Source organism: Dermacentor andersoni, chromosome 4 (genome assembly GCF_023375885.2).
Source record: "Dermacentor andersoni chromosome 4, qqDerAnde1_hic_scaffold, whole genome shotgun sequence".
NCBI lineage: Eukaryota > Metazoa > Arthropoda > Arachnida > Ixodida > Ixodidae > Dermacentor > Dermacentor andersoni.
This window is the reverse complement of record NC_092817.1, coordinates 193,774,398-193,846,486: the sequence shown is the minus strand read 5'-3', so window position 1 is coordinate 193,846,486 and position 72,089 is coordinate 193,774,398. Positions and strand designations below refer to the sequence as shown.

The 72,089-nt window shown below is 46.6% G+C and overlaps 2 long non-coding RNA genes across 6 annotated transcripts; one reads left to right on the top strand and one right to left on the bottom strand.

Annotated features, from left to right (window-relative positions):
* The first annotated feature begins 15,441 nt into the window (after positions 1-15,441).
* On the top strand, positions 15,442-48,295 carry LOC126534824 (uncharacterized). 2 transcript variants are annotated; one of them, XR_008612860.2, is made up of 2 exons: positions 15,442-15,640; positions 48,190-48,295. It is a non-coding gene; the product is annotated as an uncharacterized lncRNA (long non-coding RNA). The 2 variants fall into 2 exon arrangements; XR_007600399.3 differs by lacking the exon at positions 15,442-15,640 and adding an exon at positions 41,278-41,603.
* A 67-nt stretch (positions 48,296-48,362) lies between these two features.
* On the bottom strand, positions 48,363-57,342 carry LOC126534817 (uncharacterized). Of its 4 annotated transcripts, none has more exons than XR_008612861.2 (4): positions 57,252-57,342; positions 55,640-55,795; positions 49,567-49,617; positions 48,363-48,592 (listed from the first exon to the last, which is right to left on the bottom strand). It is a non-coding gene; the product is annotated as an uncharacterized lncRNA (long non-coding RNA). The 4 variants fall into 4 exon arrangements; XR_008612863.2 differs by lacking the exon at positions 48,363-48,592 and adding an exon at positions 49,411-49,463; XR_008612862.2 differs by lacking the exons at positions 48,363-48,592; positions 49,567-49,617 and adding an exon at positions 53,282-53,327.
* Positions 57,343-72,089: the final 14,747 nt, after the last annotated feature.

The following is a 72,089-nucleotide window of genomic DNA, read 5'->3' as shown; positions in this document are numbered from 1 at the left end:
GGAGCGCGCAAACCACGCGCGCGACTGGGTTCCTTGCAGGACTTACAGATGGCGCTCGACTTCGCGCATCCGCCGGTTCGATCATGTGCCAACGGGTGTCGTAGCTTAACGGCGCGTTCACACTGGGGCATTCGGCGTCTGGAGCGGCGCCCAATTCGGCGGAACCCAGTTCGGCGGCGGCGAGATCCGCCGGAACAGCCCCTTCCGCGCCGATCGCTCCCGGACCGATTTTTGCGGCAGCTGCCGCCGGATTGCCTCGCCGCGAACCAATCGGAGCGCGTCTCAGCAATTCTAAAGATGGCGGCCAAGCCCAACGCTCTCGTCATATCGCAGTCTTCGAACGCGTCGCGACATCAGAAATGCTCATCGAATTGGTGCGTAACCGCCCCGTCCTTTTCGACAAGTACCACGCGAAGCACAAGGTATAAGCGACCTGACAAGGTGGCGTGACCAAGCTACGCGCGCCCTTGCAAAGCAGGACGAACCCACCAACGCTGGTGGCGTCGCCTCTTCGGCGAATGCTTCTGCGCGTCACGCATCGCCAGAAAGGTGCTTGCCAACAGGCCTAGCAGTACTGCCTCTTCTTGCTCAGGGTTCATCATTGCCTTTTCAAGCAATGGTGGAGACGCGCAAAATTAACACACGAACTCGACGCGAACGGAGACAACTGCGCAATTTCGAGCTGCGCGAACATCCGGGATATCCCGCGCTTGGTTCCGGCGGCGCGGTGCGCAAGCAATGTGAACGACGCGATTTTCGGCGGCCGGAGAATTCCATTCTCTGTAGACGCCGGATTCCTCAGTGTGAACGGGCCATAAGTCTGTGCGGCAATTTTAACAGCACAGCAGTTAAAGCTTTAGTTCCGCATTGGAGCGTTACCAGAAAACTCAGCCCAGTAGTGTGCCGTCTCCCGTTGCTTAGCAATCACTTGCCAGAACACCAAGCCACGTAACCTGCTCGCACCACACGCCTGCAGTCGTGACGTCACAGGCGTGGGGTGCACCTCTCGCCTTTTCTACTCCGTGTGCAGGTGCTGCTGCCGCGGAAAGACCGAAGAAAGTCCTGACGCCCGAAGAAGAAGCGGCTCACCAGGAAAAGCGCCGTATTAAGCGAGAAGCGATGCCTCGCCGCCGAGCTGATCCGGAACAGCGCTCTGAAGCTGCGGCTGATGTCCAGTCGAAGATCCAGAGTTTCTGTCCAGGGAACGCGAGAGTCGGTGCCTGAGCACTAGACGTCGCCGAGAAAGCTAACGCGGCCTGCGACTACTCGAAAACTTCCAGCGTCAAGCCCGCCGACACAGCAACTTAGCGAAACCTAGCATAGCCTCGCAAAACCAGGAAACAACTTAGCCAAGCCTGCCACAGCCTCACAAAACACAGAAACGACTTAGCCAAGTCTACCAAAAACTTAGCAAAACACAGCATAAACTCGGCAAACCTACAAAAAACTTGGGCAAGGCACGTGAAAGCTAGGTGATCACAAGCTCCGTTGTTAACTCCACCTTTTCACCACTAGTGCAAGCAGCGCACGTTTTTGTTTTGCTTTTAAATATTATTAGTAAATAATCATGTGTCATTTTGAGAATTTAAGTTCTAAACACAACGGAATTTATTTATAGGTACGTGATTTGAAATGTTCGGTGCTTGCATTAGAAAAAGAGAAGCGCGAGACATGGCAAGAACGACGGTAAAGCATGCCGCGTGTGGGAGGCCCCTCAAGGTAGACGAGGGGAGGGATGAGAATAGAGTGAAAAGGGAGTCAACCGACCGAGACTGTGATGTCAATGTTAGAATAAACGAAATGTAGGATATACAGGATGAGCTTCTGATGCGGACCGACTTGCTTAAAGAAGAGCTCGTCAAGGAGCCAGATGCATGGAAGGCAGTAGAAGAAAGAATTTGAGCAGCCGAGGGGGAACTGAACAGGATGGATACCATGAGCGGAAATGGTAGGAACGATGGAACTCCGTCTCCCGGCGCGACAGAACAGGGACCGTCAGCAAGGCACGTGGAATGCATGGAACGTGGCGCGGGAGCTGCTGGGAAAAGGTTTACGTTCTTTGCGGCTACAAAGGAAAATGAGGAACGAAGCGATCAGCGCCACGTTTCAAACTTGAGTCACGCAGAAAACGGTTGCAAAGGGATGCAAGAAACGTCCTCGGCCGTAGGAGAGAGTGAAACGGTGATTATCGCCGGCGACACAAACCTAGCTATTGCGAAGTGCTGCCATATGGGCTGCAGAATTAACCGTAATTTCCCTCTCCCAAATCACGAAGAAGAACCTAGCTAGGTGTTCAGAGGCAATTGTGGAGAAGGTGAAAGGAGACAAAAGATCGACGGCAGGCACATTTCCAGTGCGGACACCGGGTTTTCTCATGGAGCGAGCAAAAAAATATGCTCCCGGACTATGTCCGCAGACGCAACCGCGTAGTAGCGAGTGGGCTAAATGACGCGCTAAACAGAAAAGAGGCGGGACTAGCCAAGAGCTTGTCGAAGGGTGGACTTGCACGAGATGCACTCTCGGGTGCAGATTGCGATGTGCACGGTGCCGGAGGTACCCGTACGCGACAGTAACGTCCACAGAGCCGTCATGGCTGCTAATGAAGATATATGGAGAAGGAGCCGAGAGAAAGGTTTTGAGGTTGCAGAAGTAAACAGGGAAGTGAGGAGGTATGGTGGTGTTCAACAAGATGAGGTCCGGTTCAATCACAGGTTTGGCGAGAAGTGGGCTGTCGACTTCCTGGTAGCGCAGCTTCTTTTCGGAGTGCCCAGGGTCGCTCAGGAGGTCAGGGTAGGGAAGTAGTGAAGAGGGTCTCCTAAAGGAAGCTTAGTCTACCATCACTGTCAATAACAGAAAAGGCGGAAAAGAAGAAAGAGGAGAGCCCGCCGTGCAATCGGCCACATAAACATGCAGAGCGGCAAAAAAGAAATCAAAAGCGGCTAGAGACTGAGTAGTAAAATAGATAGTAAATATGTTTGTATGCGGTTAAAACAGCGCGTCTTACAGACTTAGAAGAGTCACCAATGTGGCACGAACACCTCTTCGGTCAGTCGGACAGCCCTGTTTGTGAACACTGCCAGACGCCTCAAACACTGGAACGACGGACGTTGGGAAGTTCCTTAGCTGGCGTTCGCAAGCAACCACTGTCGGAGGACGCTCTCTTTGGCCCATAGTCTGGCACTACAAATTCAATGCGGGAAACTAAAGCGCTGTTGAAGTTTCTGCAGGACACCTAGCTTGACAAGCGGCTCAGGTAGGGCCACTGTCAATTGCTCAGTAGACATAAGCACTTACCACATCTATTATCAACATCACGCCTCTCGGTACATTCACTATCCTTCCCTCCTCCGCAGAGCAGAGTAGCAGACTAGAGCGGACTAGCTCAGTACGACCTCTCTGTCTTTCCTGTCAATAAATTCTATCTTCTTCAAAAATTGATTCGCTCTTTGAATCATTTGTTCTGAATCTTGTTAGAGGTAATACCTTTTCAGAAGCAACTGCAGCTCTTTCTTCTACATTACCTGTGAAGTAATCGTAGATAAACGATCTACAGATAGCGCCAGTCACTACAGAAACGCAGGATTAACGGAGAGAGACCATGGGGGCCAGAGAGCAGACATCGCAACGCCCTAGGGGCACCTTACTGCCACCACTGACTCTTCCTCATTCTCAAGTGAACTTCGAGCCGACGACTCTGGTTTCACCGCACGGCCTTTTGAACAGCTCTTGTAGCAGGCCCCTCTCTGTAAGCACAAATAACCCAGGCACCCAGTTCAACAATAAATCCTGGTAAGCCCATCTAAAAGAGGTGCCACTTTTTGCTTGCTACTTCTACTTCGCGTGAAACATCGCAGTATTTCATTCACACAATGATAAGGGCTGTTTGCGAGGCAATTAGAAAGACGAAAATGCCTGATTTCATCTAGCCACATTCTCCCCTCTCATAAAGAACAGTCAAAAGCAGTAAAATGGCTTAACTAAACAAATATTTTAAGTTCAATGAGTGCCACAATCAGACTTAATATAGCAGTTATCGTGGAACTAAACAGTGATGTCATGAGAATTGCACACCTTCAAAAATAGATGTATGGTAAATAATTAGAAATTTAGAAAGTGATTCCTTATAGCCAAAAATACGTTTCATGGTTGGACAGCACGTTTGAACAAAGTGGGCAGGCATGCATGGTGAAAAATAATGCGCTTCGGCTTGCTTATCATTTTGCTGAATCCTTCACAGAAGCATTTGTTCTAGTAATATGAAAACGCGACTGAAACAGATACGCAACAGAAACACATACGCGTACAGGCACCTCTGGCACCGTGTACATCGCAATCTGCTCCCGAGGGTGCATCTCATGCAAGTCCACCCTTCGACAAGCTCTGGGCTAGTCCCTCCTCTTTTCTGTTTAGCGCGTCATTTAGCCCACTCGCTACTACAGAGTTGCGTCTGCGGACATATCCCGCGAGGAGTTTTTTTGCTCGCTCCATGAGAAAACCAAATGTCTGCCCTAGAAATGTGCCTGCCGACGATCTTTTGTTTCCTTTCACCTTCTCGACAATCGCCTCTGAACACATAGCTAGGTGATTTGAGATAGGGAAATTACGCTTAATTCTGCAGCCCATATTGCAGCTCTTCGCAATAGCTAGGTTTGTGTCGCCGGCGATAATCTCCGTTTCACTCTCTCCTACAGCCAAGGGCGTTTCTTGCATCCCTTAGCAACCCATTTCTGCGTGACTCAAGTTTGACACGTGGCGCTGATCGCTTCGTTCCTCATTTTCCTTTGTAGCCGCTTCAAGGAACGTAAGCCTTGTCGCAGCTGGTCCCGCGCCACGTTACACGCATTCCGCGTGCCTTGCTGACGCTCCCTGTTCTGTCTCGCCGGGAGACGGCGTTCCATCTTTCCTACCATTTCTGCTCATGGTATCATTCCTGTTCAGTTCTCCATCGGCTGCTCAAATTCTTTCTTCTACTGCCTTCCATGCATCTGGCTTCTTGCTGAGCTCTTCTTTAAGCAAGTCGGTCCGCTTCAGAAGCTCATCCTGTATATCCTACATTTTCTTTATTCTAACATTGACATCACAGTTTCGGTCGGTTGACTCCATTTTTACTCTATTCTCATCCCTCCCCTCGTCTACCTTGAGGGGCCCCACACTCGCGGCACGCTTTACCATCGTTCTTGCTATATCTCGCACTTCTCTTTTCCTAATGCATGCATCGAATATTTCAAATCACGTACCTATAAGTAAATTCCGTTTGTTTAGAACTTGAATCCTCAAATTGTCACAATATTATTTACTAATAATGTTTTAAAAGCAAAACAAAAACGTGCGCAGCTTGCACTAGGGGTGAAAAGGTGGCGTTAACAGCGGAACTTGTGATCACCTAGCTTTCGCGTGGCTTGTCCAAGTTGTTTTTGTAGGTTTGCCGAGTTTATGCTATGTTTTGCTAAGTTTTTAGTAGACTTGGCTTAGTCGTTTCTGTGTTTTGCGAGGCTGTGGGAGGCTTGGCTAAGTTGTTTCCTGATATTGCAAGGCTATGCTAGGTTTCGCGAAGTTGCTGTCTCGGCGGGCTTGACTCTGGAAGTTTTCGAGCAGTAGCAGGCCGCGTAAGCGTTCTCGGCGACGTCGAGTGCTCAGGCACGGACTCTCGCGTTCCCTGGACAGAAACTCTGGATCTTCGACTCGGCATCACCTGTTCTCAGCCGCCGCTTCAGAGCGCTGTTCCGGATCAGCTCGGCGGCGAGGCATCGCTTCTCGCTTGGCAATACGACGCTTTTCCTGGTAAGCCGCTTCTTTTTCGGGCGTCAGGGATTTCTTCGGCCTTCCCGCGGCAACAGCACCTACCCACGGAGTAGAGGAGGCGAGGTGTGTCATTGCGCCGGCTGTTCCGAGTTTTTAGTCGCCTGTGACGTCACAACTACAGGCGTGGGGTGCGAGCAGGTTACGTGGCTTGGTGTTATGGCAGGTGGTTGCTAGGTAATGCGACGGCACACTGCTGGGCTGAGTTTTCTGGTAACACTCCAATGCGGAACTAAAGCTTTAACAGCTCCGCTGTTAAAAATGCCGCTCAGACTTAAGCTATGACACCCTTTGGCACATGGTAAAACGGGTGGATGCGCGAAAGCGAGTGCCATCTGGAAGTCCTGCAAGGAACCCAGTCGCGCGCGCGGTGTGCGCGCTCCGCTGTGATCGGTCGGTCTATTCGGCGAGAGAAGAGCCACGACGCAGATCCCATGGTGACGAAACCCCGCGACTTTCCCAAAGAAAATCTTGCTTTTAATACATGTACTTTATATAGTAATATGTTTGCTGACCTATATCCTCACCCTAATTTAAACAACTAACTGAGGAGTGACTGGCGCCGTATTCATACGAATACATACCCCAACCTGCACCACCTATGCAGACTACACCCCACAGGGTTCACTGACCATGCCTGTGGTGCACACACACACCCACAATAAGACAAAGCACATGTCGCTGTGTCGAGAATATTCAGCATATAGACAACCCTATAATGCACAAAAATCCACTAATGAGGAATATGCTGTGGGAGGCATGGTTTGCGGACAAAGAATGAGATAGCTAAGTGGCCCTTTCGTGGGGCCCTGGTATAGGAGCCCCAACCACCATGCCTTTATTTATGCTCAATTAAGCCTTTACTCACTCACCCCGTAGAAAAAAAAAAAACTTTTTGAGAAGGCATTGAAATATCTTTGGTCACTGTTGAGTTTTTTATTGAGTAATTATTGAAAGTTTTTTGGTGAATTGTTGGGTTGAGTGTTGAGGGCTCTTGAATATTGGCCACTGAAATTTAATTGAAACACCATTGGGTATCTCAATGTTGAATAATTGTTAAGTTACCATTGAAAGTCCATTGTGCTTAAACGGCCCGTTGTGTTCGTTTTGTTGAATAGTTGTTGGGTTACCATTGACTGTGCGTTGAACTGAGGTTGTGGTGGTTCTGTTGACCTGTTGTTGAATAATTGCCAGAGCACTGAAAAGTACATTGTGGCCCAGTTGAGATGGCATTGAGATTCCAGAAGTTGCCATTGAAATATGATTGACGTTTCATTGGGCTAGTGGATTTTTATTCATATATTGAAATTGCTTTGCTGTTCACACTTGCATGCCCCGGTGCCTGCTCTTAACTTTCCCAAACACAAACAAAAGCAAAGGAGAGACTGAAGTACCTTTATTTACAAAAAAAGATGCGTGCACATGAAACATTAGTGCACCACATAAGGCACCACTACATCAAACCTGGAGACATAGGCTACAGCACTCATAGCAGTGTAAATATATCTGAAAAAACCTATATATATGAATTCGATCAAAACGATTATTATGGTCTTCACTTTCGACTTAAGTTTATGACTAGAAGGCAAAGGGACTCAAAAGGCAGGGCTTGAGCATACCCTTGTAACAACCAACTTTGAACACATGAACACTTGAAGCTGCTTGCGTGTGAATACACAAAAGACATCTGAATATGTTACATTAAATGTTTCGCACACTAACACATCACAGGAAGAGCTACGGCTGACTGTGAGAAGGCAAAATAACAGACTTGAAACAAATGACTTCACGTAAATAAATACAAGCTTTAGCACACGTCATTCACCACGATTAAAATTTAATGAAGTACCAGAGTAGACTTGCTGGAGCTTTTTTGTCTTAGAGATGTATATATTTTCATGTTGCCCAATTATTTTATAAAATGACATCACTGAACTTAGCTATTAATTGACGAATTGACTAGACATCATTTAGAATGTTGTCCGGCATGGTGAACAGCGGTCAAGGGCAGAAGCCTGTGGCAGGAGGCGGGAGATGCGGGACTCTCTCTATTGACGGACCCAGCCTTTCCCACCAGACGTGGCACCTCCTCGACCAGGGACTCTGTCCCAGATCTCGCCTTTGTTAAAAACGCTCGCTCAGCCGTGTGGTCGAATCTGCTCATAGACCTCGGTAGCGATCACTACATCACGGTCACCAGCTTACAAGTGGAGCAGAAAAGAAAGAAGGCCTTCTCGGTCCCTGACTGGGACAAATTCCGTGAGGTTCGCAAGGCCCGCGCCGCCCGTGTAGAAAAGCCGGAGAGTCTCGTCCAGTGGTGCGCATTAATTCTGGAAGATGTCTGCTCCACCACCAAAACCATAGAGACGGATCTACAGACAGACAAAATGGATTGCAGGCTAGCACACCTTCTCGAGGCCAAGCAATCACTCCTCGAGAGGTGGAAAAGCCAACGCTTAAATCGCAAGCTCAGAAAAAAGATAGCCGAGATCAACAAGCAGATCGACGAGCACTGCCAAGCCCTGTCTAGGCAGCAATGGGACGAAATTTGCAATTCAATCGATGGGCAGATGCGCACAGGAGGCAAGTGGAATCTTCTCAAACACTTGCTCGACGACTCCGGCACCAAGTCAAACCAGAGAAGTGTACTCGCTAAAGCGCTCCACGAAGCCAAGAAGTCGTCTTCGGAAAAGGACGTGCTGGAGATGCTAGCTAAGAAGTACCTGCCGCTCAAAACTGTGGCAGATGATGCGGCATACCCAGTATACAAAGGGAAGCCGAACTCCGCGCTGGACGAGCCTTTCAAAGTCAGTGAAATCCGTCGCGCCCTACACGACCTCAATGGTAGGTCAGCGCCCGGCCCGGATCACATTAACAACAAGGCTCTCAGAAACCTAGAGGACGCATCGATCGAGTTTCTCACAGATGAGATAAATCGGATTTGGGAGGAGGGAACTGTACCGGAAGAATGGAAGTTGGCGAAGGTCATACTAATCCCAAAGCCCGGTAAATCGCCGAGCTTGGACAACCTCCGCCCCATCTCACTGACGTCATGCGTAGGAAAGGTGGCCGAGCACGCCATCCATAACAGAATTTCCGAGTATATCGAGACCAACGACCTTTTCCCTCACAACATGATAGGCTTCAGGCCAGGCCTCTCCACCCAGGACGCCATGAAGCTTATCAAGATACAAATCCTGGAACGCTGCACTCGGGACACGAGGGCCATCCTTGGTTTGGACTTGGAGAAGGCCTTTGATAACATCCGTCACGAGTTCGTTCTCGACGCCATCTCCAAACTCGACCTGGGCTCGTCCTTCCATGCCTTCGTCAGATCTTTCTTGAGCAAACGATGCGCCATCCTCAAGGCTGGAGATTTGGAATCGGAGAAAGTGGAGCTGAGCAGAAGAGGCACCCCTCAGGGGTCAGTCATCTCACCGCTCCTGTTTAACATCGCAATGGTCGACCTCTCAAGGTACCTAGGCAAGGTCCAGGGCATCGGCCACACGATCTACGCAGACGACATCACTGTCTGGTGCGCGTGTGGCAGTGACGGACAAGTCGAAACCGCTCTCCAGGAACCTGTCGACACTACAGAGCGCTTTCTAACCGACACGGGACTCCGGTGCTCCCCAAAGAAATCAAAGCTCCTTCTCTACAGCCCAACTAGAAAGGGCCGCAAGCCAAAGAACTGGAAACCCCCCACTGAAATTGACATTAATCTCTACACCAAGTGCGGAGATCCCATTCCCAAAGTCGCGTCCATTCGAATCTTGGGAATGACACTCGAAGGGGCGGGCACGAATAGCATCACCATTCACAAACTGGCAAAAAAGACGGATAGCGTCATCGGTCTAATAAGGCGGGTAGCTAACAGAAGGAGAGGCCTGAGCGAAGAGAACCTGATAAGGCTAGTCCACGCTTTCTTGTTATGCCATTTCACGTACGTAGCGGCCATGCACGTCTGGAAGAGGGCCGAGCGAGACAAGCTAAATGCCATGATAAGGAGGGGGATCAAGAGCGCGATCGGACTACCAAACTACACACGCACCGACCGACTCCTGCAGTTGGGTATTCATAATACCCTGGAAGAAATTGCAGAAGCACAAGAAAGGGCACAGATTCTCAGGCTCTCCGGCACCAGGGCAGGCAGACGACTCCTAACAGAGATGGGCGTCCCCCCGGCCACTGTTGAAGACGCCTATCAGGGCCTTCCGAAAGAGCAGAAAGATAGAATCATCATATCGCCCGCCCCGCGCAATATGCATCCCCAACGCAACGTAGAAAGAAGGAAGGGCAGGGCGGTGGCGCTCCTACGCCGCGCGACAGAACTCCCTGGCGGCAGCTGCTTCGTTGACACAGCCCAGTATGGCAACAGCAACAATTTCACGGTAGTGTCGATCAACCACAGGGGTTCGACCGTTAACGCCGCTTCGGTACGAAGCACGTCGTCGCGTGCGGCCGAGCAAGTGGCCATTGCCTTGGCCCTCTTGGACGACAAACATGCCATTATCTTCAGCGACTCCAGGGCAGCCATCCGCTCCTTCAGCGTTGGCGCTGTGTGTAAGGAAGCCTGTCGCATCCTCGACGGCAAAAGCATCGCCACCCACACTCTCACGTGGTTCCCCGCTCACATGGGATCCATCATGGGAAGCCCCACAAACCTCAACGAGCTGGCCCACTCCAAGGCGCGAGGTCTCGCTCTCCGCGACCACGGAGAACTCCAACGCCGGCCCGCAGTGGTGAACAGAGATCAACCGACCACATACAATGAAATTGCGCAGCACTTCTATCTCGGCAGGAGAGACTTTCCCCTTCCACACAAGAAGTTAAATAGAGCGCAGGCATTGACCCTCAGATTATTGCAAACAGGCTCGTATCCCAGCCCGGCTTTATTCCACAAGATTTATCCCGACACCTACGCCACTAGTTCTTGCAGGCACTGCAATGACATCGCTAGCCTAGACCACATGCTCTGGCGTTGCCCCTCGTTACGAGGCACAGAACAAATCAATGAAGACAAGTGGCTCTCCGCTATCAAGAGCCCCGATGCCGGGGCGCAGCTATGGGCTGTCCAGAGGGCCCACGATGCGACGGTCGGGCATGGCCTGACTGTCCCAACGTGGGAGCGGCCCGCAGCGCGCTGAGTCGCGTACCTCAGGACCTTTATTAAAGTTTTGCATCCATCCATCCATCCATGGTGAACAGCTGAATCATGTTTCTGACGAGCCAGTTTTGTTTGTTCAGAAATAAACTTGTGAAACTTTTGTGTAATGAATGCAGCTTATCTCCCTGGCACAAGTCAAGAACAAACAGTACACCATTTGATTATGTTAATTTGGGGTACGCAAGAGTTTGTTGGTGGGATTTCCTTAATTTAGTGAGCTCATTTCCAGGTAATTTTTCTGGACTTGCGCAAAGCTTATCAGGGCACTTTTTGGGGCCTTTTTCCCTATACCCAGCAACTAAGTGGTACCTCAGTCAATAAAGAGATAAGGCAAGGCTAATACCTTGAACGATAAGAGAAAAAGTAATTATTGGTAGCAACACAAGGCTAACACAGTTCCAAATAGCAAAATAAATGGCCACCTGCACTTGCAGTATCAAGTACCCCAGAAATAGTCATAAAGGACGAGAAAAGGTTCCAATGACTGGACAGCCAGATTGGTGAGACAGTGAAAAACGCAAATAAATGCGTATAGGAAACACCAATGACCTCAATTGCGCAGGTAAAATGTTATTAAAATGCTACCAAAGTTTTATTGCATAAAATACATAAAAGTTTCATAAAAATTGCGACAAAGCAGTAACTAAGACGGAGGGAGATACAGCACCCGTGTTGAAAAAAATTACAAGTGATATACATGCATATTTAACCTCACGAGAATTTTTTCTCCAATATATACAAAAAGAACACATGCACTTACCGAAATAAAAAAGGCTCCTGCCCCTGGAGAATGCAGCACAGTACAAAGCAGCGTCATGAGAACCGAAAAGTAGAGCTTAGTATGTTTAAAAAGTACGAATGCTTGCATACCTAAAAAAAGGCATGTGACGTGTCATGACTTGAATGGATGAAATTCATGAATCTTACACACTAAGGAAGTTGCCATCATTCTTATTGGCTTCCTCAGGGGGCTCCTGGAAGTTGAACTAGAAAAATGTACATCAGTGTTAAAAAAAAGAGAAGATAAGACCCTGTAGCGTTCTTCCTGAAATAAACAGCGCAAAAAATTCATGTATCAATTCCATGGACACTTGGCCAATTCGGTGTACATTTATTTGACAACCGCCCAAACAGAGACGACAAGGATGAATTAAGGTGGGAACACACATGAACGCTGACTCAACTAGAAGTTTATTCGTGAAGACAAAGATTTTAAACACACTGGCCAACTTCACAAAGAAAAAGCCATGGATGCGCATCAGAAACAGCCCGGCACAACAAAAAAGGACCGAAAGACGTCCTGTAGAATAAAAATGTGCGTCAAAAACTAACAAAAACATGAAAACTGAAAGGTTTGTCCTGTAAGTGATATTAACGAGTACTGCAGCAACTCTTTCCCACTAAGGGTCACAGAAATCTTGCTTATGAATTTTTCTTCGTGATCAATAAATAAAGCTTCCATAAGTCCTCTTGTGTTCTGGTCTTTCTGATAAAACAATCGTTCTTTCTGCTTTATACCGCAACACCAGAGGAGTTCCAGAAGCAATATTTATTGATCACAAACGGAGCAAATGCATAACCAAGCTATCTGTTGCCCTTAGTGGGAAAAAGTTGCAGTTCTCAAAAGAGTATTTCTCGTTGGGTAATATAACTTCTCGGACAAATCCTTCCCTTTTTAGAAAGATTTGTCCGATAGTTCTCGTTTTTCACGCACGTTTATTCTACATGACTTGGCTTTCTCACATTTTTTCTTGTCGCACGTGGCTGTTTCTGCCACGTATGCACGGCTTTTTACCTTTGTCAAGTTGACCAGTGTCTTTAATACCTCTGTCCTCAAAAGTTAACTTTTAGTAGAGCTTGCGCTCGTGTGTGCTCCTACCTATTTCGTCGTCCGTCGTCCGCCTCTGTTCGTGCTGCTGTTTACAGTACGCACTTATCACTTGGTTAGTCTGGTAAACATTCTCACAAACAAAAGTAAATGCCTCCCCTCAAAACGTACCCCATCCTTTACTACTAAACGCCAGAGCAAATCGAAAGTAAGCCTTCACAGCGTCCATGCGGCAGCTAGCACACCACAGAGCAGCACAAAAAATAGTTGGAAATCCCACTTGATGGAGAGTGGCAACAGAGATGCGAGCTTGCTAGTGAATCAGTCACATATCAATGGGTGTCTCTTGCAAGACGCCAAGGTGCTCTTGACGTAGAACACTTTAGCACCTGGGAATTTGCTGCATGTGTAACCTGTGAGAAGGGAATGGGGACAGAAAATGAGATTACGCGGATTAAGAATCTGCCACACACTGCACATAACTACGCATGAAATAGAAGTACACACTATACTGGCAAGTAAAAATGTGCGACTCTTTACGAGTGCCGTCGAGAAAAGGAAGGATCGCTACGGTGAATGTTAGCTAAAACACGCACAGCGATGTTTCACAGCGGGGAAAAATATTCCCGGCTCTCTCGCAGAACCAAAGACCACGCGACAGTGCATAGCCGATACCAAGCGGATATCGAATCTTTGGGTAGAAGTCCAGCAGAAGGAATGACCTAAAGATACGGCGAGAGTGATGCAAGCGTGAGCATGCCTGAACGAGTGAGAACATGTACCGCTTCATTGAAGCTAGCCGCTCCGGCGTGGCTCCGATCATTCCACGCGATTTGTGTGCAGAACGTCGCGTACACGCCCTTGCGCATTTTGCGCGGTAGTGTATGCGCAGTGAGCTAGCTTCACGCACGCGTCATTCTTCGCCGCGCAAACAGTGCTCGAGTGCGACGCTTAGCTCGAGGCGACAACGCGCCGATTGGCGCTCCTTTCGCTTCTGCAAGCAACACACATTCGGATCGGTCCAACTCAAAGAGGCAGCAGAGAACGGTGGCATGTTTGGGTTATCGCCTATTAAAATTGTAAAGTACGCCTCAACGGCAACCCGCCGCACTAGATAAAGATGCTTACTGCGGTAGTTTTGGCATAGAGAAAGAAATTCAACAAGACGGGACACTCTTCAAAAACTGGCAACAGGAAACACGTCACGCCTAGTTTAAACAACATCCGTTAGTTGACGCGAGCATCAGAAAAAAAGAATGTGAAATAAACTTCCAGACAACGTTTTATTTTTTTTATTCCTTCCCACTAAAAGTGAAAAAGTTTTGCGTGTAAATGAACCTTGCAACTTTTTGTTGCGTTGCCTAGCAACAAGCTAGCGGCACGCCAGACGCGCGTGCATACGTCATGCGCCAGACAAGCCGCAGGAGTGAGCGAGGCCGGTCGTGCGAAGCTCGCGTGCTCGGCGACCCGTCTGTTTTTGGATATAGCCCATTTTTTGGGGCTCCCGGCCTTCTCTATGCTTCTCTTGCGTATCGTCTGCATTTCGACACGGCACCACTGGACTACGGCAAGGTGAGAAATTGTGTTTGACAGTGTGAGCACATTTTAAGCACATTTGGGCTTAGTTGGAGTGGCGCAGTTAGCGAAAAACAGCTCCGCCGTCCTGGCGCAGTTAATTTGAGTTAATGCCTCGTCCTGGGAGATGCTTGCGACGCTTTCTATGAGCCCCAACATTACTGTAACTTATTTCGGTAGTTTCGGTAGCGCAGTCTACAGTCCGGCGTCACGGCGTAGCCGGCGTGCCCAGGTGCGCTTGGCGAACTCAACGCCGCCGGCGCGGAGATAAAGCGTGTTCTATTTCACGCGGCTGCCGCTAGACCAGAATGCACTGCGCGCTGTGGCGGCAGCGAGCAGAAGGCAGAATGGCGGCCTGCGGAGCGCATACTGACAGTGCGGCTGTGGTTTTTTCAACATCCATGTGTGATGACAGCGCGAGTGAGGACGCCTGCTTGAAGCGATTCGCAACCATCCATGTGTATACGATGTGAAACGCATGGACTACCGCGACACAGAGCGGAAGAACAACGCGTGGGAAGCTATACGAAAGCAGTGTGGTCTCGTCACAGGTAAGCTGCATTTCGCAGCTCTACTAGCTTGTGGTAGTCGCCGAGTTGAGGGCGCTTGTCGAATAGCTTTCGTATGTACATGGTCCGCTTCCGTTTTTGACGTAGGCGACGTACTAGCGATATGAGTGCGATGTTCTGGCTGTCAGGACAAGTTAACGCCATGCCGCAAAAGTTTTCGTTTTAGGCGCGCTGAAGGAGAAAATGCGCGCGCGCTACCCGAACGGCCCGCTATTCGCCGCAGCCGTGAAGTTGCGCTCCCGGACGCAGAGATGGCGCCAGCCTCGATCTGCTCGCGCATGCCGAACTGTAGAGGAAGCAAATTTCTTGCACGGCTGGCGTCGCTAGCGCAGCGTAACCGACTTCGCCTGCCGCGGCCTGGCGCGCCGAGAACGTCGGACTATATCTTGGGCTTTAGGGTGAACCCGGCTCACCGTGGCCGCGCTCCGCGGGGCGCCAGTGCGTCCGGCGCGGCGGCGCATCGAAGCGAAGCGGCGCAGGCGCACAGACGAGCACATCGAAATTGGATTTCACCGCTCTTTCTGCGCACGCGCGAGGAGCAGTGGTTGCGAGAGAGAAATGTGGGGACTTTAGGTGCTCAAAATTTCTCGTCGTTTAGGTACTATGGGGAAGAAAACCGTTTGCTCCGTTTGTCCCTAGCCGAGCTTGCAGCACAGAATCGACAGGATGCGTGGCCGGCAAGGCGAAAAAGCCGCGTCCGAGGTGAGTTTGTTGCTATTTTGTTAAGACGGCAGCATATTAAATTTTATAGTCGCAAGGGGATACGTTTGGAAGTGAGGTGTCTTCTCGGATGACTTTAGTGGCAAAGCATTATGTCGTGCCGATGCATTGTTCATTAGTGTCGTTGATCAAGGTCAGCATACCACACACTTCAGGGGAATCGCGGGAACGGAAACAGTTTATGAATTAACTGCCGTGCCGATGCATTAGTTCTTAATGTAACTGAGAATACAGCACACTTGGAGGTTCGTGGGAATGGAAATCTTGTACTCTGTATGTGTAAGTACTAAAACTTGCGTCGCCATGCAATCTGAGCCGTAGTTCGTTGTGAGAGCTGTACAGCCACACTGGCAAAACACTACCCCTGCGGATGAATACGGAAGAAATGTATGCTAAAGAAAAATGGTCGTCATGAAAGTTCATAGCAGTAGACCTTTGTGAAAGCTGTACAGCAACACTGATATTGGCTAGTTAATAATCCCGGCTGTTACAATGTCTAGCTCATATAAGGGGCGCTCTATGTGGGCGAAACAAGGGCTCAGGTCGCTACAACCGCATGCGAAATAGCTCTGAATGCCTGCCAGTACACTTGTTCGGCGTCGCCGTGCTTGTACTGCGACAGGAGACGTGACGGCAAGTGGGCACGTATATCACAGTGGCCGCTTTCCACTATTGGTATACTTTGCCGCAATACAATGCGCATGCTTCTTTGCGCGACACTGGTGCCCTGCAGCGAAGCTGGCTTTAGGCAAACGGCATTATGCAACGCTCGAGCCATGTTGTCTGTCACTGCGGATAGAAAACGCATACACGTTCAAGCTATTTGAGCTGCATCATTTTGTCGATGTTTAACCCTCTGTACTAAATGAAGAGGATAACGTACGCCTGTGTGGGTGATTTAAAACATTGATAAAAAGCCTGGTAACATGTGCAGTCAGTAAAAAAAAAATGCAATTCAGTGATGACCCTCTGGAGGTGGATCCGCACCTATATAAGCACAGCCGGCTCATCAGTCACAAAGTAGGAGCTGAAGAGAAATTTTTAATGCTCATTACACGACATTGACAGCGATTCATTTGTGGTCAGCCAGTGACAAACGCATCGCACGATACAGTGAGACTTCGTTTAATCTGCAATGCTTATGTGGCGAACAGGAGAGCAAAAGGTGAAAACAATGTTTTCATACAAGGCAAGTCATCCATGTAGTGGAATTGCATTTATCGTTGGTGTAGTGTTGATGCACTTTCTGAAGTCCAACCTTTAATGCAGCTTAGTTTCCGTTGGTGCAAGTGCTCCTACTGGAAACATCCAAAATATGATTTATCAAATCAGGTTGCCGTCTTGTAATTTTTGAAATTTTCCTCTGGTCTTAAGTCTTTTCTGAATCTGGAAGAGCTGGCTGATTGTACATTTAATCTCGAGATAGTTCACACACTTCCAGCAGCACAGCTTACCACACTTTGTTGAGTGCATATGAGCACTGCAAATTCAATCATTTTGATGAGGCACCGATCTAATGCCGCTCACGCTTGCCACAACACTTTTTCAACTTGTACTGTACTTGTTTCTTCCACCTTCCATTTACAGCACCAGGGCTAAGGCACAACAGCAAAAACATTTCTAGCGGAAAATGCTTGCTCCTTGGCATCTGATCTCCCCATTCATTTGCTACTTTCTTCAAATTTTTCTTTTTATGTGATGCTCTTGCCTTCACACACTGTCAGACTTCCCCTTCATGCGTTTCCTTAATACTCCTTCTGTCTGCTTCTTGCTCGACATACCGTGCATGCCTTCAGTCATGTCTAATTGATCGATGCAGTCTTGTCCTTTTGTCTCTCTCCTCCAGACCTGCAGCTTTCGACCACTCCCCAGCATTATTTTGCTTCTTTTTGTGATAGTGCCTGGCTATCTGTTGCTGATGCCACACATTCACTTTGCAATGGTTTATTAGACCACATACATAAATTAGTAGCTGTATAAAACCTCGACCCTCCAGCACTTCCACAAAATTCATGCAGAAGTGGAAACACAGATTACACTTCATTCCTCACCACAGCTTACTATGTCTGCATCAAAGCTTGATATTACCTACACGTCTGCACAGTCTTTGTGTCTTCCTTTGTAGCTGTAGGTCACTGCATGAGCAGAAAAAGATTTTGTTACTTAAATGTTCATGTGCTTAAGTAGGCAATGTAGTGTACTTGATTTTCACAATGCTTAACTCAATTGGAGGTGTGCCTGCACTATAACATGCACCAACTGAACAGCATATTCAAGCAAGAAAATTGCTAGCCTATCACAGTTAGGTTGAGTCATTTGAATGAAAGTTGGGACAGTTTTTGTATGGGATGGCTGATGGCATTCAGGCTCATCATGTCAACCTCAAAGTGGAAGCAAAAACGCAGTACATGTATAAAAGATGAGCAGTTTTATTGGATTGTGGTGCCTTACATGCACCTCACTTTAAGCACAATGATGTCGTTGCGTGTCACCTGTGTCGATATGAAGCCACTGCAGCTGGTGAGCAATGTGCTTGCAGATGGCACTGGCTACATTCCTTTGGAAAGGCATCCTCATGTTGCACAATGTAGTGAAGATGAAGGCTTTTAAATTAATGTGTACTTTTTTTTATTTACCTCGCACCTACTGTTGCCAACGCAAATGATGTCTCCTGGTAAGCAGAATGCCTGTGAACATTGCAAGGCACAGTGTCAGACAACCGTTCATAATCTTCAGCATAATACTGTAGAAGGCGGCCTTCTGGTTTGTATACATGAAAGCACCAGGAAAGCAAGCTAGATAGACTAGACTAGCTGACTTGACAGCTCTGTACAGCCTGTACTGCTTACAGAAAGCAAGTCACACTGGTCATGGGACCTATAGCAGCGGCATGCAAATAGAGGTTTGTATTGCCTGTAGTACGTATACATAGCCTTTCTTTGAAAAATATGTTTGGTCACGTTTCACTAACTTTACCTAGTCAGGACATGCATTATCACTTAAACTGCTTGGTCTTCAAATAAAACGAGCATTTTCTGCATAGTAACTTTTACTTACATGAAATATGTGGTGGTGTTGACCTGTAGAAGTGTACAGAATAAAATACATAAAATCTTGAAGCACTTAAGCAGAATTTATAAACAATGCTAAATTTAGGTGGACTGACAAACTGGACTGTATAACACAGATAATATAGGGCACTTGCAAGAGTTTCTTGATGGCCTAGTTCCTACAAGGTATTTAGAACGAAAACAGCGTTAACTGATTGGAAAAGGAAAGGGGACAGACACAGTGCTCACTTATGACTCAAGGTTTTTGTGTGTGTGTGCAGTAATATATAAGAGGTGGGTTCAAAAAGAAACCGAACTTTTGAAATAGCATGCCAATCAGCAGAGGGAGCGCGCTGCGGCTACTGAGCGCATGTAGCGGCAGGTTTAGACAACAAACAGCCATTTGCCGCATTTCGCTCTGACCGTTAGTTGGCGAGCTACAGCCGCTGAAGTGAGCACATGAACAAGCTGCTCTTCGGATGGGTGCCAAAGTGACAATGAAGGAATTGGAAGAACAGTGTGTGTGTGTGAAGTTCTGCTACAAACTTGGGAAAACTTTCACAGAGACATTTCAGTTGCTTAGCCAAGCATACGGGGAGGACTATATGAGTCGCACGCAGTGCTATGATTGGTTCAAGCGTTTTGAAGAGGGAAGAATGTTGGTCGGTGACGATCCCAAGCCTGGACAACCTTCCACATCCACAGATGATGACCACATCGAGAGAGTTCGAACTGTGATTCATGGAAATGGTTGTTTGACTGTTCGAGAAGTCGCTGATGAAGTGGGTATCAGCATAGGATCATGTCATGAAATTTTGAGTGACAAACTTGGGATGCGTAGTGTCAGTGCAAAATTTGTGCCACGTTTGTTGTCTGGTGCACAGAAGCAGACCCATGTTTAAATCAGCCAGGAAATGCTTGCCGCTGCCAATGACGATGAAAACTTTCTTAAGAACATCATAAGAGGCGATGAGACATGGGCTTATGCCTACAATGTTGAAACGAAAGTGCAGTCGTCGCAGTGGGTGGCCAAAGGTTCTCCTCATCCAAAAAAGCACGCATGAGTCGGTCAAAAATGAAGGTGATGTTGGTTGTGTTTTTTGACTGCAAAGGCATTGCCCATCAGGAATTTGTGCCACATGGTTAGATGGTAAACAAAGAAGTTTGCCAGGGAACCTTAGCATGTTTGAGAGATTCTCTGTGCAGTAAGAGGCCTGAATTGTGGGAAAATCAGGCTTGAATGTTGCATCATGACAATGCCCTGGCTCACATGTCGCTCCTTGTTCGCAGCTACTTAGCGAAACACCACACTCCTTTTGTGCCCCACCCACCATATTCTCCGGACCTAGACCCTTTCCAAATCGTAGAGGAGATCCAGGACAATGCGAGAACAGACCTGCATGCCATTCCAGAAATTGCATTCCAGGAGGCTTTCCAAAAATGGAAGATGGGAAGAGTGCATTGCCAGTAGAGGGGACTACTTTGAAGGGGACAGCACTTAAGATGTACCATATGCAGCAAAGCTGTTATAGCAAAAGTTCGGTTTCTTTTTCAACACACCTCGTATGCACGGAAAGGATGAGGTTCAAGGCAGGTACAAGAACACACAATGTGAGGTCGAATGTAGAGTTTAATGTCCAAACCACAGCAGTAAGCTGGTAACCTTTAAATGGTAAGCAGAACAGTAATGCTACGGGAACTGTCATGCCCTTCATAATTGTAACAACTGTCGGAATGTTGAAGTGTCTTTTCAATGTCCCATTAATTTCCGCTATTCTCATTCTAAATGGGCAAATGCACCTCCATTCGTTTACCATAAGACATATCAAGAGATCAACCCCACTAATGCTAGTTCTTTCTAGGTAGCTGAAGCAAAATAGCATTTCGTTCAGTCAGTATTGATGCAAGTTTTCAAACACACCTATCATGAAATAGCTCAGTTGTCCATCTTGAGCAAGACAGTTATTAGCTGGTATAATGTCAGAATTTGTTTATCATTTACTGGTAGACCTGCTGATGATAATGTAAGCAGAATGCTGCTGAGACCAATGAGAAAGTGTGAAAAAGAAAATAATTATTACATTGTTCCAGCCATCATTCCCTAAGGTGTCCACCCTGCCCCATCGTAAGCAATCACTCCACATCCCAGCATGCATATCTTGTGCATTTCTTTATTTCACTATTTCTCTATTGTGTAGGACTGGCCATATTAGCTTAAAGCACTAGAAATCAATAACAATGACATCAGCATTGCCGCTGAGGAAAGACTGCAGTTAAAGAAAACAGAACAAAATCATACAAGGAAAGTAAGGAACACACACGAGCACCTATTCACAACTGGAACTTTATTGGTGAAAAAGCAGGTACAACCCAAATTGATAAGGGAAAAAAATGTTCACGGAAAAACTGTACATGTGTAACAGAACCTTGTCGGTGCATAAAGAAAAAAAAGACTAAATGTTAACCTCATCACCCAAAGGGTCCCTGAAACTATTTTAGTTGTGTGTTACCTACACGTACACAGTATCTCTTCTCGAATGGTTACTCAAAAAAGCTTCATGTCACCATGCTATATAATGAGCTGCAAGTGGTTAAAAATTACCCTCTTCTAAAGCCTTTCCTCTCCAATGTCACTTTTATTCTATGTGGCCTTCGCTATGTCCTGCCTCATTGGACACGACATTGTACAGTGACAGTAGTGTTGGCTACTTGCAGTTTACTTGAACCTAGTGTGTCCCTGTGTCACTTAGAGATGCAGCTTTTTTTTTTTGTTATTGTGGTGATGATGGCCTCAAAACGAAGTTTACATAGAGCGCTTATGTTTTGTACAGTGTGCAGTCGCGGTAACTTACTCTCTGCACTCACCTGCAGTACAAGAATATAAGTGAAATAGGTACAGTGCAAGTTTGTGCCACCACATGTACCCCTCTGCTGCTTTGCTTTGGTTGCTGTCGTCACTGTGCTATTGTTAAACATTATTGCATTCTTTTTCGCTCTTTGCCTGCACATCTACAGCCTGGCACATCTATAGCAAAGCCCTGCTTTTTTGGAGAAACTCTCTAATTCATACCTTCCCTACCACACACATACAAATGTACTATCGACCCAAAAAGTTAACGAATGAAGGGATCTCACAAAAAGCTGAATATCTCCGCAGCCTCAAAACGAAGCAAGGTCTGACTACGGGCTAGTTGGAATTCCATGGTATAACTCGTCACTTACAGCGCAAACATAGACGGAGGACAAAAAGGACGACGTAGACAAGCGCTGTCTGTCAACTGATTTTTATTTTTCAGAACCAAACATATATACCCTAAAACACCAAGACAAAAGCGCCCTCTAGAAGCAACACCCGACATGAGAATGCATTCAGAATTTTACCTAAGATGAACGAGAGCGCATGTGCGATCTCAGGAAACCCAGTTCTTTTTCTGTTAGTGCGATAGATGGCTTACTAACCGAGTCGTCATCGGCAATCGCTGCTGCTTCAATGATAATTCTAGTAGTTTCATTGGGATGCCTAGCCAAGATGGTCGTCTCCTCAAAAATTGGGACGCAGCCGCATTGTGCGCAGTGAACCCCCAGGAAGCCTTCCCGCCCTTTGCGAACTTTATTGCTGTGTTCTTGTAACCTAACGTTGATACATCTACCAGTCTGTCCTATATAAGACCTACCACATTTCAGGGGAATCTTATACACTATACCTTTCGAACAACCTGTAAACTTCTTCCTATGATTAATGCTGCAAATACTACGTTTCTTAGCCGCAGGATTGGTTCTGACGCAAAGCTGGGCCAGTTTTTTTGGAGCAGTTTTTTGCTCCAAAAAAACTGGCCCAGCTTTGCGTCAGAACCAATCCTGCGGCTAAGAAACGTAGTATTTGCAGCATTAATCATAGGAAGAAGTTTACAGGTTGTTCGAAAGGTATAGTGTATAAGATTCCCCTGAAATGTGGTAGGTCTTATATAGGACAGACTGGTAGATGTATCAACGTTAGGTTACAAGAACACAGCAATAAAGTTCGCAAAGGGCGGGAAGGCTTCCTGGGGGTTCACTGCGCACAATGCGGCTGCGTCCCAATTTTTGAGGAGACGACCATCTTGGCTAGGCATCCCAATGAAACTACTAGAATTATCATTGAAGCAGCAGCGATTGCCGATGACGACTCGGTTAGTAAGCCATCTATCGCACTAACAGAAAAAGAACTGGGTTTCCTGAGATCGCACATGCGCTCTCGTTCATCTTAGGTAAAATTCTGAATGCATTCTCATGTCGGGTGTTGCTTCTAGAGGGCGCTTTTGTCTTGGTGTTTTAGGGTATATATGTTTGGTTCTGAAAAATAAAAATCAGTTGGCAGACAGCGCTTGTCTACGTCGTCCTTTTTGTCCTCCGTCTATGTTTGCGCTGTAAGTGACGAGTTATACCTCAAAACGAAGCCTGGTATTCCCATTTCCAGCCTCTACTAGTATATGCGAACATTGTGATGTACGGTTTTACTGGCTACTTTTAAAGGCTGCTCGGATATTTAGCGTTTTCTGAGATCCCGTGGTCCGTAAACTTTTTTAGTCGACAGTATGTGTGTAGACAACAGTGGCAGACAATCTGCTATCTCAGGCAAGTCTACCACTGGACTCAAGAAACATCTACATGTCTTACATTAGTGTGTTTACTTTTACAGGTACATCAATTACTATGCCTTCATATCCTACTAAAAATAAGCTTAACCCATGAAAGACCAGCGTGACCATATGGTCACGTTAGTCTGCACAGAGGATTTCAATTAATTAAGATTAGCAAAACGGCACCAAAATCGCGTTTTACATGCCGTTAGACAGATTAGGGTTCCCTTTATGGATACCAAGTGGCAGCAGGTGCCCATCGTTTTGTGGGAGCCCCTCGCAAGGGCGGGAATAAGTGTTGCTGTGCGAGTAGCGTCGCCAAGCATCACTCCAAGGGATAATGTTTTTTTTTTCACTACTTGTTTCAGCAACAGTCGGATATCCTTACCTCCATATTGCTCTTTGAATATGTGAGCTACGATGAGCATTCGTGAAAGATTAATGTTTGATTTATCCATGAACGAGCGTGTTATCTTGCTATGTTGCCATATGGTCACGCTGGGCCTTTAGGCTACCTAACTTCCTATTTTTTTAAAAACTGCATTCTCATCTCTTGCACGGCTGCTGGCATGTTCCCGCAGTAGTTATTTCTTATGTTATTGTCTGAATAGGTTGATGTTGTAATAAATAGCGAAGATACTCAAAGACGACGATGACGTGTCAGTGATTTATATCGACCGCGAGACTCTAGCACCTATTTGGATGAAGAGTCGGCCGATGAAGACTCAGGCGGGCTCATTGACAATCTAATCGGGCGGCAGCTATGAGCCGGCGCTGAAACTGTTTTCTCTGAAGGACGCCGCATTGGTGGATCCGACTCGGACGATGACGACCCAGGCGGGCTAGGTGACGGAACATGAGAGGTTTCTTCTGCTGTAGTTGATGCGGCCATTCCTGCGAAATTAGTCACTGCTTCTAAGTGGACGAACGGTGATCTCCAGAAAAGCCTTGGCATATTTCCCTACCCAAACTTTGCTGCTTACAGGGACTTTTCACCTGTTGAGTTGTTGGAAATCTTTTTTGACGAAGCCGTCGAACAAACACGAAACGAACAAACAAGACGAACAAACAAGAAAGTATGCGTTATTTTTAAATATGCCCGATCCGGAGGTTACCAAAGAAGAATTAGGTTTTCTTGGAGTGCTCGTTTTGTCCGGCTAAAACCGCTTGCCAGGGAAAAAGTGCCACTGGGACAGCGGCTTGGATATCAGCAACACGGTGGCCTACAAAGCTATGCGAAGAAATCGCTTCGTACAGATAATGCGATGGCACTATTGATGGCACTATTGAAAGCAAGGTTTCTGGAGCACTTTCAACCTGTGCGTCACATGAGCTATGACGAAAGTATGATTGAGTATTATGGTCGTCATGGCTGTAAAGAGTTTATACGCGGAAAGCCTATCCGCTTCGGGTATAAAGTATGGTGCCTAAATGCCAAGAACGGATACCTTGTACACTTCAAAGTGTATCAAGGCAAGCAGGGGATCCCGGAACATCTGAAAAATATGAAAAGAACTTCGGAAAAGCAGCGGCGCCACTTCTTCAAGTGGTGGATGAACTCGCAGCAGAGATGCACGACCTTCCTTTCTTTTTCTATTTGGATAATTTATTCACAGGCATGCCACTACTCAGGCATCTCGAGGCACAGGGCTACGAAGGCACCGGGCACAGTGAAGCAGAACCGTGTTCCCAGAGAGTGCCCTATCGCTCGACCACAATTCGTCAAGCGCCAACCTCGCGGGCACGAGGAGCTCGTGCTGAGCGACAATGGGATAATTGCTGTCCGCTGGATGGGTAATTCTGTAGTAACGATCGTAAGCCCCATTCATGGCGTAGAACCAATGTCATCTGCAGACAGGTACTCTCGTGTTCACAAGTAATGCACAAAGTATGACGACGCATGTGTATTCCATGATTTAAACCATATCACACTAAATAAGTGCTCGACTATTCGCAACGTATGTTTTTTCTGATGTTTCATAGCTTGAAATAAATGTTTTTCAATTCGCGTATTTTGCTGTAGCGTAAGGGCCCAGTGTGACCATATGGTCACGGGCTATATTTCAAAATCTAGTTAGGCAAGAGTAATAATTTTTTGCAAGTGAATTATTAGTACAAAGGTAAGTTAATATATTAGATTTGTTTCAACATAGCAAGAAAAAAAAGAAACCGGTCCCTAATGGGTTAATGAGGAGGCTTGCTTTGTGTATTCTTAATGATGTCATGTGGGAAGCCAATCCACTTCATGAAAAAAGATCACTTGTTCGTTCTACTAGAGGTGGCTCAAAACCTCGGGAGTGGTGCCTCTGTGACATCTAGCAATGGTGATGTTTAATACCTAATAATTACACAATTGATGCAGAATACCTAAATTTTATTTCATCATTCATCATTAGTACAGAAGGAGGTCCCGAAGTTACAAAAACTGTCAGTGGGACCTATTAGTTTAACAATATAGTAATTAATACATTATGGCAACATAGCAGTGATACACATCAGAATACACGAAGTTAATGAAGCAAGTAATCAAATACAAGGAAGGTGCTTACAAATACAAGCAAATGAAATAGATGCTGCATATAAATAAATAAAAATGTAGTAATTAGCACGTTATGGAAACATAGGGATGACACATATCAAAGAACACAAGGTTAATGTACGAGATAATTAGAAACAAAAATATGCTTACAATATGCAAAGTACAAGTGAAATATATACTGTGCGACAAAAAACTTCAAATTTCTAAAAATAAGGAAGGAAAAAATAAAGACAATGGGATATGGAGAATAAAAGCGATACATTAGGCAAATACAGAAGCACTGGAAGTGGTAAAATAAATTTGTATATAATATATGTTCATAGTAATGAGTCTGCAGACAGTAGTGTCGATAGTAAATATTTCTTCATATCTCTCTTGAATGTTAATGTTGTGCGGCAGGCTTTAATATGGGGTGGTTTAATTTAGTGTTTAATCGCCATAAAAGAGCAGTAAACATTGACAATTAGTGTTTATTTGAGGAAGGAAAGAATTGTTAGAGGAATATCTCTTATTGTTAGTGTTGGTAAGAGCAGATATATTAAATGCTGAACCCTTGATCATCACCAGTAGGTGCGCTACTGACGGTGCACTTGCACAAAACTCAAAATAATTTCAGAGCCCTGGAAACGAAGCTTTTTTTTCCCTACTCGTCAGGTGTTTCACAATCTGCACTGATTGCGTTCTTCTCGAGTATGGCTGGAGTACATATTTGTGCTGTGCAAATGTTCAAAATGTCAAATGTAAATCAAATAGTTGTTGACCATTTGACTTGTATTCAATTGGAGAACACGCAATTAGAAGTGATCAAATCTTCCTTTCTGTCAATAATTACACATACTGGAATCTTTAGGGAGAAAGTCAGGTGCATGTGGTGACCATTCTCAAAGGGAACTGCAGTTCCTGAGCGGACATATACAGCAGGTACTTTTTTGCTTTGCTTAGTAATTTCTAGTCGCGCAGTAAGGATGCCTCGCCTTTAGGCAGCCAACGGATTTGTTTTCTCAATTGAGGCTGTAAAAATTATCATTTGGACAATGTGAACATGTTCCTGATGTCATCTTGGTGCGGCAGATACTATCACCTTTCAGTCACTCTCATTTACAAACTTATCAGTTGGCCAGAAGCCTGGTTTGACTGGCATTACATGTGTAAAACAATCTAAAAAACATCTCTTCTAAAGCTTTCCGCGGTTTCTTTTCCACCTCTCGAGTTTCAAAACCCGCCATAATGCCTTTGGCATTGTGTGCTGCTAATCCCAAGGGCGCGGAATCAAATTCCGACTGCAGCAGCTGCATTTCCACGGGGAAGAAATGCAAGAACACCTGTTTACCATGCATTGAGTGCACATTGAAGAATTCCAGGTGGTCAAAATTAATCCGGAGTCCCCCACTATGGTGTGTCTCATAATCATGTCGTGGTTTTGCACATAAGACCCCAGACTCACCTCTTGTGTTCCCTGTAAGTAGCATTGGTTACACGCATTTAAGGCCATACTGCTCCACTCAAGGCCCATATGTAGTAGGGGTTTTCATATTCTGATATTTCTGGATAGAATTAAATATGGATATTTGACGAAACTGACCTATTGATTATTGAATAACAAATATGTTCACATTTCAGAGAAGTGTGGAGTATTTTTGAAAAAGGAAAGAAACTTTACATTGCAAGGGTGGACTTTTAACATTGTTGGTACAACATTTTTTTAGTGCTTAGCGCAGACAAGACAAGACAGACGAGAGAAGAGACACACGCAATTGGTACTTTCAACGATTTATTGGAAGTTGGATCACGGGTTTATACATGCAAGCATTTGCTAGCATTCTTGATAAACCTGGCCAGATTGATGTTATATTCCTGTATTGCAGACAGAAAAGCATTTGAGCTTGTTTGACACTCTAAACTAATTGAGAAGCTCGAAATCACAAATCTTCTGCCATACTTAATTGGCTGAATCTCTGCATACTTAACTAAGCACAAACAATTCGTCAGCATAAGCGATTGCCCTTCCCATGAAGTGCCAGTTACTTCCAGTGTTCCTCAAAGCAGCATGCTTGGCCTTTTGTCATTTTTAGTATATATTAATGATATAGAAGTAGTCAGTCACCCCTTTTAAATAAAGTTGTTTGCTGATGATTATTTTTTATTTAATGAAATACATTTCTGTGAGCCCAAACTTCTGTTATTTCAATCTCAAAATTGGCCTTCGTCGGATAATTCGAACCTCACTGGTCAGATTCGCCCAAATACAGCTGTGTTATGCGCTGAAGCATATGCAACTTACTGTGGTGAAGCATACCAAGAATGGAAAAGGGCCACTGTCACAGGACATAGCACGTGTTCCTTGATTATACAGGCATGCAGTCTCCTGTCACAGTAGGAGCACCTAGCCACCTAATAAGCATACTGGCAGCCATTGAGAGCTGCTTCTTACGTTTCAGTGGTGATTTGAGTCCTTTTTTCACCTTCCATGCATGTCTCGTATATGAGACCATTAATGAAGCCTAGTACATGTTCATTAAGTAAATGTGCCATGCACAGAGAAGTGGAAAACAATCGTGTTTTGGGAAAGCTAGCAAAACGGAAGGCAGTAAGTTGAAAAAACTGCGATAAGCCGAGGAGATGTTAAAAGCCAACAAAAGAGGGTGAATATATCAAACTCTGAAGGCCTGCCCATACACCTATTAGGCGTCTTGGTGCTCATACTGTGACTGGAGACTGCACATGTGCATGTACGTAAATTAGGGAACACGTGCTGTCTTGCAACAATGGCACCTTTCCCTGCTTGGTATGGTTCTATGCATAACATGGCTGTATTGCAGTGAAGCTAACATTAAGAAAAATAGTAAACTGGGTGAGTTGGTAGCTGTTGATCGTTGCAGGTGTAGCGCTAAACTGAAATGCGACCAAAGTTAATTGTAAAGGCAAATACTGCAAAGTGAAGCAATGGCATGTTTCAATGTTTCTAATGCCTTTTGTTTAATTCGACCAGTCTCAATGGTCCCGTCAGGATCGAATTAACGGGCACGCCTCATAATCAGAACTGGTTTTGGCAAGTAAAACCCCAGAAAGATGATCAAATTAATGGAAGTCGACTGTATATATGGCTCATGAGTAGAGCCACACTGTCTAAAACAGGTACAACAAGAAAACACCAAGAAACCTAAATGATCCATTGCAAATGCAGTCAACTTTCATGGCATGCGCAAATAATCTAACTTCCTCACGGACAATGATAGTGATAGTTTGCTGATACATTGGTCAGCGGCCGAGAGGATTTGCCCAGTTTATACTATTAATGTTACACACTTATGCTTATCCCTGTATATAACAGCGGTGTCATTTAGAAGAGGGCGACATGGACATGTATTGCAATGCAAAGCAAGAAAATCGTCACCTGATACACTATATTTCTGTGCTCTCTTAAGTGCTCATTAATGCATCTTCCGGTTTGGGCTATGTAGCATGTACCGCATGACAGTGGAATATGATAGACCACTCCTACAGCGCATCCGACGAACTCATCTTTGCGATTCTACCACAAACCGGCTTTTTTGTCCTTATTGGGTTAGTGGTTTTACACAAGGTGCTTAGCTTATTTGGAGCTGAAAAAACACCCGCACGTTACCTTGGCTTCCTATCTTTTTCAGGCTATGTGATATCTGGTGCATATACGGAATCACAGCGGTTTTCACCTGGTCACAGCTGCTAGCTCTTGCATTTGCACGGAGGCATCGTCTCGAACGTTCCTGTTTCAGCAGCCTTTCTGCCACGGACACCAACACGTGGTTAGGATAACCAGCCTCCTTAAGACTTGCAGCCTGTTGCTGGAAACTGGTTTTCATTAGGACGTTTTTGAAACACGTTAGTTACGAAGGGTGTAAGATTGGGTTTGTTGATAAATTATGCTTCAAAGTCCGGTTAACAGCGCAAAGCCACCAGAAGGGATAGAAGAGAGAACGGAGCGCTGAACTTCCAACTGTTTCTTTTCTTTTCAGAAAGCATCGCTATTTATACAGTCACACAATAGCCCACCAACCATACTTAGAACGCCACGACAAAGCCACACAAAATTCAACATGGTGATAGCCCGAGGTGTCTGATCTCCTTGTCATTGAGAGCGATAGAGGGGTGCTGATGCAACCATCCTTTAAACATAGAATTTCTCCCACTTTGATTATCTCACGTGTAACACGGTCTCCGTGTTTTGCAACGATAAAACATTTTTTGAATTTCGGCCTACATCCACATGCGCAGTAGTGGGCAGAAAGTCATCTTTATTAGTTAGTTATGCCCCTCTTCACCAAATTCAAATGGGCTGAATGAAATTGGAGAAGGGGTTTCTTAGCTCATGGACTGTAAGCCCAGCAAGTCCTACTATCAGTAAAGATGAACTGAAAGTCAAGAAACTGAAACGTATTGCACTTCAAAAGTCAATTCAAGAGGTCTCAAACACTCGCAAGAAATCTTAGACATCAGGACATTTTTCTAGAAAACTATAACTAGGGAAATCCAGAAACACTAAAAAATTGTTGACAAATCTAAAAGCTCGCTGAAAAACTGTTAGTCCCGTGAGGTGGTCATATATGTGCCTATCTAATTGTGCTAAATATACGTTGCTAAAGACGGGAGCCAGACACAACCCTATGCAAATGCCTTTCTTCTGCAGATTCAGCCTATTGTTCCACTGTGCAAAGGTTGACGACATGCAAAAACACCATAATTCTAAATACCCTTCTACTGAAACAACCTGCTTCCTGTGAAAACCTTACAGCGCCATATTTGTCAATACAATCCTCGACACATTGGATAAGGTCATTGAGCAGGATAGAATAATCTAATTCTTTGACCTTAGCTGAGAAGGCCTTGAAGCCCTTTTTGCCGTGAAACCTAACAAAATCAAGGATTCGTCAGAACCTTTTACAAGAAACTGGTCATCAATCTCTTTAACATTCAGCTTTGAAACCAGGTACAGGGCAGCTTGCTTCTGCCAGGTATCCCTTTCGGAAATTATGACCCGAAAAGGAACATCCTCCTTGTGCACTTACTAAAAATTACGTCTCTGAGCTTTTCCTTAGTTTATCGAGATTCAACTTTCTGTAAATTTCACTTGGTTTTGCTGCTACTTTCATAAGTGATACATCCTTGCGCTCATTGAACACTGCAGAAATTGCTTGACTGGCTTTTTCCAAGAAACATTTAAAGGAAAAAACTGCAAAACCACCCTCTTTGTCAGCTGGTATGGCACACAATGAATTACTCTTCAGGTAAGACTACACATTTTACAGGTAACTTAGAAGGTTGGGGGCTTACATCATAACAGGGCATCTAAACCTTCCGAGTTCATCCTCACACCATCTTCTTGCGGGGCTCTTCTGGACACTTTACTTATGACGGACAGGGAAGTTCCGGTTTAGTCCAGCTGGTAGCTTGGGCAAATTTTGGACCGAGGCCAAGAACTTTGCACACACTGTTGGGAAGGATGAAACCTTCAGAAACGTAGACATCACTTGTTGCTTTCTGTCAATCCTTGTTCACGTGAGCCCGTAGTAGTCTTATTTGAGGTTGTCAAAGGAACTTGGTGACCTGATCAGCTAAGTGCAGGTGCCTCCACAGAGAAAGAGAGAAAAACTTTATTTGGTTCCTTCAAGGATTTAGCGTCTCGAGGTCTCGGTCGTCTTGGGCGCCGGCGACTTGGAGCCTCTTCCGGCAAGGGTGGGCCCCTATTCCAGGGCTCCACTGAGCCTAGCTACCTCACTAGCGTGCTGCACTAAGGCCCTTTGGACCGTGAGCTCGCAGCTGGTAAGCCGACTCTCCCATTGCTCCGCACTCGGGTTATTGTGTTGGTGGAATGGTTTATTGTGCTTACATTCCCATGTGACATGATATAGTGTGGGTGTGGCGCCGCACCATGGGCAGGTGTCTCTGTATTGGGTTGGGTACATTTTGTTTAGGATGTATAAATTTGGGAAGGAGTTTGTCTGCAATCTGCGCCAACTCGTTGCTTCCTCCTTCGTTAGAGCTTTGTGCGGTGGGAGATATTTGGCTCTCGTCCCTCTGTATAAGTTTAAGATTTCTGTGAATCCTCCCTCGCAAGCCTGTGGGTGATACTCCGGGGTGCGCGACTGCTCTGCTCGGAACGTGGTCTCTCGAGCTAGGCTGTCTGCCCTTTCGTTACCCTCTATGCCTGCGTGGGCCGGAATCCAAATTAACTTGTGTGTAACGTTCCTCTCGGCGAAGTTGGCTCCGCCAAGAATTCTGAGGGCGGCTTTGCTAATCCTGCCCCTCGTGTAATTTCTGCACGCTTCCTTCGAGTCTGTTAGGATGTTTAGAGGCCTGCCTGTCCTATATCCTTCTACTGCCGCCAGCGCCACGGCAATTTCTTGGGCCTCCGCTGTGTCGACTGCCTTTGCCGTTGCACATGTGATCAGATTTCCGTCGCCGTCCACCACCACCGCCGTGGCCGTGCGCTTCCCTTCTCGCAGGTACGTGGCAGCATCCGTGTACACCGTGTTCTCTAGTAGCGCTAGTGTTTTTTCCACGTATTCTGCTCGCGCCTGCCTTCTGCTCTTGTGGAGGTTGGGGTCCATGTTCTTAGGTACTGGCCTAACGCTTATTGTTTTTCTTAAGCAGTCGGGCACGTCTGCGTATCTATCCACGTGTCCGCTCGTGTCCCGTCCCAGCCTAGTCAGGAGCGCTCTCCCTGCAGGGGTGCTTTTGAGTCTGGCTTTTTGCGTTTCAAGCAGGGCTTCCTCCAGTTCGCTGAAAGTGTTGCTGATGCCCAGTTGGAGCAGTTTTTCGTTTGACGTGTTTTTTGGCAGATGGAGAGCCGTCTTGTATGCTTTCCTGAGTATCGTGTCCGCCTGTTCCCTTTCTCCTTTGGTCATCGCGTGGTACGGTAGCGAGTAGATGACTCGGCTGACGACCAGGCTGCCGACGAGTTTGAGTGTGTCTTCCTCTTTCATGCCATATCTTTTTTGGGAGACCCTGTTGATCATCCGGCCCACCTGCTCCGTCACTTTGCTCAGCAGGCTGATGGTGTGGCTGCATTTTCTGCTGCCCTGTAGCCACATGCCCAGGATTTTGATCATATTCTTTTCCTGGATGTTTTGACCGTCAAGCGTTACTTCCAGTGTTGCTTGGGTGGGGTGTCTACCTACTCTCAGTAATTCGGATTTTTCTGTGGAGCATACCAGTCCCCTCTCTCTGGTGTACTTTTCGACACAGCGCACAGCCTCTTGTAGCTTCTCTTGTTTTTCTCCCAGCGAACCTTGCGTGACCCAAACCGTGACGTCGTCCGCGTACATCGCGTGTTGGATGCCCTGAATCTCGCCGAGTCGTTTTGCCAGGCCGATCATCGCCACATTAAATAGCACGGGCGATATCACGGAGCCTTGGGGTGTGCCTTTACACGGTGTGGAGAAGGTGTCGCTTCTCAACTCCCCCAGCCCTACCGTTGCCGTTCTGTAGGTTAGGAAGTCCTTGACGTAGTCGTGTACTTTCCTTCCGCAGTTGGTGTTGTTGAGGCCCTCCATTATGGCCGCGTGGCTGACGTTGTCGAAGGCGCCTTTGATGTCGAGCGCCATCACAACGTTTTCACCTGCCTTGGGCATTGTGTTGAGTACCTCCTCTTTGAGTTGCAGCAGGACGTCTTGCGTCGATAGGTTGGCCCTGAAGCCATACATGCTGTCAGGGTACCACCTCCCGTTCTCCAGGTGCTGCTGGATCCTTCTGGTGACTATTCTCTCATACAGTTTTCCCAGGCACGACGTAAGCGAGATCGGCCTGAGATTCTCGATCTGTAGTTTCTTGCCCGGCTTGGGTATCATGACCACGACGGCGTGTTTCCATTCCGCCGGTACCTTCCCCTCTTGCCAGAGCGTGTTGAGGTACGACGTCAGCTGATCGACTGCCTCGTCGCTTAGGTTTTTTATGAGCGAGTTTCGAATCTTGTCCGCTCCCGCCGCTGTATTCTTGGTGGCCGCTCTCACGGCCTCGGTGACCTCCTCTCTCGTGATGGGTCGGTCCATTTTCGGGTTTTCCTCACCGAGATAATCTCCTTTGTAACCTTCGATTTGGTCTTTCCCGTAGCATTTTTCTCGGACTTCTTTCAGGAGCTGCTCTTCGGAACCTTCGTACTGGTGGACCAGTCTTCGGATCGATTTGCCGCTTTCGGACTTGTTCTTACTAGGGTCCATTAGGGCTTTGAGGATGCGCCACGTTTTGGCCGTACTTAGGGTCCCGTTCAGCGAGTTGCTAAACTGTTGCCACCCCTGTCTGGCCAGCTGCGTCGCGTACTCCTCCGTCTGCCTAGTGATGTCCGCTATCTTCTTCTTTAGCTTCTTATTTAGCTTTTGTCTTTTCCATCTCTTGGTGAGCCCGCGTCTAGCCTCCCAGAGCCTGAGGAGCCGTTTGTCTACCTCCGGTGTTTGTTCGGTTCTATGCACTTCTTGCGTGTACATTTCCTGAATTTTCTTCATTTGTTGGCTCCACTCTTCAACCGAGGTAATGTTACCCTTTAGCTGTCGGCAGTGTGCTCTAAAGGCGTCCCAATCCGTCAGCCAAGCCGTACCAATTTTCCTCTTGATATTTTCTGCCACCGTGCTGACTCTTATTATGTGGTGGTCGCTGCCAAGGTTCTCGAGCAGGTTCTCCCACTCTGCCTGCTTGGCGCCCCTGATAAAGGTTAGGTCGGGACACGTGTCTGGACTGACGCTGTTTCCCTGTCTAGTCGGCTGGTTTTCGTCGGTTAGCAGCTCGCACCCGGTGTTTTCTGCCGCCTTGCAGATGCCTCGTCCCTTCTTGTCTTCCTTTTTATAGCCCTAGCGCGGGCTTTTAGCGTTAAAGTCTCCCGCTATGATTAGGGTGTTTTGTCTCGCCAATTTTTTGGCCTCCGCGAAAAGTTTAATAAAGTTTCCTTTTATCTGTTTAGGTGGACTGTACAAGTTTATTATGTAGGTACTTCTAGCCTTTCTTTTCCTTCTGGGAATCACCTCCGTGATCACGTGTTCTATCTGGGTGTCCTCGATTTCTTTATGCGCTATGGTTACTACTTTGTTGCTTATGAGGGTCGCGGTGCGGCCACTCTCCTGGCACGTGTAGCCCCTGAGTGCGGGGGTATTATTGGTTTCCTGTAGCATGATTATATCTGGTGGATTTTCTCGCGTAGATATGAACTCTTGCAGGAGTCCTTGCTTGCGCTTGTACCCTCTGCAGTTCCACTGCCATACTTCTAGTTGGTTTTGTCCTGCCATGTTGCGTTGTTACTGTTGTTGCTTGAACCTTGGGTTTCTGATCCGAATCTCCTGTCATTGTATAGCCTATCCCTGGCGTCATTAGTGGTTTTCTGCGTGTTTTGATTTTTGACGTAGTTGCGGAAGCTCTGGTCCTGCAGAGCTATCTTTTGTTGCGTTTGTTGCATTTGATTTTGCGTCTGTTGCATTTGGTTTTGCACGCTAGTCATGAAATTCCTGATTTCATCATTAAAGCTTTTCTCTTCTGTGTTTTGCTGCACTGGTGCCACGGCCTGCGGTGGTGGCCTTGGCGTTCTGATCGGCGAGTACCCCGCTCGTCTCAGCTCTTGCATTTCTTTAATTAGGTCGTCTATCCTCTTTCTGAGTTGTCGCGTTTCTTCTCGGCTTAGCTCGAGTTCGCGTTTGAGACTTTTGTTTTCCTCACTTAGTTGCCTTTCGGCCGCTGTCTGCGTGTTGTTGTTAGTGTGTGGTCCCGAGTGCGGAGCAAAAAGTGTTTTGGGAGGGCCGGTCCCCCAGCTCACCTTAACGCCGCCGCCGCTCTTCTTTTGCTGTTTTTGCTGCTGCTGCTGGCCCGTGCCGCCCAGGGGTGGATAGGATCTGTCCCGGTTGGACCCTCGGCTCTGGCTCCGGCCCCGGTCGCGGCTCCAGCTCCGTGACCCGCTCCGGTAGGCATTGAAGTTTTGTTGATCCTGGTCCTGGCCCTCGTCTCGGAACCACCTGGGTCTTCTTGCGCCGCCTCTGCTTCGGCTGCGGCTGCGCCTCTTGCTGATGTCCCTGGGGACCTCCTCGCAGCTCGCCTGCCGTCTTGAGTCGTTGCTTGCAGTCCCGCGTGCCTGCAACGTGGTCGCCCCCGCATATCAGGCATTTGGGCGTGCACTGGTGTTGTTCCGCTGGATTTTGGCAGCCACATTGCTTGCAGGCCTTGGCCTCCGGATTCGGGCAGACGTCCGACCGATGCCCCTGCTGGCAGCATTTGTAGCATACTTGTCTCGTCGGGCGGTACTGGTAGCACCACATCTCTCCACCGTAGTAGAGTACTTGCTTCGGGATTATGGGGCCATCAAATGTGATGACCGCCGTGCTCGGCCGTCCCAGCATCCTGGCTGCTAAGATCTTGACTCCTTGCGTTCGGACTCTAAGGTTCGCCTTGAGCTCTTCCGGCGAGGTCCCCGCGTCCACTCCGTGGATGACCCCCCGCAACGTACCCTCCGGCGCCGCCACGTGTGCGTTCATGGCGTAGCTGCTGTTCCCGAACGTTAGCTGCGTGATGCGCCGTATACGTTGGGCCGCCTCTTCGTTGTCGGTGCTTACTATTATGATGTTGGAGCCATTGCGCAGCCTGATGATCAAGTCTTCCGCCTTGCATCCGGATCCGGTGGCCGCGACCACCGCTCGCGCAACCTGGTGTGTCTGCAAGCTGTTGACTGCGAGTCCCCTCGGCCTGAGCACTATCTTTATATCTTCCTTGGGGAGCGGAGGCAGTCTCCTCCGCGGCACCCCCTCTCCTCTTCCTCGCTTCGGCGCAGCTGGCGCGCCGCCTGTGATCTTTTCGTCGCCTAGGGAATTTCTGTTCCCTAGCGCCGTTCCCGCCAAAACTTGGCTGCTCGATCCTTTGCCGTCTCGCTGGCGCCTCTTCTGTCTCCTGGACATGGCGATCTGCCATTCCGGGTCCGCGTCGTTAGTGCTTTCTGCCTGTGGTCTTCCTGTCGTTGGGGTGCTGCCTCTCGGGGCTTGGGTGCCTGCCGCGGGCCCGCTTCGATCTTGCACGAGGACGGGCTCGGTGGCGTCGTGAAAATCTTCCTCCATGGTTTCCTGGGTTTCCGCCATGAAACCTGTCGGTCCTCTCGTCGATGATTGGTCAAGGGTGGGGTTGGGTATTCGGGACTTCGCTCCGGGTCGTCTCTACCTCGGGCCGAGGCCGGGGAGCCCACGGAGCCCCGCTCTCGTGCTAGGTCTCGTTAGGCCTACCGTCCGGCCGACCACGGGGGAAATTCAAAGTCCGATAAAATCCAAAATATTGGACCCACCGATTTGAATTTGGGGTCCTCGTGGTCCTCTTCAGTTCCGGCGTCGATCCCAGCCAAAATTTGGTGGTCCAATAGGGTTTGACGGGTCAAAAAGTCCAAAAACTGCGGAGATTCCTTGCAACGCACAGCTCATACTGATCAAACATCTGCACGCTGAGATAATCTCTGTGGAGACACGCCTGCTGAAGTCGTTTAGCACATACAATCTTCAAAATTCTTTTTCCGTGACCGACATCCGAATGGTGCGAAACCAGTAAACAACGATTTTATATCTTGTGGAAGCTGCTTGTTATGAATACAGAACCTTAGGACACACGTGCTGCTGGCAGCCGTGGCAATGAGGGCAACGGTATGCCCAGAATCCCGAGGAACATATGAAAAAAGCCTGTTGTACTAGAAATGAAATCGACAAGGGTGGCAATATGGGCTTGTTGGTCGGTCATCATGGAATGGTATCTGGGTAGTGCAGCAAAACACGGACACAATAAAAGAAAGCTAGAACTACCTGTGAGCACATATGTATGCACAAGTGCATGGTTGAATAAACTCACAGGTGTTTAATTTGTTTTCTTCTGTTGCTACTTTTTTTTTGCATTTTGATTGCTACATATATTGTAATTCCTGCAAAAAGCATCAGCTGGTAGTCACCACTGTATTTTGCTATGCAATTTGTATTTTGTTATGCAATCTTAGCATCTCAGCGCGCGCCTGAAGGCGAAATTGTTGCCTAGGCAAACTATCGCCGAAATGGAACGTTTCAGAATACGTCCCCAAGTATGTGCACAAATACTTCACTGAAAAACATTTCAGGCGTATCTTTGCTTTGTTTTTACTAAAATTTCGCAGCAACACAGCATTTCTTTACTCCAAGTTATTTATGAATCACTAGATGTCATTATCTACGTCGTTCATACGTACTTTAGGCAGTGAAAACGGCACACCCACCTGCGAGCTTCTCCGATACCGACGTGTCTGTTATAAGGCGATGATATATATATATTATTCTGGACAAATCGGGCGAAGCCAACATGCTAAGCATATAATGAACGATGAGTACCAACAAATGGGATCTTGTTTTGAAATCGAACTAGAACTGAAGCAAACGAAAACAAAGGTTAAGATTACGGTAGAGATTACGGTTACGGTAGTACTCATGTAGTGATGTAGTCACTTTTCATCAGGCCTATAGACGAGGCAACCTAAAGTTTGCCCGCGCGGCACCAGCGCCGAATGCTCCCCTAGCGGACCGATGGAAGTTTCGAGGGTCGTCGCTGCGCGAGCGCGCGCCCGTGATCTGTTCGGCGGGAGCGCTCGTGCTGGCTCGGGCGCGTTGTTTTTGCGATGGCGAGTGCGACCTCATCAGCAAGGAAAGGTGGCACGCAATACTGCTGTATTGTTGATTGCCATAACAGCCTCGAAAACATGAAAGGTCGAACGCCGCCTGTGAAATTCTACAGATTTCCGGGGAAGTGGTACGAGAAGGTGAGACGACAAGCATAGATAATTGCAGTGCGCCGAGTCAAGTAAGCACCATACTTTCGTATTCGCGTGCAATATCGCGGCTGCTCGATGAAACGGAATAGTGATATGCCTGTTTTTAGCGCCCAACCGTTTGTTTAGTCATGCCGCGTTGTTGAATCGTGTTGACATCCGCTGCTTGTTAGCGGTAAATGCATGCGTGTTGCGACGCTGAGATTGACGACGCGAGCTCGATTCCCGGCCACAGCGGCCGCATTTCGATAGGGGCGAAGTGCAAGAACGCCCTTGTTACCGCGTGCTTTGATTTTTGAGCACGTTAAAGAACCCCCGGAGGTAATAAGTATTCCTGAGACTAACCATTACAGCGTGCCTCATAATGATTTAGTGGTTTTGCATGGTTTTGGCAGTTAAAACCCCCCAATTTATTTGATTCTACTGTGCCTTCACTCGCAATCGGCATGGACGAGCTTTAGAGAATTATTTCCATTTTCCAAACGCTGCAACTTAATTTACTAGTTGTGCAGGTAACGAAAGGGGACGCGCGCTAGTTTTGTCTGATAGCAGACAGCATTTAATGCAAGCCGCGGTCGTCGCGTGCGTCGGTAAGCGGCAGATCGGAAAGCAGCCGATCGAGACGTGCGCGTTATGTTTGTTGTTTGGCCATGCTTTCTAAGTTCACAATAACCAAGCTTGCTTTAAGGCAATTACCACCTTGCACATTCTTGCTGATTCACTCTTCCTGCCAAAAACCTTCGTTTCCTGTAGTAGCCGGCCATCGGTGCAAGCTTACTTTAGCTGTTCGCCCGACGAGGCACTAGATTTGCTTTGGTGAGGCATGTATCTCTAATGCTTGCGCTCGTGCTGTTGGTCCTAAGGCCTGTTAACGTGGTCTGGTTCATTTCGCGGAGCAGTCTGTACGAGCCGATCCTCATTAGCAGTGAAAACGCACCTTGCTGATTAAGGCGATGAGTTGCAATGACTCCAACATCTGCATTGAATAAGGCGTGATATACACTAAATATTTATTGCAGCATGATTCGAAGCAATATGCGCCTATGTAGTATTTAAATTGTTAATTTTGAGCAGATGTGTGTTTTGGCTGTTGTGTTCTAGGATTTCGTGTATCCTGGGAAGGAAACTGCTTTAGTGTTCTGGTGAAGCAGCGTACTGACCAGGACAAGGCAGACACACACATGAATACAAGACACTCGCTGTGCTTGTGTCTCGCCTATTTGTACTGGTCAGTGCGCTGCTTCACCAACACGGTATGATGATTAATCACCAACTCGCCCAACTTCCCACATTACTGCGTTAGCTTTATAATGCAGTTCTCTTCGTGCCACGCAGTGACGTTATTGGGGCAAGAAATAGGCATCACAAGTTACAGGCACTAGCATCTCCGAATCACCATGTATTAAAGGCATGTACAGTTTGCCAAAAACAGCTTAATTTGTGATTTGCCTGAACCTAAGCCTGAGAGAGTATAATGAGCAATAGGCTAGGCCACGTTGTTGAAGGTGGGAAGATGGTCTTTCTCGTTAGTAACGTTCCATGCTGATTTGTGCCTAATACATGTGTTCTTTCTGTGCTCGCAGTGCTGATGACACTCCCTGGGAGCCATCCAAAAGCATGCGAATTTACAAAAACAAGCAGGCTTTGCGAAGCAAAGACATCGATAACGCTTGCCGTTGTTCGCTGACAGCTCCGCGCAAATCAGAACGAACACAAACGTGTAATTTATTAATGCTCCAGCCAAGAAATTTAGCAGCAAAAGGGGGAAGCACAAAATGAGAGCAGCCGTGTGCGCGCACTCAGCTACCGAGGAAACTAACGGCAATCGTCACCGTCCTGCCGTCCTGCCGGTCATGCATCTCTGCAAGTATGCATGACCGCTTTGTGCCTGCATCATATAGAAATAAAGTGGCTAAACTTCTGAACTTGGTGTATACCTCTAAATCGACATCGTATACGATCTTGGACACCTGTGACACGCACTTGGCTTTCACTGTCACATCACCGTGCACGATTTGTTGAACGCCGTACACGTGCGGAAGCAGACGCTCCCCTTTCGTGAGGTTGCCGCCACGAAAGAATCTGTCCGCGTCGGCAGCCTTCTTGAAACCGCATTGCAATCTCTGCGTCGCTGTTGCGCAAGCAGGCGATCTGCCGCCGTCGAAAACTGAGCGCCGTGAGAACGAGCAGCGAAGAAACGCGCGGGCGAACCGGTGTAAACAAAGCGGAGACCGCGCCACGGCACGACCGCGCTGCATCACGTTTCCACATTGGGGGCGCTGTCAGGAGGCGCAGTAGCGCCGCCTGGCCATGGTTTTCTCGTCTATAAGAAAGTGGCGGTCAGATGCAGCTGTATACCGATAAAGAATGTAGTTAAATTACAAATATTGCCCTTGCAACGAAGGTCGGCGCAAGCTGGCTGAGAGGGTTTGCTTACCTCCAGAGATGGCGCGTATACAAAGACACACACGCATCGATGCAGGACTTTCTAGAGGCTCCACAAATACTCACAGCATCTATTCAATGACATTGCGTTATGCATAACGGCACACGAAAGCTTCGAGACCCAGCTGCGTTAGTTACGCCAACTTCGAAAAGTAAACAGGAAGCTGCCATGGCACTTTTTGCAGGAAGCAGGTGGCGCTTCGTGCATCAGAAACCGAAACAGAAACTAGCAAAGCCAACCTTTTTTTTTTTTTTTGTAAGCGTTAATCTCGTTCTCAGCGCTCGGAAGTTATTCTATTAGTTTGTTGCAGGGCGTCCGTGTCATTGAAAGATTCAGTCCCAGTTTAAATGGTTTAAATTCTTCAAACAGTTTGTATTTTTTGCACCGCCAGTACACAGAAGCGTTTTATAACGATCTGTATTGATAAATCGATATGTGGCCATTGTTTATTGCGTTTTGAAAAGCACTCGCTTCGTCTTTCCAACAAGACGCGTAGGTTCGGCGCTCCGATTTGCATTTAAGGTGACCTTTTTATAGCCTTGCTTTATACATTTACGCGCTGTAGATGCGTTGTGACGCCTTTCAGTAGTTTGCGACGACGCAGAGTATAACAGACCCCTGGACAACCTTTTCGTTGTCTTAAATAAATTCTGAATGAATGAATGAATGAACAGCGGAGTCCGGCTGTTTACCTTTAACATGATAAATGAAGCAAAACCTCGGTAGTGCATCGTAAATTTTTTCTAAACGCAATGCAGGCACCACTCGTACCGTTAAAGCATGACTGTTAAGAAGCATTTGTAGCAGCTCATTTGTCACTACGTTGGAGCGACAATATTGCTCATCTGCCGCTTTACCTTTCTTTACTGCTCCGTATTTTTGTGTATCCGGATATCTTAATTTTATGCAAACCACCCCTTCCGTGTGAAAAAGAAAGGAATTTAAGGAAAGGAAGATGCAACAGTTGCAAGTAAGGTGCAACAGTTGTGTGAAATAAATAGTGCTTTACCAACATCTGTAGTGACCTGGTGATCGTGCGCCTTGGGCGAATTCATTTTGTGTAAAAATGTGTTCCGGCTACTTAAAAAGTAAGCGTGACGTTGTGGCATCAACTGCTATCTCTCTTGTTGAATGAATTTTTGACAATACGTCATTGTCATGGTGCCGAGGCAAAACAACTGAAAGTCACCTTGCAACCAAAACGTTGTCTTTCAACATACGACAGGAACACATAAACAAAACATTAGTGTATGCTTCAGTATACCTTATTTTTACAGCTATTTTGAGCTATAAAGCATAGGTAGTTGTGAAAATGAGAGGCAGCTGTGATGGATATAGAAGAGCATAGTATGCTTGCAATACCTAGAAATTTTTTAAGGATGAAATTTCAGTACTTGAAAACAGTGCATAAAAGTAGAGCACTGCATGGACACTTTTCCCTGGCCTGACCCGAGCCAGTATCATGCACTGGTCCACCCTTGTCTAGCTCGGCTAGGTTTGTCCAGTTAGCCCTTGAGCCTCAGTGTAGCATGATCCACCTCTCTGTTATGAAGATGCCAACTGCACACATATTTGCTAGATAAAAATCTTGCTAAGCAGTTTTCCACTTGCGTTGCTGCCGACAAGTGGAAAAAAAAATTTGATTTTTGGCACCAGTGAATAATTTGCCGCCTTGTATTACTTTAGCTGTGGTCATAGTAATGCAAGCACAAAAAAATTTAGAAAATTCCTCAGAGCAATGAAATTAACTGACATGGAAGGAAATAAATTATGGATATACATTCACCAATTATGTTGCACGTTAAGGTGTAGTCCAACCGACTAATGGTTTCCATTTAATTTCTTTATTCATTGTTCAAGCAAGTTGAATGAAGTTCTGTAATTCATTGCATAATTACATCAGCATGAATGAATTCTTGATTGAAAGCTTTCTTCAATAAATACTTGAAGGGGGGCTGCTGCGAAATTTCTCATTGGTAAAGGGGATTTGAAAAACAGAAAAAAATGTAATGTCTCACCACAATGTCGATGGGATCGGTGGATGAACAGGCGACCAGAGTGCGGTGGCTCCGGTTTGAAGAGGGAAGGCAGGCGGCGGAAGATGGTGGTGGCGTTCTGGCCAGGCAGCTGGGCGTAGAACTCGGGCCCATAGCCCGACTGCTCTCGTTCTGCCCACGGGCGCAGAAACTCGCCGGTTTCGAGCAGCAGTTCACGATCGGGTAGAGTGGCAAAGCCCAGGAACGGGTTGGTAGGAGGTCCCGGTTGGGTAAGTCCTGGTGCCTCGGGTCCGCAACCTGCCAACTGTCTTGAACTCCCGGTCCGGTGGCCGACCTTCTCTTGGCGTCGCTTCTTGAAACTCTCCCTTCTTCTGCCAGCACACCTCGCTTTTCTGCCACTCTGGTCGATTTGTCCTTTCCTGATTGGCCCCTGGAAGCTCCGTGTTTTCTTCTGATTGGATGCCTTTTCCTTTTATTTTTTTTTCTTGTGCTGCGTGCTCACGTGCTGGATGCTCTTCAACGTTGTCTTCCATCCAGTACAGAATTCGCCTCTGCGCGCACATTCTTTCTCGTCTGCTTCTTGTCTCTCTCCATCTGCCACACCGTGTCACGCACTACACACCACACTATATAGTACAGACATTCATATTATTACAATCTCATCGAGAGATGCTCAAAAGGCAAGCCGCCGCGAGGAAGAGATGAAGTGTGTCTGGGCTTATGGCGTGAGCGAGTGTCGGGCTGGCTTTCTGGCTCCAGTGTAAATAGCCTCTTTCATCTGTGTATTTCGTCTGTGTCTGTGCAACATTCTAGTGGAGGTTAGCGATCCCCGTCCTCGTCATGGCACTCCGAAGTGGTCGGTACATCGAGCTTGTCACCATACCTCCCGGTGACGAGACCGCATCTGCAACGGCTTCAGCTTGTCCGACTGCTCTTATCGTCATGGTTGTTCAACATCGTGACCCTGGTCTCTTCTGTGGCCTGGAGGGACAGGACGTTGATGAATGGCTCAAGCTCTAGGAATGCGCCAGTGCTAATAACAGGTGGAATCCAACAATTATGCTTGCTAATGTAATCTTTTATCTCGGCGGCTCCAAACGCATGACGAGATAACGAGCTGGGACAGTTTCAAAGTAAAGCTACGAGAGCTGTTCAGCGACCGCTTTGGCCGCAAGGTTGCCGCAAGAAAGGCTTTTGCGCCTCGTGTCCAGACATCTACAGAGCCATACATTTGATACATCCTAGACGTCTTGGCTCTTTGCCACAAAGCCCACGATACTATGTCTGAAGCAGATAAGGTGGCTAAAAGGCATCGCCGACGACGCTTTCAATTTTCTTGTTTTTGGCAACGTCTTTCCTATCGGTGCGATGATAAATAAATGCCGTCGCCTTGAACAAGCTAAGAGCCGCCGTAACACACACCACATCACGCAGCTACCCAACACTGCTGCTACGTCGACATGTGAGGGTCGAGCACATCAGACGACCACCTGTGATGACCTAACCCGTATTGTTTGCCGCCAGCTCGAGGCCACCTGTTGGCCAGCCTTCTCCGCGACACCTTCCAACCCGCCAGCAACCACAATTGCCAGGATTCAGGCCCTCGTCAGACAGGAATTTGAGAACATGGGTCTGAACTCTGTGTTCAACGACTCAACCCAGCGTTCCCCCGTTCTCTAGCGGCCCTCCTCGTCCCCGGCACTCCTTTTCTGCCACATATCGCAACCCGTCCAAATGGCGTACCCCTGATGACAAGCCGATCTGCTTCCACTGCTGTCGCATCGACCACATCGCTCGTCACTGCCGCAGCCAATGGCCACCACCTCCTCGGCCATACACCTCCGCTTATTCCTGCACCTTTGGACCTACTGTTCCCTATGCCACCCGCCTAGAACCCACTGCCGCTGTTGGCCCACCTCCGAACCTTCGCTACAGCCACTCGCCCTCACCTCAACGCCATCAGTCTTGTTCGCGCCAGGCCCGTCGCTTCTCCTCGCCGCCTATCGCCTCCTGGATGCAGCCAAAAAACTAGGCACTACAGCTTCTGGAGGTGAAGCTGTGTTGTCGACCCTGCCCTCAAATTCTCTGCTCATGTTACCTATGAACCAAAACTTTCTTGACGTTGACGGTTACCCTGTGTTAGGTTCGACCAGCGATCAGTCCCCAGCCCATCGGCGCCACGACGGCTGTGGCGGCTACTGGTTTTGTTAGGAGGACAATGCGCCGCGTCCCCAATGGAAGGGCGCCGAGATGGCTAGACACAGTGGGCGGAGCAAGTATTGTTAGCGTGTGCACCGTCAAGGTCTGCTTGGAGCAGGGGAGCTCCTGGAAGATATTTTGCGGTGCCGTCTCATGCAGCTTAAAACCCGTCTCACGCGTCAGTCAATAGACAGATGCGGCGGCCACTGACTGCAGGGTCAACTCTGGGATAAAGAGGCGCCTGCTCGGGTCAAGCACAGTGTCTGCGAAAACCCTCTCACCTTGGTGTGGTCAGTGCAACCTGTGCAGAAGTGAGTGCGTAAACCCTCCCCCTCAAAGGCGGGTTGGTTACGAAGACTTTGGACGCTCCGAATTGGTCGGCGAACTGCCGTTTTCCCTCACCTAGGGATTTCGGGAGGACAGTGTATTTAAGGAGCCGTTGGCGGCTCCTCAGGGTGCATTCCTTTTTCAGTCATGTTAGACTGATGAACTGTAACATTCTCATGCAGATACTGTAAATAAATCCCAGATTCCTCGTTCTTGATGAGAACAAGTCTCTCCCTTCAACAACGTCCTCAGTGTGGATAAGTTCGATGACCGCATGGGCCAGCTACCATCTATTTCATGCCCTACTCCAACCATTACACCTGTCACTGCACTCATCGATGCAGGAGCACATCTTTCTATTATGAGTGCTGCCTTCCGACGACGACTGAAAAAGCACTTCACCCCAGCGTCGGCACGCGTTGGTCGCGTTGCGGATGGCGGTACTGTGCCTATCATCAGCATATGTACGGCATGTGTGAGCATCGCCGGCTGCCACACTCCTGTCCTCTTCACCGTGATTGCTCATTGCCCTATGACCTAATTCTCGGACTCGATTTTCTCTCTGCGCATTCTGCTCTTATTGACTGCTCTGCCAGTACCCTTTGCCTTGAGTTGCCTATTCTCGTAGAACCTTCTAACGCACCCCAGTGCCGCTTACGCCCCACCTGCTTTATTTGCCTGCCACCGAAGTCAATAGCCTATATTGAACTGTTGTGTTGCCCACCTGTTCCTGATGGCGAGTACCTCATCACTCCGCTGCCCAACATTCCACTACAGTATGACATCACCGTGCCTCACAGCATTCTGACTGTTACTGCTAACCGTACTCGCATGCCTATCTTAAACTTTGGATTGGGAAAGCAAATCCTACTGCAAGGTATTTGCCTTGTCAACGTTGATTGTCTCGGCGACCATCACGTAGCAGCTTTATCAACCGATGGTTCTTCTGAGCTTAGCAGGCCCCTCGCACCAGCCTCGGGCACCGATGCCAACATAAAGAAAATGGTTGCGGTGGACCTATTCTCTGCGCAGGCTGACAACCTTTGCCAAGTATTATCGTCCTACCGAGATATTTTTTACTTCAAACGATCGCCCTTTAGGCCAGACGCTCGCGGTCCAGCATCGGATTTCTACTGGCGATGCTACGCCTATTCACCGATGACCGTATCAAGTTTCTGCATCGGAACACCGAGTAATTCTAAGTGAAGTGAGCAAAATGCTAGATAAAAACATCATTAAGCTTTCTTCGAGTCCCTGGCCGTCGCCTGTGGTTTTGGTTAAGAAGGACGGCACGTGGAGCTTCTGTGTGGACTACCGTCATCTGAACAAAATTACTAAGAAGGACGTCTACCCGCTACCAAATATAGACGATGCCCTTCACTGCCTCCACGGTTCCAGCTATTTCTCTTCTGTTGATCTTCGTTCTGGATACTGGCAGATTGCTGTTGGCGATATGGACAGAAAAAATATGCTCATTCAGCTTAGTAAGTTTAAAAAAGTAGGGTACGCTGTTCACTCCATAGAGAAATGTTTTGCGTCCCTGGTTCATTGGCCTTGAGACAAAATTGCCCTCGCTGTACAGAACTATGACATGGTTGAACTTCAAAAGTTCTTCCCATGAGAATGCAAAGAAGCTCTCCAGTAGGACGGGTGCACTTGTCCAATGTGGCTATCACTAATATTACCCACAGTCAAGATTCTATGGCACATATGTTTCTTTGATTAACAAGGCCAACGTAAAAGCAAGATGTGTGTTTTTACACCATAGATCAGCAGCACATAAGCTCCACCTTAAATGTGATTATTCACCTAAATCTGCCTGCATTTGGAAAGTTAGTGCAAACCTTAAAATTAAATTAGATTGTGGGGTTTTACGTGCCAAAACCACTTTCTGATTATGAGGCATGCCGTAGTGGAGGACTTTCGAAATTTCGACCACCTGGGGTTCTTTAACGTGCACCTAAATCTGAGTACACGGGTGTTTTCGCATTTCGCCCCCATCGAAATGCGGCCGCCGTGGCCGGGATTCGATCCCACTATCTCGTGCTCAGCAGCTTAACACTATAGCCACTGAGCAACCACGGCGGGTAGTGCGAACCTTCTGTGCTGTTGGCACCCAATTTCAAAGTGTTTGCGCAGCCCTGTGCACTGTAACTTGATGGTTCCAAATTGCTGGTTTTTAGGCCCCCGCCCAACTGGTTTGTTGAAATAGATGTTAAAATGAATGACAGCTACAATTGCCTGGGCACTTATGAGATTCCACTGTAATTTCAGTGGTGTTCACGGCAACAACAGATTTGGTGAAGTGAGGGACAGGCAGAGTGTTAAAGAGGACTGTGAAATCCATCAAACAGTTATGTTGAGCTAACAATGTGGACTGATTGTATAAGGCGAGCAAGCTGCCAAGAATTGCTAAGCTTGATGTGCAGACCTCATTTCTTAGGCAAATAAACTGTGCAATGTCTCGTTTTTTTATTGATGACTGCTCTGCCAGTCTGCCTGAGTTGTCATTTTTTTGTATTTATCATAAAGCAGGCACTTTCATGTTTTTGTAGTTGTGTGACACAGTCATTTGTTTCTTACAGCTGTCATCTTCTCGGAAGCAGGCGCTCATGCTTGGAGACCTGCAGAGCACGAACTGCAGCATGTATGCCGAAATAAACAGCTATTGCCTATTTAAAATAGAACAAATGTAAGGCAAGGCCCCTTTTTTGCTGTACTGTGCTTGCGAATTGCAAAGCAATGATAAGACACAATGTAGAAAGAAACATTTTCTTTTATTTGGCGGACATTAGAGTGGCATCAAAAAAAAAAAGACTACTGAGCAGCCCCAAGTCAGTCACTACACTAAGTAGCTCCACTGCAATTCACATGACCTAGGAATCCCAGCCATACAACCGAATGATTATTCGTATAAGTGACGATCAAGATCATTCTTCACTTGAATGCCACGGAGCGCTGTTCAGTAACAGCAGTCAGTTTGTGTCCCTGCAAGCAGGAATATTAATTCGGGTTTTGGTTATTGGTGACATAACAAAATTTATAGTTTTCTGGCCCATCAGATGTTTGAATCAGAAATAACTTCTCCAAAGATGTACACCTTGTCACCGGTACATGCAGGATGATTTGCGGTGGCCAGAGACTTTTGAGTGGGACTTCGGTATCAATGGAGGTATAATGTGTGTGCATGCTTCAGTACAGGGGAGATTGGAGGCAGCATCAAGGCAACCTATAGGCACTATGAAAAATCTTGAAAGCTATGCTATTTGCTAATGCTCTTCTGCCCTCTGCACTTGATAGAATACTTTCCAGGTTTAATGTCAATCAGAAAAGAAATTTAGTATTTTCTCATGCTACCTTGACATGCAAACAAGTTTTTGTCATGTAGGAGGAGGAGGAGGGGAGGGTTAGGTTAAACTACAACACAATTTATAAGTTTTTCAGCGTCCTATTTCATGTGTGGTACACTTTCTTTAATTTGGCTTGCTGACCTGGCAGTCGCATAGTCTTGGGCCAGGGATGACTGGATGGGAGAAGACAATGAGGGATACTGTTCATTGTTTAATATGCGCTTGTGTACTATAATATGTAAAAATAAAGAAACGAGTGATATTTTTATGCTTCAAGCATTTTGCAGAGTGAAGTAAAGTTATAACGAATTTTTTTCTCTCTAAGAGATAAGAGAAGATGGTGTTGCTTGCACATGATGTTGCTGGGATACCCTAGTACCTATCTCATAACTCTTTAGTGCAGTGAAGATCACCAGGTAGAAACCATCAATTTGTAAGAGTTATGAATCTTCAGCATGAAAGTAAATTAGTGCTTTATTTTATTGGATACGTTCCCCTTTTGGAAAGTTCTGTGAACAAAATGAAAATTTGCAAAAGGAACAAATAAGAATTTGGAACAAGCATGCTATCAACGCAACTAATGCAGAAGCAGAATTTAGTCACACTACATACCAATAAGGACAGTGTAGGTGTGAGAACGTTGCTGATACTTTCCTTTTCCACCTATGACAAAGGAAAAAGTATACTTCAGTAATTCAGATGAGAACACAATTCTTGTTACACCAGGTGTGGCGAGCCCGGGAGACAGCAAGAGCCACAGGAGTCCTGGACTAAGGGCGCCTCCCACACAAGCAGAAAGACACCCGCTTTTTCTTTATTTTTTTAATAAATGTTTTTCCTTGTCCTTATAATGTTCTTTAATACAATGGTTTACCTGACTTGGAGGCAGTTTTATCTCTGGAGCTCCTATCTGAATACATGGGAAAAGAGAAATAGTTTTTCTCTGAAGCCAGCAACGGAATTCGATGAGGTTGGTTACATGTAAAAAAAAAAAAAGCTGAAATGTAGCGACTGTTCTAGGGGGCAATTTTTAGTGGCAGGAAATTTTGAAAATTGTGAAATTAAAAAGACTTCCGTATGAAGTTTACAACTTGATACAAAAGCTATGAAATTGTAAACTTCGTGCTTATATTTTTTAAGCTTACTGACTCTCAGCAATTTTTCCTAAATATTCAAGGTCCTAAATCAAAATTATGCAGCCTAGAATGACTAAATTTTATCTTTTTCTCTCAAATGCAACAAATTTCATTGCAATTATTCCAGTAGTTGTCTCAAAAGCATTTCTGCATTTTACATGTATTTGAATAAAGAGATTAGAGTTTGCACTGAACTAAAGCATCCTCAAGGTATGCACATCATTTCTGGCCGTAAGGCCAGTTATCAGTCGACACTCTACACTATAAAAGAGAATTGCCTTTTTTTACACTTTTCCAGCAATTCCAACTTAGTAGCATGCTTAACTGAATGCAGCTAGGAAGAAGGAAATTTGAGAATTTTTAGTTTATGTGCAGAATTAATGCATTTGTATGTCACTGAATTTTGGCCGTCATGAGCATTCATATCCTTGAATTTTCTTTCAATGTTGAATCGAACATTTTGTACAATATCTGAAGCAGCCGTCAGGCCACTAAGCAACTTAAGGGCAAATAAGAACTTCATGTGGAAGCACTTAAAAGGGCTGTTCAATTCACCTGCACAACTGTGAACCAGTTAACAGAGGTTCACGAGAAGTTCAGAAATTGTGCAGCTTGTTTCTGCGGTGCAGGCACAGCGCAACACTCGAAACGAATGCCAAGGTGCAGATGCGGTGCAGGCGTTATGTTATGCCTGATTAATGTGCACAGAGTGCGTACATTTGAAAGATCGTGAACTACAAGTATTATCAGCTTGTGGGCCTAACTACAAACCACACCTGTACACACATCAGACGTGCGTAAGCGGGCTTTTAATGGCGCTTGCGCCCATGTGCTGGACTGTCTGCTGCACTGCTGCGTCGCACCTGTACGCCTGCACCAAGTCGGCACCGACAGCGGAGTAGGTGCAGCAAAATGAACCAGCCCTGCACCTTTTGAAATGAACGGAGTGGTTCAGCAGGCGCCATTGCTGCACCACTGGAACGAATGGCAGGGTGCAACACCTCGTGAACTGGTTCAGGCGGTGCAGGCGAATCGAACGCACCAAAAGTAAAGCACATTCAGGGGCGCTATAACATAAAATGATTTCAAACTGTTTTGATTCCAATCTCCTGACATCAAATTAACGTAACCACCGGCGCAAGCATCGGGCAGTGACCTGCAGCGTGGTCTGAACAACCCAATCAAACACTCTCCTTGTTTATAGGAGGTCACCTTTGTTCACTTTCAAAACCAATAACATTGCCTACACTCGGTGGTTTTTCTTATCTAATTGGCTGACAAGAGGCGAGGTGTACGGTCTAGTGGAGGGGGTTTCGATGGGGCCGAGCCAGCACAGTGAAAACAGATAACCGCATGAAGAGGGTGGTGCTGGCTTCTCCGATTGGTCTGCTTCACCTTACTTAGCTTGCGGTGGCTGGTTGAAAATCGCGGCGGCTTGCAACAGAAGGATAAGAATGCCGCTAAAATGGATCCTCAGCAAGAAAGAGTTGGCAGAGTGATGCTGTATACATGCGTGGAAATATGTGGAAAGGTTTATGATTTTACTGATATGAAGGGGTAATTATTTAATACAATAGCCCCAGGCAGGAATCTGGAAGTGGGCTTCACCCCAAGCCACCTGAGGCTTTGTTTTCAGTTTGCATAGACAGCTCTCATCACATATGAACCATAGGTGTACATTTCTTTTGCTGTACTTCAGATGTGTGACACCACCGCAGTTGGATATCTTGCATCGGCCTGTATCCTCTGACCTTACTTTTAAAAGACAGTGAGTCACATGCCAAACTTCTTCCTCGTCAAGTATTCCTGCTCTAAACTAACAAATGACAGTTGCTGCCTCTCATTCAGTGTTGGCCAAAGACACCTAGCCAGAATCTTGGTACTGAATAATGAAACTACGCAAGACAAACATTCTTTTTCCGGTATGGTGCCTGTAGGCAACAATCGTCAATAAAGGGTTAATGAGAAACAAATTAAAAACTGAAATACAGTAGAACCTCGTTGATACGTTCTTCACAGGAACTGGAAAATAAAGTGTACCATAGGAAAATCGTATTATCCAACATATTATCCAACCAAATCGGATTTTCGGGAAAAGAAAAAAAAAGAAACTTAACATTTCGAAAAACGTATTAAGCAGAATCGTATCGAGGTTCCACTGTATAAAAGGAAACGACACTGAAGCTTGTCACAATTTTTTCTAGAGTTTAGAAGTCTAGGGCCTTGATTTAACGCAAGAAATGAATAGTAAAAAATATCATGTAAGTACCGCTTTAAAGTTCAACATCTTGATACATTTCTGCACATTGAGACGTAATATTTACCGAAGCCATAAGACTCTTAACAAAGCATGTTTCACAGTCTTGCAGGCAAACCAAACATTTACAGTGGTGCACCTTCAAATGGTGCAGCCAATTCTATGGACCTAATGCTTGCATCTTGCACACCTGCTCAAGCCAGAGGCAGGAAACTAGGACAACCTCCAAAACACTTCAATTATCTCTTTCTGAAAGAGAGAAGTGTGTTTTATCCAGCAATTCTTGTCATAGCCAGACTGGTCTAAAGGTAAATTGACAACTATGTTCCTCACGAAGGCCTGATTCACACAGGTGTTATCGGCCCCATCACGGTGCACGCGTCTGTCAGGACAGAGCATTTCCTTGCAGATTTCTCCGCAGAAACAAGACGCTATCGACATTTGCTGATGCTCTAAACATCATCAGTATCCTATGTTAGAGGAGAAAATGGTGTGAAAACCCTCTATTTTCACAGATACAGGTTCCGTAACATTTGGTGCCGAGACATGACAGGATGGTTCAAATGTGTGAACCAGAATTAACTTACAATGGCACTTGAACATAAGATAAGTTAGAGAAACATTGCTGTAAACAGATGGCAACACAGGTGAAAAGTTTTAGATAATGATGCCAAAGGACAGACACCATTGCTTGTAATGCTTCAGTAGAAGCACAAGGTGAGATTTTCAAGATCATAAGCTGGAATCTAAACCACGCAAGGCAAGCAAAGCCCACCTGCCAACTGTGTTCACAGCAGCCTACACATATTGTCAACCCACGTGACGTCTCTGTGGCCAACATACCATGGCAGTTGTGCCAGGATGACTGTGGACGCAGATGGCAACGTGCCCAAAGCATTCTCGCCTTGAGCTAGCATTGCAGATGCAGTCAAGAAGCGCCTGCTGCATAAATCAGTCTTGTGTCTGGAAGCGTCCACAACCTCCATGAAAGTGTTACAGAGGAAAAGAGATGCACCAAATATGTTTACTGAATATTTACAAAAGCTGTAGCAGCTGACAAGATAGTAGTTAGCACGCAAAATCCAAAAGTGTTCCCTTTTTCATCAGCCTTTTAAAATATGCTTTCTAGATCACTAGACTATCTAAAGCAGGAACAATCGATCGATCCTCTTCAAAAAAAGACAATACAGCACTGACATGGATACTCACATGAATGAGCCCACTTCATGTGTCGACCACTCGAATCTGTTTTAAACACAGGCCTATTTCCAAAGCTCCAACTGCAGTGCACTTGCTTTTATGAGATATGTAAATTAATTTGGGCTAGTTGATGGGTCTTAAACGAATGCACAGTGCAAAACAAAATATATATGGAAGTGACAATGTGGACAGAACAGTCTTCCAACTGTTTCTATTAGATCATAACCTCCCTATATCGAAGCAACATATAGGGAACTGACAGTTAAAGTGAAAAAAGTGCCAGTCTTGATTACACTCCCTTAGGCATTCACATATTTTTCAATGATATCCCATTCATGCACTGCGTGCACAAGAGAAAATTTAAATATGACAAGCCTTTGGTGTAACTTAGAATGATCAGGGGTTCCCTGCAGTGCGATTAGGTGACAAGTTTGGTTCAGTACATATTGATTGGTTTCATTGCATGGTATTTATATAATTGGTATTTTACAAAATATTTCGCCTACTGCCTAATGTGAAATTTGAGTGCAGCTCTATACATGTTTCCATTTCGCAATATATTGGCTAGCATGGACAATCTGTCTCGGGTGGCACTTTCGCAAACAAAGCTAAGTGTGGCACGACTGCGTTGCTAATTGGAAGACCACGAGAGCAGCACATGGGTGATGCGTGGGCGCAATTCACAGCAGCTGCCGCCGACAGACCTCTGGTCATGTAGCGCTTTGTTTCCATACAGATGATGCGCACTAGTGTGGTATAAAGGCATCCAAGATTTTCCTTCCTAGGAAACATCTAATGAAGCAATAGCTCCTAAGAAGGCCACTATCCAAAATAATCAAGAAAGGAATAGAGAAAAATGTCACAGAAAATCACATCAAACTAGGTCGGAGCATCAAAAATTGACCAACATTCTAGGCCTTGCCCTTGGAAAAAGTGTTGCAGCAAGGTTAATTGAGCACAAATGATATGCAGGTATTCTATGGAGTGATGTCAAGCCTCGAACACTGAGCTGTGCTCTTCTGCAGGACCTTGGTGATGCACATTTTAAATGCCATTCTTCTGGCTACTATGGTTTCCAGGAAAATTGGTCATCCTTAAGAGGACAGGACTCCACCATAGTACATTTTCAGGCATATTACTTGCACTAGCATACAAAACAATTAAGGCCTACTGACAATGAACAATTGCGGCAGGACACTATAGCAATGACAGTATTTGGCAGGATGTTTAGACAACAGACTAAAAAGAGTGGACTGGAGGTCAAACCAGTTCTTTTGGTGAAGTATTTAGCTCGGCTTTAAACAGTGCATTGCTTGCATATAGGGTAACATACTTGTCATGTGCAATTTTGTAACAGTGTACTTATGATGGAAAATTCTGATCAAAACCACACAGTGGCATGGTGAGGCAAGTGGACAACACAGTGGTTTTAAAGCATTGTTTCGTGCTGAGTACTAAGTAGCAAGTTCGGTATTCCCACACAGCAGCCAGGTTAATGACATCAAAAATGGGAATAAAATGTCAAACCAAGTGACAAAGCATGAAGCAAGACCTATAAAGTTTCAAAGTTCTTTGAGTCGTGTGTGCACCTTGTTGGCAAATGTGTGAACTTTCGACGCAGAAAAAATGTCATTGGAAACAACTTGTCAAAGATAATCACTTGTTTATCAACAAAGCGAGATATTATGACACAAAAGTTCAAAAAAGCCTGCTTAAAAAATGAAAAACACCAGTAATTTTGACCTTCTCTTACATTGTACACCCTGTGATTAAACTGTCTATGGCATCTCTAGCATGTCATGCGGACCAACACCTAGACAAGAGACAATGCCAGCAACTGCTGCAGAATAGGCGAAAGCAGAGAAAACAGTGATGGCACGAAACAGGCTGTAGCATTACAAAAAGAAAATGCACAAGTTTGATGACAAATGATAAAAAAAATACAATTCAGAGCCCTTCCACTATGTGAAGATGGAAGACCAGCTGAAGCTGTACTTGTTGACAAGTATATTGAGTTATATATGGTTAATTGCTATATTGATTAAATAAAGAAACATACACACAACTTCGTTATCTTTGATATTCTATTTACTTTGTCACCATGGTAACCATTGCTTTGTGGTCACTGTGATATACTGCAATTGGTCGCCGATGCTTTCGTGCCCACTCCTGCTTCTGTTTGCAAAGGTGATCCTCACGGGCACGCTGTTCTTCATCGGTCACAGAGCAGCTATCCGACATTACGGATCTGCAGACAAGACGGGTCTGGCTATAGCAGCTGCCCGTTGCCTTCACGCTGATGCTCACACCGGTGCTCTTAACATGCACATCTTTCTTCTTCAGTACGGACTAGACGCGTCCTGGCCATAGCAGGACCAAAGTAAAACTGCTGATAACGTCGCTAAGCAATGTCGACTTCACAAGAAAACGAGGCACAGACATTGGTGGGTACACAATGACGTTTTATTATTCTACCATCCACTCCAGAGCCACTGAGCACTGCTGGCACACAGCAGGCTACTGTGGATTCAATTTTGTCGACGAAACTTTTTTCTACACACCCTGTCGATGTATGCACTATTGGTCGTGGTCAGAACCTAGCCATATACAGCTTCGCTGTAAAAATAGCAGGGGAAACGGCAGCAGACACGTTGAATGCATCACTAAGGAATGCAGCAAGCAAAAAGATGCAGTTTCTGCAGCACAAGCCATGACCTTCTACAGCTTGTGGCAACAAAATGCAGCACAAGCAGATAGCTCAATCACTTCGCAGTTGTTCTAGCCTTGTGAACTGGAGCAACTGGCTTTCCTGTCCAGGAAGCACGGGCAACGACACTGCACACATGTTGGTAATATCAAGCTTTGATGCAGACATAGTAATGTGTGGTGAGGAATGAAGTGTAATCTTTGTTTCCACTTCTGCATGAATTTTGTGGAAGTGCTGGAGGGTCAAGGTTTTATACAGCTATTAATTTATGTATGTGGTCTAATAAACCATTGCAAAGTGAATGTGTGGCATCAGCAACAGATAGCCAGGCACTATCACGAAAAGAAGCAAAATAATGCTAGTGTACTGGCAGGCATTCAGAGCTATTTCGCATGCGGTTGTAGCGGTCTGAGCCTTGTTTCGCCCACATAGAGCGCCCCGTATATGAGCTAGACATCGTAACAGCCGGGATGATTAATTACCCTTGCGCACAAGCACCTCAGAAACGCTACGAATCTGCACCACGTAACCAATATCAGTGTTCCTGTACAGCTTTCACAAAGGTCTGACGGCCATTTTTCTTTAGCATACATTTCTTCCGTATTCATCCGCAGGGCGTGGTGTTTTGCCAGTGTGGCTGTACAGTTCTCACAACGATCTACGGCTCAAATTGCATGGCGACGCAAGTTTTAGTACTTACACATACAGAGTACAAGATTTCCATCCCCACGAACCTCCAAGTGTGACGTATTCTCAGTTACATTAAGAACTAATGCATCGGCACGGCAGTTAATTCATAAACTGTTTCCGTTCCCGCGATTCCCCTAAAGTGTGTGGTATGATGACCTTGATCAACGACACTTATGAACAATGCATCGGCACGACGTAATGCTTTGCCACTAAAGTCATCCGAGAAGACACCTCACTTCCAAACGTATCCCCTTGCGACTATAAAATTCAATATGCTGCCGTCGCAACAAAATAGCAACAGACTCACCTCGGACGCGGCTTTTTCGTCTTGCCGCCCACGCATCCTGTCGATTCTGTGCTGCAAGCTCGGCTAGGGACAAACAGAGCTAACAGCTTTCTTTCCCGTAGTACCTAGGCGAAGAGAAATTTTGAGCACCAAAAGTCCCCATATTTCTCCCTCGCAACTACTGCTCCTCGCGCGTGCGCAGAAAGAGCGGTGAAATCCATTTTCGATGTGCTCGTGGCGCACAGGGACCCAGGGGAGGTGCTTCGCGTCGTCTGCTACAGCCCTGGAGCGCTCCGCCTCTTGCTGTGCTATAAAGTACACTTCGCTAGACCCAGGTGACTGAGTGCCCGAGGCGTCATTGCGGGAAGGCGCACTTCACTAGCTGGAGCATTTTCCTGCTGTTTCAGTCTACAGCTTGTGAAAAGCCTGCTAAATCAATATACAGAAACAGAAACAAGCTTCTCACCGCATAAATCACTTAGCATGTTTTTTATAAGTGATGGGGGTAAAAATAGTCATTTTTTCGCGCTCTTTATTAGGCCGGGGCGTAGAGGCGACGCTTCATAGTCGTGTCAGGGACGCCACCCAGCCTGAGGCTGTTCTTAATTTCTCGAACGGTGGAGGTCGGGTTTGCAGCAGCCGCCGCAACAATGGTCACTCTTTGCCGGGCTTTACAGGGAGCATCCGCAATTCTTCCATCCTTCTTGTAAGCCTGGACGATTCTATTTACAGTTTTCAGTGCCCTTTTGGTGATCTCCGATATAACGCGTTGAAAAGTTTTGTAGGCACATATCTACACGGTCGTCCACTTCCAATTTGAACACGGCTCCGGGCGGCCGGCGAGGCCGGCGCTCCGCGGAGCGCCGCTCGTGGGCGCCGGGGTAACTAACGCGCCGGCGCACTGACAGCCACAGGCGTGGCCGCAGCCGCGTCGTCTGCTACAGCACGCCTGCACTAGTGTGTGCTGGCGGCTGAGGCCACGCATGTGGCTGCCAGTGCGCCGGCGCGTTAGTTACCCCGGCGCCCACGAGCGGCGCTCCGCGGAGCGCCGGCCTCGCCGGCCACCCGGAGCCGTGTTCAAATTGGAAGTGGACGACCGTGTACATGGCGTCGTCTTTCATTTTCCAGTACCCGCGACATGGCTAGTTTCCAAATTGCACCGGGGAAATGAAATTATCCTGCACTGTTACAGCGTTTTTATTGAAGTGCCATGGCAACCAGCAACCGAACAAAATGCAATTCATCATGCAAGTCGACGGAAATGCGTTTAATGGAAACACCTCTGGTGCCTTTCGACTAGGCGAGTCATCCCAGAATCTTTAACTCCTGAGCGGCCAGTCACACAGTTGAGTAGTCGTTGGCTGCACCGCATCATCATATTAAGCTAAGATGGGGTAGCATGACCTAAGCAAAAAAAAAAAAAAAAAAAAAACAGGGCGGGAGTGCTCGGCGGTTGATCGGGCTGACGCCCATGGTCAGTTAAAAAGTAGACTGGCCCGACCACAGCAATCTGGCTTGGGCCGGGCTTAGCTTTTACAAATGGCGAGCCCATTTGCCGACCACCGGCACACTTTGTGCAGACGACACCGGGCCGGCCTCATGACCGCCGGTTTAAATATCGTGGCCGCGTTCGTCCAACACACGGACTGGCCACTTCCCTACGACGGCAACAGCATCGCTTGTCCGCGGCAAAGGTTCCTGTGCCGTATTCATATTTGGGTTTTACCCACTCAGTCCAGCCCAGCCCCGCCTACCCCCTAAAAAAAAAAAGAAATCAATTGCGCCCAATCTCCAAATTTATCCGATGCCCACCTCTATGGCTTAACGCACGGGCCATGTGTCGCTCCGGGACGTATACTGCGCAATTAACAAATTATTATATGCTGGTGAGAATATGCATATGGCCCATTTCTAGGAAGTACTGAAATGAAATAGCGAATAACGACCTAATTACCCGGCAAGACGTAATTTAAGCTAGAAAACAGACATGTAGATTATAGATTTCCCACTACAATTACCTATTCGAAACGGACGGAAACAGCATTCGCATGCAGCGTGCATTGACTCCAAGGAGAAAAAACTAAACAACCAAAAAAACGTCGGCGCCACATGTCTTACTCCACCTAATCAACGTAATCAAATAATTGACCGACGATTCCTCTGAATGAGAATGCGACTTCTCGCGTCAGGTAGTCGTCAGAGGACCGGCACCACTTCGGCGATATTACCCAAACAGTGACAACAAAAATGAATTTAGTTTTTTTATAGGATGTAGAAAGAGGAAAAGGGGGAGTAAAATTGCCGCCAGATCAGTTGCTGTGCCGGGGAGAGCACTTTCCTGCATCGCGTAAAGCGCTCCATGCTCTCCTACCAGCAACATTAACGCGTCAATAAGAGAGTACGAAGCAGCGGATATCATTTCTTAGTTGCTGTCGAAGTAATAGTATTGCCCTCCTTAATGGTAAAATCCATGGCGAACATGATGCGTGATTGAACAATCGCTCTCTAACTTTTTGCGAAATTTATAGCGGGTTTCGGTCGTTTTTCTTAAGTCAATTAAGCAAATTCGTCCTAGCATCAAGACATTCGCGACACCGCTAGGCTCATCACATGGTGACTCCAACCAAGAAGAGCGCGCCTAATAGGTTTCTCGGTATGCACTATACCAAGTGCTGTGAGAGTAAAATAAAAGGGCACCAGCACTGTACAGCAAAGCAAGAGGCGGCGCGCTCCAGCGCTGTAGTAGACGACGCGAAGCACCTCCCCTAGGTCCCTGTGCGCCAGCGCCGCTTCGCTTCGATGCGCCGCCGCGCCGGACGCACTGGCGCCCCGCGGAGCGCGGCCACGGTGAGCCGTGTTCACCCTAAGAGTGGACGACACTGTACATGCGTGTACTACGTCGTAGCGCCTAAGACAGACTAGTTTTCGCGCATTCTGTGGCCCCCAACATTATTGTAACTAACGTCGTTATATTTGGGGTAGTTTAAAAGCACGGTTGCCGCGCCCGGCTTATTGACGCAGTTAGCGAAAAGCAGCTCGGCTGTGCCGCAGTTAGTTTCGCGTGTACTGAATCTTACTGGTAGAAGTTCGTGACGCATTCTCTGATCCGAAAAAGTATTGTAATTTATTTGGTAACTTTTTGGGATATCTTGAGGCTTGCTCGCCGCGCCTGGGGTTGTGAAGCTGTTAGCAAAAAGCAAGCCGGCCATAGTGAGTTAGTTTTGCGTGTACTGAATTTTAGTGGGACAAGTTTGTGATGCATTTTATAGCCCTGCAACAACATATACCTTATTTCGGTACTCACGCTTCTCGAAAACGCGACAACTGATTGCCGAGAGTGATAACACGGGAGTGTTGCATACGCCGGCAGGACGCGTAAAAGATAACACGGAGGAGCTCAAGAACATGACATTTACGTATTCTGAGCGACTGAAAACAGGGTTTGCACCCACGAGTCTGACTTGAGTGCGATTAGAAGGCATTTTGCGAGCGTGTAACATGGTCTGGCTGAGCCTGTGTTGTAGCCACCTTTGTGTACTTGGCGTACCATCGTGTCGACTGAGGCCAAGTTGTTTCGGAAACGCGCAGTCACCCGTAAATTTGTGCACTTATAGTGCAGGAAATAATGCCCGGGAAAGGAGGGGTGCTTGAAAATCGGATGTTCAGATTTTATGACATTGTTTGGGAGGAGTCTTTGCTGCGAAATGTACGTAAAAGTGAATTTATATGTAATGCCGCTCATTCACCACTTACGCACGTTTCGCCTCTACACGCAATACTCCTGTTGGGTCAATATACCGAAATGATACATGCTTGTAATTTACTTTCTTTCAGCTGATGGCATCCGGTGGAGCATCGTACGGCAACGACTGCTGCTTACCTGGTGCCACAACTTTGGATGAATGCAGAAGTAGTCCGGAGCGAGCATTTATATAGAGCAAAATAAACATTTCATCATTTCAGAAGAAATCTTTCGTTTTCTTTATGAAATTGCACCTGACAGATACGGCGCAGTCTTGTGAAGGTCAATCGCAATCATTTCTACTTAACAATGAAACGATTCCACGCCAAGGCCACGCGAGGTTCAGCAGAAACGAAAAAAAAAAAAAAGAATGCCGCGCCGAGCAGCGGAGCCGGCGCGGCCTGTACCAACTGGTGTTCAAAACGCGCGCGCCCAGAACCGAAACCGGAAAGAGTCAACAACATCCGCTTGATGTGCTACAGTCAATTCAGTCGCTTGGCTCTATGGGAGTGTCCGCTCTTGTTGAAATTTCTTTCTCTATGGTTTTGGCGGTGATAGGCGATAAGGCCAGCCCATCGGCGGCTGTGTTCTTTGCCGACGTCGTCAGCACACCTCTGTTCGTTCGCGCTGTGTATCCGTGTACAGTCACTGCGCGGAAGCTGTGACTAATCGGTTGGCCGTTCTCCGCAAATCCCAAAGAGGCGAAATATATTTTGCGGTGCGCCGCATCATTAGACTGTTTTAGCAGAACGTTTTTGACGGTCCGCTCCGCTCAGCGGGCTAGCGGAGGCGCAAGTGCGCATGCGCGACTTGTTCAGAGGTGTGCGGGCGAGCGGACGGGAGTCCCCTCTCCGCTAGAAAGCTTTCTCAGCGGAGCACGGCGAGCGCGTCAAGCGGGTCTAGTAATAACAACATGGCTGCCCCCAGTGCTGCTTGCCCGTCAACGAGCTCGTTTGAATCTCGAGGTGCAAAGCGCCAACCTAGAGTACACTTTAGGAGACACGAAGATCTTCTACTTCGGGAGGTTGTGGCGATAAACCCATTTCAGAACCCCGCCATGTGGGAAACACTTCTCACGAACGTGATCGCAACTCTGCGCAGGCACGTCACGCTTCGTGCGATCAAAGATCGCGTGGAGCTGCTGGTCGGCTACTTCAGACAGGACGACCGAGAGAACCTGCGGAAGTAAGTGACTTTGCTTATTTGTGGGTAGATTGCTGTTGATTCCAGCAGAAAAAAACAAACATAAATCGTTCCCACGCTGGCCTATTATTCGTTTTTAGGGTCCGGCACCGAGGAACAGTACGATGAGCTGCAGCGGCTGCTGCAAGAAGTGTCCGACTTGGCACGGGAATTCAATTATATCATGAAAATAAAACCGAGGAAACGAAAAGGGGTCGCGAAGGTGCGACGGCAGCAGCCATCGTCAGCTGCTGCCAAGGCTACGACCAGTGCGCAGCGCATGAGAGACGCCGCTGCCGAGACCCTCGCATCGCAGTCCAGCCATGTCGTGGACAGAGAGTTGAACGGTAATTGTCGCGCGTAAACAGGTTCTTTTGCTGATTAGTGCATACATGGTCTTCCAACGTATATTATTCGCGAAAGCAGGACAACGTAGCTTGCACTGCTGATATGGATCGTGAGGCATTTGTTGAAAAGTGCAGTACGAAAGGCCATTGCTTCGTGTCGCATTTGCTTGACGCATGCGGAAAGCCGCAATTTTGACACGTTCATGAATGCATATGTAGTGGGTAGCATATTGCAGTGCATGGTAAAGCAGGCATAATCTTGGACAAGGTTATGTATGACATGAAGACATGTTACAGGCTCGTAAGTGTAATCGCCAAGCAGGTTTTATGTGCGTGTGTAGCCCTACAGTTATTGATACACTAATTTCACTGAGTATCTTGGCAACCACACAGTAGAGCACATTGAAAGAACGGAAAGCCTGGATAAAATATTGCTGATGTGCCATCTGCTTCTGGAACTTCTGTATAGAAGCAGCTGACGTTGAACAGCCAATACAACTATTTTTGAGATACTGCCGTTTTGTGTGCATGTTGGTGTTCGTGTGAAAGAACAGGTGATCGCTCTAGTCTCAAGGATATTGCATCAACTGCTTCCATAACATCAAAAGGAGGACAAAGTACACAGTACAGCACGATAATAATAATAATTTCTACACCATATTTTACTACTGCAAAAAAGTGTGGTATTGCACAGATTTTTTTCTTTTTTGAGCAGATCAGAATGCATTATCTGCCATTACATTGCCAGTGATTTTTTTTTAAGTTTTGCTTCTGTAGAAATCGAGTCGCCAGCTGCAGAGCTGCTCTGCGGCATCTATACTGTCGAGTCACAGTCTCCAGTATACGAATGCCCTATGCCGAATTCCCCTGCACCTCCGGACGCCAGGCCAGTGGAAGATGCCTCTGATGACGGCAATATTGCAACACCTGAGCAGCAACCTCAACGCAAGCGACAGTGCGTTCCAGGAACTGCACGAGGTGAGGACAATCATTTACCCTGTTATTACTCATCAGAGTATATCAGTAGTGCTACATGCATTTTTTTTCACATATGGCATGATTTCTTATGCATCATTCTTTTTAAGGTATCTTCAGTCAGGGGATGGTCATACTGCATTCTTTTACTGTTAATGTAGTGCATTGCCTTTTCATATGAAACATGGGAAGTGTCACCACAGAAATGGCCAGCTATCCCAGAATTGTAGCTAAGAAAAGAAAAAAAGGTAATCAAATAGCAAAACACTGCCGAAGTCTACAAGGTTATAAAAGTATGAGAACACAGTCATAAACAGGCCATGGAATCATAGGAGTTTACAAGGTGATAAAAGTATGAGAACACAGTCATAAACAGGCCATGGAATCATAGGAGTTTGCAAGGCTATAAAAGTATGAGAACACAGTAATAAACAGGCCATGGGATCATAGGAGAAATTATAATATAAAGTACTGTTTAAGAGAAGCTTGTCAAGCCACTGCCTACGAGAAAATCACATAGAGCCTTGAGAGATGTTCAGGTACCTGTGAAAGACTTCCGACTACTGCGCTGCATTGTCGGTTTTCTCATATCTTTGAAGAAACTTGTTTCTCAGTGGATGATTGTTCTGCCCACAGTGGAAGAATATGAGAGGTACATGAACAGACCTCCAGACAAGATAGAAGACTGGCTAACATGAACGGCTTTCTGCGACATATGGCGCAGGAGAGCGGTAGCCATCAGTGACGTTCCCGTTGGCTTGCCGTTTTAAGAGAGCAGCCACAAGCGAACTTGAAAAACGTGTTCCAAAGCAAATTTTTGCATATACATTGTTTTGTTGGTGTTCGCATGACAGAATGTTGTCTGGGCAAGTTAGCGGCGCTAAAGGAAGTTGCCAGTCGCTGCATAGGTAAATGCGTCGCTAAAGAAATGAAAAGGTTGCTAAATATGCTCACTCTGAAAATGTGTTACTTGATTCATTTGTTGTTATAATTAACAAAAAGAGAAACTGCTCTTCAGGGCAGCTTTCCTTCAATGCCGATTGTAACTCGCCTTTGGAAGTGGAAGCAGCACAACATCAAGCTGAACGAGTTTGACTTGTCATTCGCGATATTGATACAACCTCTCATGACGAGTACAGCTTGGGATAAGGGGTTAAAGAGTTAATATGAGGCATCCATATAGTTTTGCCCATCTTCATGCTGCTTGGAACCTCAGCAACAGTTTTCTTTTGCCGCCTCCACAGGAATCCGAGCATTACAAGAGTTTGGATTGCAGCTCCTGGCCAGACGGGAGGAGCACGAGTTTTCTATCCGCAAAGAACTGGCCCTGGCACAGCGTAGGCTGGAGTATGATAAAATGAAGCTCGCTTTCGAAGAAGAAAAGCACAGGTACATGTGGTATATGTTGCACAGGTATCTTCATCTGGGGGGGGGGGGGGGAGTAGTGATCAATAAGCTAGGCTGTCCATCTCCTCCCTCTCTGCATGCCTTTTGGTGCCCATTACACTATAACTAGAGATGGGGTCAGAAGAGCCTTGCGAGACGAAACGGGGAAAAGCGGCAGGAGAAAATGAAATAACAGTCTACTTAATCAAAGATGGAGGAGACATGATGCTTGAAAAACTGGCAGCTCTCTATATGAAATGTTCATCTACTGCAAGTGTCCCAGAAAACTGGAAAAATGCAAACATTATACTTATCCACAAAAAGGGAGAGGTTAAAGAAGCGAAAACTTATAGGCCTATTAGCTTACTCCCAGTAGTATATAAAATATTTACCACAATAATATTCAATAGGATAAGGGCAACACTGGACTTAAGTCAACCAAGGGAACAGGCAGCCTTAAGGAAGGGATTCTCTACAATGGATCACATCCATGTCATTATCATGTTATCGAGAAATCCGCAGAGTGCAATAAGCCCCTCTATATGGCTTTCATAGATTACGAAAAAGCATTTGATTCAGTAGAAATGCTGGTAGTCATAGATGCATTGCATAATCAAGGAGTACAGACGGCTTACATAAATACCATGAAAAATATCTACAGAGAATTAGCACAGCCACATTAATTCTACACAAGAAAAGTAACAAGATACCAATAAAAAACAATGTGGTGTAAATGTTATGAACAGGGATAAGTGCCTCAAAGAGGCTGGCCAACGTTTCGGTAAGTGGAGCTATCTTCGTCAAAGGTGGCCTCGTCATCCTCGGCGTGTTAGTATTAAAGGGTTAGCAGAGTCGGTGGTGGCTGGCTGGCTGGTGCCACAAAAACATGCCGCCAACGACACCCTGAATCTCCCTAACCTCTTGCTTCCCCAACGCCCTCCCATGCCTTTCTTTTTACTTTCTTGCTCCTTCTTTTCTTTCCCTCTTGGTGTCGGTTTTGTTTTTCCTTCGTTTTCTTTTCTTCGCGCCTTCCGACTCTCCCGCCCTAGTCCCCCCGTCTTAGAAACCAAGTTTACAGATGTCAAGTGACAACGCTCATTCGCTTTAAGTCTCCCTTTACAACCAGCCACCACCGACAACAACTGCATGTGATGTCACTCTACTAACACTTTAAAACTAACGCGCCGAGAATGACGAGGCCGCCTTTGATGGACATAGGTCCGCCTATCGAAACGTTGGCCCGCCTTTCTGAGGCATTTATCCCTGTTCTCAACCTTTATACCACACTGTGCTATTCCATCAGTCAGTCCCGTTGATTATAAAGAAAAGAGTCAGACAAGGAGACACAATCTGTCAAATGCTATTCACTGCATGCTTGGAAGAAATATTCAAGCTATTAAACTGGGAAGGTTTAGGACTAAGGATCGACGGCAAATACCTCAGCAACTTTCGGTTTGCTAATGACGTCGTCCTATTTAGCAACACTGCAGTGGAGTTACAACAAATGATTGGGTGTTAGAGTGGGGCTAATGAGTGTAAGAGTGGGGCCGAATAGTAATAAGCAGAACACAAAGATAATGATGAGTAACCGGGCAAGGGAGCAAGAGTTCAGGATTGCCAGTCAGCCTCTAGAGCCTGTGAAGGCGTACATTTACCTAGGTCAACTAATCACAGGGAACCCTGACCATGAGAAATAAGTTCGCAGAACAAAAATGGGCTGGATCGCGTACGGCAGACATCATGAGCTCCTGACTGAAAGCTTACTGTTACCATTGAAAAGAAAGGTATACAATCAGTGAATTTTACCGGTGCTGACATATGGGGCAGAGACTTGGGGACTGACAAAGATACTTGAGAATAAGTTAAGGACTGCGCAGAGAGCGATGGAACGAAGAATGCTAAGCATAACTTTACCTGACAGAAAGAGCGGTTTGGATCCGAGAGCAAATGGGTGTAGAGAATATTATAATTGACATTAAGAGAAAAAGATGGCGTTTGGCAGGATATGTAATGCGCAGATTAGATAACCGTTGGACAATTAGGGTGACAGAATGGATACCAAGAGAAGGGAAGCGCATTAGAAGCGGCAGAAAACTAGGTGGTGCGACGAAATTAGGAACTTTGCGGGTGCTATTTGGAATCTGTTGGCGCAGGACAGAGGTAATTGGAGATCGCAGGGAGAAGTCTTCGTCCTGACACCATGATTTCTCTGTCTTCATTCATTGTATGTTTCTATGTACAGATGTGGCCAAAAAAATCTCTATCCCTTTGGATACCCATATTCTTCTCATTGTGTACGGTATTTACAGGGTCGTCCACTCTTAGTTAAAATGCCGCTCCGTGCTGCCGGCGCTCCGCGTGACGCCTCTGTCGGGCGCCGGAGAAACTATTGCGCAGGTGCAGTGAGAGCCGCAGGCGGGGCTTCGCGCGTCGTCTGCTACGGTGCGCCCTGTATTGCGGTGAAGTGGGCTTCGAATTTGCACAGCCTCCGCACAACGCCGATCGGAGAAACATTTTCTGAATAAACAAAAGACTGCTGAGAAGCCTATCAGCTGCTTTTATCCCGTTGCAGCAACCGTAACAAAGTTTCCTGCGTGCCTGGTGAAGATGAAACACACAAATAACCATAACGGGGAGAAAATGCGCGCCGCGTAATATTCGAAGCTTTATACTACTGCTGCAGCAGTACGATCCGCCAATATTTTTAATTTTTGGCGTCTTGCTGAGTAGCTGGTAATAAGTGTTAGCAGACGACTGCTGTTGTTTGCTGAAATCTCGGCGCAACGAAAATTAATCGGAGCGGAATACTAATAGTGGAGGTGGAGCTACATTTTCAGTCTCCTATTTTACCTTCCCACAGATAGAGGTAGACGGCCAGGTAGACTCATCAGCGTATGAAAACAATCCCTAAGGTTTACTAGGACCTCAGTCTTCAGCTTTGCATGGCTTTAAGTAGTTGCTGAGAGGATATTTATTAAGGCGATAGCGTTTAATTGTTCCTGCTAGCGTCCGTCTGTTACATTTTAGGTCACGTGACCTTAATATCACGTGACATCACAAGGTCACGTGACATCACGGTGCAGCACGTCGTGATGTCACATGATCCCTCTGCCACGCTTGCGCCATCTCCTCTTCTCATCTGTCACGAAATGAATTCAATCGCGGCAAATTCAACTCATTGGAATGAGTCGCAAACGGCTTTCGCCTTCCCGCCGTTAATAAACATCTAAGTGTCTCCAACGAATTGTACAGTTCACAGGTGGCCGTAGGAAAATATGCCGTACTGTGTTCCCGCTAAGTTCCATGCATGTGGTTGGCGTATTGAAGAAGGACATCTTGAATCGGGTATGTGCACAATTTAGTCAGCCGCCTTTCAATCTGCCTCTAACACTTCCATCAGGGCTTTCGGATGAGCGCTAAAAGCATAACCTTTTCTTCGGTTTACAGTGACACTGCAACTTCCCGGTTGCGAAATTTCTATGACGAAGTTTACCTATAGACGTAAACCGTCAAGTCACCCAACTTTCTGCCGCCGTGTGCATCTGCTTTCGCGAGTCATTCGGCGATTAAGATTACAAGAACGTTGCCGTATCACCACTGCAACCCAAAATGTGATTCCTGGCTGTCTAGACCGAGAGCGCAGGAGCGTCTGGTCGCTTCAATGTTTTATGCTTGTGGGCCGCACTAAACCGAAATGTCTAGAGTGCCGGAGGACGAAAGGCGGCTAATTGTGGACTTAAGTCTGAGGGGCTATTCGCAGAAACGAATTGCAGCAGAAACCAATCGTGCGATTCACACAGTGAATAGAATAATTAATGCATACCGGAATGAAGGCAGGCTTCAGGATGCCCCTCGGCGGCCTCGTCACAGAGTGACAACAGATCAAGAAGATAGACAGTTAGTAGCTACTGTGGTGGATAACCCAAAGAAGCTGCAAGCTACGGGAGCTGCAAGTGGAGCTTGGTTTGACACATGTTTGTGCCACTACAATGAAGCGCCGCCTTTACGAAGCTGGCCTTAAGAGCAGAACTGCTGCACAGAAGCCGCTGCTGCGTGCTCAAAACAAGGCGAAACGCCTGCAGTTTGCCCAAGACCATGCGGATTGGTCGGTTGGGAACTGGAAGAGCGTCGTCTTCACAGACCAGTCTACTTTTTCTACTAGATGGGACCAAAGAGCTCGAGTCTGACGCCCCATCAACACGAGGTACGTCGCTTTGTTCCTAAACCTTTCTTATAAATTAATGGGTGGAAACATTGAAAAACGTTTTAGGAGCATTATTCAGATTGCAATTTAGCGTTCTGATGAATGTGTATACTTTGCGTAATATAGTTTTCAAACGCGCCGCAGCTAATTTTTTGTAACCCCTTCGGGCAAAGACTGATCGATGTGTCCGGCTTAGGTGTATGTGTATAAAGCTAGTAAAAACAAACTTGAATACAGTTGCGCGCAACCCGTTCCGATCTTGACCACTGTCTTATCAACAAGCTTTGATTGCGGGCAGCGTAAAAAAATTTGAGTTGTGCATTGTGCACTGCTTGGAAGGCAATACTTTTCCGTGCACAAAGGGGTCACGCTAAAGTACAGGTAAAAAATGCATAGGTGCAGGTTAAAGCGTGTAGGCAGCATTCAGAATTGATATTTGCCAAGTTTCCTAATGACACTTTCAATAAAATAACTGTTTTAATGCGCGTCAATTCTCATTTTTTTTTACATTGTTTCTCAGCCACTTGACAGCGCAGCCGATTGACGCATAGGCGGTGTCGCTAAAAAAGCAGCCAAGCCATCATTATTTTAATTTGCTTGTGGTAATTGTCTTAGCTGGTAGGAATACAAGATCCGTTTGCATACTCAACAAAATTAATACATAGTATGCCTTTGGAAGCATCCCTTGGATGGTGTATAATTCTGATCACAAATGTATGCATATAACAAATTTGCATGCCATTACATGAAACAAGTGCGTTGTAACAAAAGACAATTACTTCTACGACACTAGAGCACAGTGTTTTCTTCACGGAAACAAAGTAAACAAAAATATAGTACCTGCACTCCATCTTTCTTGCAGGTATATGCCGGAATTCATACAACGAGTTGCCGCAAGTGGAAGGAGTTCTGTAACTCTATGGGGCGCCGTGACGAAGGATGGCCTTGGACCTCTAGTCCGAATACCCGGACGATTCACATCGGAGGGCTACTGCTCTATACTGGACGATGTGGCTTTGCCATTTCTGTTAGACGGCCCGTTCCCTGACATGGACTTCGTTCTTCAACACGACCGCTCCCCAATACACACATCCAAGAGGGTTGCCTCGTATTTGCAGAACCGGGGAATTGCCGTGATGGATTGGCCTCCACAATCACCAGACCTCAACATCATCGATAACCTGTGGGGGAACATTAAAGTTGCGTTGTCGGGTCAAAACCTGCATGGTTTGTCGGCAGACCAATTGTGGAGAGCAGTCCAAGAGCATTGGGAAACATTAAGGGCGAATGTTGACCTCTGCACGTCGCTCTACAACTCCCTTCCTAGCCGGATGAGAGCTGTCGTAGATAACGGCGCTGATGTTACGCTCTACTAGGCCATGAAGGGTACGACTTGGCGTCGCGCTTGCGTCGAGACGGGCTGCAAGGTTGCGCGCCTGGCTTGACCGTCGGTTCCAGACTGCCTTATTTATGTTGTTCTTTTTTGCCATTCCTTTTTCTTCTGAGCTAACAAGAGAACTGTATTCGGGAGCTTCTAATGTTGTTGCTTTTTCTGCATATCTGTGAAGTAAAGCATACTGGTATTTACCTTTGCATCTTTTTTTGTTTTTGTAAATTGCGCGAGTACCTTGCTACAGTGTTCATATTAGACTCAGACAATATCTCCGCAGTTTTTCATGCCTATTCAGCGTCGATATTCAGTCCCCCGAGATCACACAGGATGAGAGCACTCGTTTACTAAAGGTGAATATTAGTTGCCCATACAATAGGATCGAAGTTTCAAAATGTTGCGGAAGGGTCCTTGTTGAGTAGAGTCGAAGACTCGTTGCAGAGTAGTCGTAGCTGCAGTACTACACATCTCTGAGTATTCTTTATAGCAGTGAGCATTCTCTGACACAGAAATCTACAGGTCTTTCGTCCTCCGGCACTCTCGACATTTCGGTTTAGTGCGGCCCACAAGCAGAAAACATTGAAGCGACCGGACGCGCCGGCGCTCTTGGTCTACACAGGCGGGTATCACATTTTGGGCCGCAGTGGTGATACGGCAACGTTTTTGTAGGCTTAATTGCCGAATGATTCGTGAAAGCAGTTGCACACGGCGGCAGAAAGTTGGGTGACTTGACGGTTTAAGTCTTTAGATAACCTTCGTCATAGAAATTTCGCAAATGGGAAGTTGCAGTGTCACGGTAAACCGAAGAGAAAGTTATGCTTTTAGCGCTCATCCGAAAGCCCTGATGGAAATGTTAAGAGGCAGATTGAAAGGCGGCCGACTAAATTGTGCACATACCCGATTCAAGATGTCCTGCTTCAATACGCCAACCACATACATGGAACTTAGCGGGAACACAGTACGGCATATTTTCATACGGCCACCTGTGAACTGTAAAATTCGTTGGAGGCACATAGATATTTATTAACTACGGGGAGGCGAAAGCCGTTTGCGACTCATTCCACTGAGTTGGATTTGCCGCGCTTGAATTCATTTCGTGACAGATGAGAAGAGCAGCTGGTGCAAGCGTGGCAGAGGGATCATGTGACATCACGACGCGCTGCACCGTGATGTCACGTGATATTGTCACGTGGTGGTGACGTTTAAGAACACAGTTGCAATACTGTGAACGACAAAAGTAACTTTTATTGGGCGAACTTGTGCCCACAAAACAGGCTACACTTATAGCAAACGATAGCGGCAAACACGGTCGGCGATCGTCGAAAATCTGATCAGTGGGTCAAGCGCGTCGGCTTTAATACATCAGTCGTCAAATGTTCCAGAGTAATCGCTGGGACCCGCGTGCCTTCCACAAAGTTCTACATCATTCGTGTCGCGCACACATGCGATCAGAATACGCAAGGTTTGGTCACAGACAGCGGATGGAAGCATCGATAACTTTCCAGAAACTTCGGATACATGCAGGCGCGTCCCGCGCTGTGCGATAAGACTTGTTAGGCGGCGAAACGTGGTCGCCCGATAAATATAAGTACACGTGTCAATACCCCCCTCTTAAAGAGCATCGACCCGATGC